General features: G+C 49.5%; 6 protein-coding genes and 1 long non-coding RNA gene across 11 annotated transcripts; 1 reads left to right on the top strand and 6 right to left on the bottom strand.

Moving 5' to 3' along the window:
* Positions 1-3,081: 3,081 nt before the first annotated feature.
* On the bottom strand, positions 3,082-15,752 carry Etfb (electron transfer flavoprotein subunit beta). Its single transcript, XM_020168592.2, has 6 exons — positions 15,598-15,752; positions 8,725-8,883; positions 8,452-8,610; positions 6,735-6,797; positions 4,416-4,574; positions 3,082-3,295 (listed from the first exon to the last, which is right to left on the bottom strand). The coding sequence occupies exons 1-6, from the start codon at positions 15,652-15,654 to the stop codon at positions 3,125-3,127; spliced, it is 768 nt and encodes a 255-aa protein (XP_020024181.1). The 5' UTR covers positions 15,655-15,752; the 3' UTR covers positions 3,082-3,124.
* Positions 15,753-16,384: 632 nt separating this feature from the next.
* Cldnd2 (claudin domain containing 2) lies at positions 16,385-19,876 on the bottom strand. Its single transcript, XM_020168588.2, has 4 exons — positions 17,598-19,876; positions 17,129-17,269; positions 16,735-16,854; positions 16,385-16,500 (listed from the first exon to the last, which is right to left on the bottom strand). The coding sequence occupies exons 1-4, from the start codon at positions 17,764-17,766 to the stop codon at positions 16,427-16,429; spliced, it is 504 nt and encodes a 167-aa protein (XP_020024177.1). The 5' UTR covers positions 17,767-19,876; the 3' UTR covers positions 16,385-16,426.
* A 125-nt stretch (positions 19,877-20,001) lies between these two features.
* Nkg7 (natural killer cell granule protein 7) lies at positions 20,002-21,256 on the bottom strand. The gene is made up of 4 exons (XM_020168590.2): positions 20,728-21,256; positions 20,511-20,657; positions 20,291-20,425; positions 20,002-20,177 (listed from the first exon to the last, which is right to left on the bottom strand). Exons 1-4 carry the CDS (start codon positions 20,882-20,884, stop codon positions 20,119-20,121), a joined length of 498 nt encoding a protein of 165 aa, XP_020024179.1. The 5' UTR covers positions 20,885-21,256; the 3' UTR covers positions 20,002-20,118.
* A 4,615-nt stretch (positions 21,257-25,871) lies between these two features.
* Positions 25,872-30,409, bottom strand: Lim2 (lens intrinsic membrane protein 2). The gene is made up of 5 exons (XM_020168591.2): positions 30,099-30,409; positions 29,521-29,701; positions 27,580-27,729; positions 26,393-26,527; positions 25,872-26,170 (listed from the first exon to the last, which is right to left on the bottom strand). The coding sequence occupies exons 2-5, from the start codon at positions 29,693-29,695 to the stop codon at positions 26,109-26,111; spliced, it is 522 nt and encodes a 173-aa protein (XP_020024180.1). The 5' UTR covers positions 29,696-29,701; positions 30,099-30,409; the 3' UTR covers positions 25,872-26,108.
* LOC141418083 (uncharacterized) lies at positions 29,338-35,181 on the top strand. The gene is made up of 3 exons (XR_012442715.1): positions 29,338-29,713; positions 34,060-34,156; positions 34,339-35,181. It is a non-coding gene; the product is annotated as an uncharacterized lncRNA (long non-coding RNA).
* On the bottom strand, positions 30,445-35,292 carry C16H19orf84 (chromosome 16 C19orf84 homolog). 3 transcript variants are annotated; one of them, XM_074058111.1, is made up of 3 exons: positions 32,431-32,706; positions 32,194-32,292; positions 30,445-31,540 (listed from the first exon to the last, which is right to left on the bottom strand). In XM_074058111.1, the coding sequence occupies exons 2-3, from the start codon at positions 32,226-32,228 to the stop codon at positions 31,024-31,026; spliced, it is 552 nt and encodes a 183-aa protein (XP_073914212.1). In that variant the 5' UTR covers positions 32,229-32,292; positions 32,431-32,706; the 3' UTR covers positions 30,445-31,023. The 3 variants fall into 3 exon arrangements, with proteins under 3 accessions (XP_073914212.1, XP_020024178.2, XP_073914211.1); XM_074058110.1 differs by lacking the exon at positions 32,431-32,706 and adding an exon at positions 35,159-35,292 and having other exon boundaries at positions 30,448-31,540; XM_020168589.2 differs by having other exon boundaries at positions 32,194-32,706.
* A 13,144-nt stretch (positions 35,293-48,436) lies between these two features.
* LOC109699186 (sialic acid-binding Ig-like lectin 10) lies at positions 48,437-55,809 on the bottom strand. 3 transcript variants are annotated; one of them, XM_074058108.1, is made up of 12 exons: positions 55,527-55,809; positions 55,078-55,449; positions 54,676-54,960; positions 54,444-54,491; positions 53,875-54,138; positions 53,581-53,628; positions 53,230-53,487; positions 52,873-53,157; positions 52,508-52,598; positions 52,302-52,413; positions 52,080-52,196; positions 49,542-49,675 (listed from the first exon to the last, which is right to left on the bottom strand). In XM_074058108.1, exons 1-11 carry the CDS (start codon positions 55,564-55,566, stop codon positions 52,101-52,103), a joined length of 1,899 nt encoding a protein of 632 aa, XP_073914209.1. In that variant the 5' UTR covers positions 55,567-55,809; the 3' UTR covers positions 49,542-49,675; positions 52,080-52,100. The 3 variants fall into 3 exon arrangements, with proteins under 3 accessions (XP_073914208.1, XP_073914210.1, XP_073914209.1); XM_074058107.1 differs by lacking the exon at positions 52,080-52,196 and having other exon boundaries at positions 48,437-49,675; XM_074058109.1 differs by lacking the exons at positions 52,080-52,196; positions 52,873-53,157 and having other exon boundaries at positions 48,438-49,675; positions 55,527-55,806.
* Positions 55,810-57,882: the final 2,073 nt, after the last annotated feature.

The following is a 57,882-nucleotide window of genomic DNA, read 5'->3' as shown; positions in this document are numbered from 1 at the left end:
AGGTGATGTTTTAGAGAGCCCCTGCCTCAGCTTCTTTCTTCCCAGCCTTCTGGCCTCTGGCCCACTGTCTTGCCTTCAGTCTCAGATGTCCATGTCTGACCCTGCTTCTCTTCTCCCAGTCCCCCCATAGTAACCTATTGTCCTCAGAACCAAGTCTCAATTTGTGTCTCCCACCCTGCCACCTCGAGAGAGACCCAGAGCTGGGTGTCTGTGTCCTACACCCCCTCACGAGTGCTACATCTTACCTCTAACCCAGCTCTCCTCCTGGTTCTCCATCTCCAGAATGCTGGAGGGAGAAGCTCTTTCTCCCCCTCACTGCCAGCAGTCTCTGAACACCCCACTCCTGCCTCCTGAATCTCTACCCTGTCCCCTCCTCTTTAGTACCCACTGCCCAGGCTCTGTCTTCTCCCTTCGGGAGCAGCCTCCTGCCAGCCTCCAGCTCCCTTCAGCCCACTTGGGGGTCTTTCTATATCTAGAGCTGACCTGGTTCAAGGTCCTGCCTGGCTCCCAGCATCCTGTGAGATGTCCTTAGTGGACCCACCCACCCCTCCCCTTATGCTGAACGTGCTGCCATTCCTATCCCATTTTTCGCTTCTCAGCCTCTGCCCAGGCTGTTTCCTCTACCGGAATGCTCTCACCCCCCCCCCCCCCAACCTGGCTAACCCACACCTTGTCCTTCAGGTCTCACCTTGTTAAGAATCACAATCATAATTACTATTTATGTTGCACCAGGAACCACGATAAATTCTTCTCATACATCACTGGGCTGAACCCTTCTACATACCCTCTAAGCCGGTGTCTCATCTCCACTTTACAGACCAGGAGCGTATGGCTCAGAGAAGTCAGGGACCTGTAGGAGGTTGCACAGCTGGAGGGAAAAGCCAGACTTGGGCCTTTGCCCAACTCCCAGTCCTTTAAGACCTGGTCTTCACCATGCTGATAATTGTATTAAGTATTTTGTATGTATCTGGTCTGATTCTGGAGGTGCTACATAAATTAACCTTTCAGAGCCCTATGGGAGAGGTGTGGCTCCAGTTGTAAAGTGCTTGCTTTGCAAGTGCAAAGCCTTGGGTTCAAACCCAAGTCCCACCATAAAAACAAAAAAAAAAAAAAAAAGAAAAACTATACTTGCCAGGGGCCAGTGGCTTACTGCCTGTAATTCTAGCAACTTGGGAGACTGAGATCTGGAGGATCAAGGTTTAAGGCCACCCTGGGCAAATAGTTTGTGAAAACCCATCTCCAAAAGAACCAAAGCAAAATGGGCTGGAGGTGTGGTGCAAGTGGCAGAGTGTCTGCTTTGCAAGCACAAAGTCCTGAGTTCAAACTCCAGTCCCACCAAAACAACCTATGGGGAGCCAAGTGCCATGATGCACATCTGTAATCCCAGAACTCAGGAGGCTGAGGCAAGACAATTTTGAGTTCAAAAGCCATCTTGAGTTACAGAGTGAGTTCCAGGCCCACCTGGGCTAAATGCTCTCTAAAAACCAAAATTAATTTTTTTAAAAAAGTTCCATCCCCCATGGATCTGACTAGGCTCTGTGACCACTAGGTCAAGAAGATACAGTGCTTCCTCTTTGCTTCTGATCCTAGAACAGTTCCTGCTTCTAGACTGGCTTATTCTACTTCCTGTACGGTAAAATACTCCATGGAACCAGTCCCTTGGAGAGGAACCATGGCCCCTGGTCAACAGTTCAACAGCCCTGGCAGAGGCCCCCGGACAATGGTCAGCTTGCGTCAAGAGCCCCAGCCAGCTGGCATGCCATGGGAGGGAGCAGTCTTGGACGCTGACCCTCTGGCCTTGTTTGAGGCACCCCAAGCCACACTGCACAGAGAGACCTGCGGTAGCACCTCCCCAAACCTCAAATTTATGGCCACCTGTTGTTTTAAGCCACTTAAGTTCAGAGTGGTTTTTTTATACTGCAAAAGGCAACCAGAACACAAGTATCACTACTAATTCCATTCAACAGAAACCGAAACCTAGGTTGGGTAGTGCTTGCCTCACCGCCTCCAGAAGCCAGATACTGGTCAAAGTTGGGATTTGAACCCAAGATCTCAGGACCCAGACCTGTAACCTTAACCACGACACCATGCTGTTCCCAGGTATCGGGCTTCGGGTGAGGAAACTGCTCAGAGACAGGATGGAATGCACCCAAGGTCTCACAACTGATGATGGTGAGTGTAAGGACTTTTTTTTTTTTTTTGCAGTACTGGGATTTGAACTCAGGACCTACACCTTGAGCCACTCCACCAGCCCTTTTTTGTGTTGGGTTTGTTCGAGATAGAGGTTCGCAAACTGTTCTCTGGCTTCAAACCTAAATCCTCCTGTTCTCTGCCTCCTGAGTAGCTAAGGTTACAGGTGAACCACCGCCCCCAGCTCAACATGAGGATTTTAAATCTGTGGGTCTGAACTGACTTTAGGACCCCAGGTCTTCATCCCCATGAGTCTTTTTGCTTTTTGGCAGTACTGCGGTTTCAATTCAGGGCTTTGCGCTTGTGAGGCAGGTGCTCTAACACTTGTCACTCCTCCAGCCCTTTTTGCTCTGATTATTTTGGAGATTTGGATAGGGTCGTGCTTTTTGCTCAGAACAGCCTGAACTTCAATCTTCCTATTTTACACTTCCTGTTGTCTCTAGGATGACAGATGTCTGCCACCACACCCAGTATTTTTCTGCTCAGATGGGGTCTCCCAAACATTTTTGCCCACACTGGCCTAGAATCCCAATTGTCCCCATCTCATCCTCCCTCGCAGCTAGGATTACAGATGTGAGCCACCTGGCTTTGGAGGGTACCAGGCCTTCTCACCCATTTCCACCATATTCCTCCAACACTCAACTTGGATGTCATCTCCCTGGGAAGCCTCTGTGACCCCACTGGTCAGGCCAGGCACCTCATCTGGGTTCCCAAGGGGCCCATGTACCTCCACACCCAGCACCAGCATCTTGCACTACATCTGCCTCTGCCAGAGTCTGTCCCCTGAAGTGTGGCGCCAAAGGCAGAGATGTGACTCGCTTGACTCCCAGGCCTCACCCAGGAGTGAATCAAAGAATGAATTTCCAGGGAATGAGGTGTCAGAAACATATGTTGAGAAAATCATAGTTTTATTGCTGAGTTTCAGGTAAGGGGCTCAAATCCGCCCCACCTCTTTCAGCTTGGCCACCAGGTCCTCAGTAGTCTCCACCTTGACACCGGCTGTGCGTTGAGGTGGATCCTCCACGCTAACCACAGAGAGCTTGGAGGTCAGGTCAACGCCCAAGTCTCCAGGTTTGATCACTTCAATCTTCTTCTTCTTCGCCTTCTGCACAAGGAAGTTATAGCTAGAGGGCTGAGAAGCCCTTGCCTGCCTTGCCTGAGGCTTCCTCCCCACAGTGCCATGTCTACAGAACTGTTTCATGGCTGAACTCTCAGGACCTCCCCATTAGCCGTGACCTGTAACCTCTCACAGGACCACACCTGGTGTGGACAATTCCTATTGGCTGGGATGCTCTGGAAGGCTCAATACTGCAGAAGTTCTACCTGGTGAACTCTCTGGAAGGGCCTCTCACTGGCTGCAAGGGACCAACAGACCATCCTTGCAGTAATGTCAAGGTGGACTTTTGGCTGAGATGACCCCCACTGAACCCACCCTACTGGCTGAGATGATGCACTGAACCCTGCCCATTGGCTAGGCTGACCCACTGAACCCAACCTTACTGGATGAGATAACCAGTGGGAAGGGTTCAGTGTATCATCTCATGGCCGCCATGCTTTGAGTCCTAGACCCTCCCCATTGGCTGAGATGAGGCACATAACCCTCCCTATTGGTTGAGATGATCTAAGGAACCTTCCCTTTTGAATGATATACTGAACCCTTCCCACTGGCTAGAATGTCTACTGAACCCTTACCATTGGCTGAGATGATGCATTGGCTCTTCTCTATTGGCTAAGATGACCCACTGAACTTTTTGTATTGGTGAAAATAACCCAAGGAACTCATCCTGCTAGCTGTGATGATTAGTGAAGCTTCCTGTTGGCCAACCAGCCCTCCTGGTGGGCCAAGATGGCCTACAAGACAACTTCCTGTTGGCAAAGATTACCAAGGAAGTCTTCCCTAATGAACCAAGATGACTGAACGCATCCTCTGTCTTTGGCCAAGATTTCCCAGTGAACTTATTCTACTGAGTGGAATGACAAGGAGAATGCCTGCAAACCTTTTCCATCGGCTGCCCCAAAGAGCCAACTTTCTCTTGCCACATCAGCCCACTGAACTCTCACCACTGGCAGAGATGACCCAGCAAACCCTCTGCTGGACAAGATGACCAGGCGATCACTTCCTTTGGATGTCATGTCCCTTGGGCCCCTTCTGCTTCCCATACAACCACTGCAGGGATCCTGGTCCACTCCCAGGCCACCTAGTGCACAGCCCGTTTATTCCTCACCATGATATTTGGCAGTGTGGCGTAGCGAGGCTCGTTGAGCCTCAGGTCAGTGGTCACCACAGCTGGCAGCTTCAGGCGTAAGGTCTCCAGACCCCCATCAATCTCCCGTTCTACTTTCAACTTGTCCCCCTCCACTGTCACTTGCGAGGCAAAGGTGCCCTGGGGAGGGAAAGGGGAGGAGGAGAGTGAGTAGGTTAGTTCAAGTCATGCACGGAGCAGTCCTCAGTGTGCCCCGCTGAGCAGTGCTCAGACAAGTGAGCCAATGAGAGGGCAAAAGATGGAGGTGAGCCAACTGGAATGTAGAACATGAAGATGATCCAATGAAAGCACAAAAGATGGAGAGCCGGTGAGAATGCTAAATAAAGACAGGGTGGGGGGGTGGCTAAAGGCAGAGTGCTTGCAGGGCATGCACAGCCCTGGGTTCATACCCAGCACAGGAAAAAACACCAAGTCACATTAGATGCAAAATTGGGATGAAAACATAGAAAAGGATCTTCAAAATCTAGGGGAGGGTGTCTTTACTTCCCTGAACCTGCCTCTCAGGTCTCTCCAACTTAATAACAGAGACCATGTAGTGTTAGACCTATCCTAAGTAATTTACAATCATCACATCTCCTAGAACCTGCTAGGTAAATGCTAATATCCCCACTTGACAGATGTGGGAAACTGAGGCAGCGACAGCCTGTGTAACATGCCCACTGTCTAAATCCAAAAGCTAGCTAGGTAAGGGTCCTCCACAGGGCAGACCACAGAACTTCAGGTGCTCACCTGGGCCCTTACTGCCCTCTGGAACCCCATCCTCTGGCCGGGGCCCCTTTGCTCTCAGTCCTGAACTGACATTTCCTCCCCTGGTGGCTGACTCCATCCACACACCTCTGCTTAACCAACTTGCTCTCCTTTCCCTTATTCCCTGGACAAATATTTCAGGTCACAGTTAGCACATCCCATAATCACAGCCTTCTCTAAGTGCCCCCCATGAGCCTGGCGCTGGGGACATACCGTGAACACCACCAACAGGTTCTCACTTTGGTGGGTATGTGTCCTAGCCAGAAACCCAGTAAACACCAAGACCAACGAGGTCGGGCTGAGACAAGAAGGAAAGTGAACACAGCCAGGGAGTGGAGGGGCAGCTTACAGAGGCTGGTCACGGCCATATATGCTACGGAGAAAATGAAACAGGAGAATGGTCTAGCACACTGCTGCCTCATCTGGTAGCTGCTGGCCACATGTAGCTACTGAAATGTGGCCAGTATAGCTGAAGAAGGAAACATTAGGCTTTATTTAATTAATTTAAATTTAAAAACTGATATTTGAGACCTATTATCATGACAAACATAGCAAATTACACACTGTAGCTATGTGCAGCTTCCTGTAGGTCAGCAATGTTTCAATAAAGATCTTTAAAAATAAAAACAAATCCACTCACTGGGTGTGGTGACACATGCCTATAATCCCAGCATTCAGGATATGGGAGCAGGGCTGGTAGAGTGGCTCAAGTGGTAGAGCACCTGCCAAGCGTGAGGCCCTGAGTTCAAATCCCAGTACTGCCAAAAGGATTTGGGGGCAGTATTGTAAGTTTGAGGTCTCCTTAGGCTATACAGTGAGACCCTGTCTAAAAAAATCAAAACAATACAAGCAACAACAACAAAAATAAACTCAGTATGGTTATTAGAAATCTTGTGAGTTTCTTTGGGACAACGTGGGTAAACATCTCAACATTTTTTATATTGGTTACATGTTGAAATGACAGCATTTTACATAAGATGGGGTTGAATAAAATATTGTGACAAGTAATTCTGTTTGATTTTTGTTATTGTTTGTGAGGCTCTGGGGTTTGAACTCAGGACCTCACGGTTGCCAGGCAGGTGCTCTACCACTTGAGCAACTCTGCCAGCCCCTGTTCCTTTTGTTTTGGGTTTTGTTTTGAGCCAGGATCTCACTATGTAGTCCAGGCTGGACTTGAACTCCAGATTCTCCAGCTTTAGTTCCCAAGTGCTAGGATTACAGGTATGCATCACCATGCCTATTTTTCTTTGCACTTTTTAAAAAAATAAGCTGTGGAAAATTGAGAATTTGCCCATGTGGTTTACCTTTCTAGTAGACTGGCATAAATGGTACTGGAGACCCAGGAGTAGGGGATGGGCAAGATAGGCCTCTCTGAAGAGCTGACATCTGGGCAGAGACCCGAAGGAGGGGAGTAAGAAAGCCAGGAAACAGCATTGTAGGTGGATGGAACAGAAAGTGCAAATGCCCTGTGGCAGGGCTGACTTTGAGGAATGAACCCTGGCCCTCAGCAGGTGCTCCCTGCTGCAGCCTCACCTGTGGCCAGTCCAGAAGTCCAGCTGTCATCTGACCTGTCTGATTACAGTCATCATCAATGGCCTAGTGAAGAGAGAGAAAAGACGGTTTGATGAATGATACAGCAGCTCATGGATCTTGCAGGCCCTCATCTACAATAGGGTTCAGCAACTTTTTTTTCTTTTTGGTGGGACTGGGGTTGAACTCAGGGCTTGGTACTACTTGCAAATCAGGCGCTCTCTCACTTGAGCCACGCCTCCAGTACACTTTGCTCTGGTTATTTTGGAAGAAGGGTCTAAAGAAGTATTTGCCTGGTCTGGCCTCGCTCGAACCATGATCCTCCCAATCTCAGCCTCCCAAGTAGTTAGGATTACAGGCATGAGCCAACAGGGTCCAGCCACAACAAACATTTTATATCATGAGCCACACAGTAAATATTTTAGGCTTTGCGAGTCATTTGGTCTCTGTCACAACTGTAGAGCAGGGTGCAAGCAGCCACAGGCAATAGGGAAATGAACGTGTGTGGGTGTTCCAATAAAACTTTATTCACAAGACAAACTATGCCATGGGCTATAGTTTATTGACTCCTGGTCTAGAATGGTCCTCTCACTGGCACCTAGAGATAAGCAGTCATTTGTCCAGGACATGTGGGGCCACCTGGCATCCTCTTTGCTAAATCTTCACTCTTCATGTAAATATTCACAGAAGCCTGCAGTAAGCCAGCACTGTGCCAGTCACCATGCGGAAACAGATGAACAAGATCTGGGCCAGTGAGAACATTCTATCCCCTGACTCCACTGACTAGCTCAGGGATGGGCACATGACTTGAGATGGACCAATGAGGAGTCAGCTCTGGGAGCTCCGCTGGAAAGCTTGGGAAAGAGTCTCTCTTCTTTCTGTGGGGGTCACTAAGTCAGTGGAATGTAAACTAGAGAGTGAAGCCCAGGACACAGAGGAGCTATCAAGTTGTGTCTGAAGTCCTTTTACATGAGCTAATAAATTTGCTCTGGACTAAGGTCAGTTAGAAGTGTGATTCTGCTTCCTGGGCCAAAGAGCATCACGACCAGTTCATCACAGCTGGAGGCTGAGGCCTAGGAACTGTCTCTGTCCACTAGGACAGGGAGGACATCAGAGTCCAGGATTCACCTATGAATGTCCCAGGCTTCAGAAGGTCATGTTGCCAACACCTGGGTCCCAGGACAACCCGGGACCCCAAGGCGCAGTCCCCCCACCCCTCCACAGGCCCTATCCTTTAGGCCTGTTCTCTGCTTAATCCCTCAGCCTAAGTTTACTGATTTGTACTCACTGCTCTGCCTTTGGTAACCTGTTTACTACTATTTGGTTTTCCCAGAGTTGGGCAGGACACTGTGACTTACCTGGATCTGTCCCAGCTCCTCTTCTCCCTGTGGCTGACCTGGCTCCCTGGAAACCGCCCCCAGACCCAGTCACGTCCTCACCTGCTCCTCCTCACTGTCCTTGGCCATGGCCCCAGGCCTCTGGTTTACCCACATGGACGAAACCACAGCCTCCTGAGCTCTAGTCTTCCCAAGGAAGACCTCAGTGGACCTTTCTGACACCCAGAGTGACCTCCAGTCTGTGTTCAAATGCTCAGCTAGGGCAGGTGGCCAAGTCCTAAGCTGCTCAGCCTGGGACATCTGAATGCCCAGACCCTGGGCCACCTGTAGCATCATCTTAATCAGGAATGAGGTGCAGTCAGGGAAGGGCTGGCCATACCTACCTGCTTGCCCACCAACAGCAGGTCCACTTTCTCCTTCTCTGCCAACTTGGCTAGGACCCGTGCCACCTGCAGAGGACCCAAGCGTTCCGCCTCTGCAGCTGGCACCTCCACATGAATGCCTCGGTCTGCACCCATGGCCAGAGCAGTGCGGATGGTCTCCTGTGAACAGAGGGGTTGGCTTGGCTCCTGACACCACAAGGACCAAGGAGCTTGACCTCCAGCCCTCCTCCCTCAGACCCAGGGGTCCAGGCCCCTCCCTGGGGCTCTGCATACCTGGCACTGCGAGGGGCCACAGCTGACTGCAATGACTTCCTTCACCAGCTTCTTCTCCTTGAGCCGCACAGCCTCCTCCACGGCAATCTCACAGAAGGGGTTCATGGAGTGCTTCACGCCATCAGTGACCACACCAGACTTGTCGGGCTTCACCCGGATCTGCGCAACAGAAGAGGGTACAAAGTCAGGGCAAAGCAAGACAGAAGGCCAGGGGCTCTGGGCCAACCCTCCCACAGGCTAGATGGGACAACAGTGACCCACAAAGTGGCAGGGCCTTGCTAGGGTGACTTATGTCTGGGGCCAGAGCTAGGCAACAACATGTTACCCTCTCATTCAGTCCTTCCTGATCACTGGTGACATTTCACATGCTTGTCCCACCCCTATCTCTATTTTCTGGTCTGAAAGACCAAATTCTCAGAATTTGTTTGCTTTAGCTCATGTAAATAATGCATTTTATGAAATCCCCAACTGTATTAGAAATACACCCCTTGACACGTGTATATAAAACCCCTACGTGTAAGCCTCCACAAACAGTACTCATCCTTACTACGTTTTTTGTTCTTTTGTTTTTTCTTCTGGTTTTGAACCAGGGTCTCCTCTGCCTCCAAGAGTGCTGGGATTATAGGCTTGTCCCTCCATGCCTGGCCTCCTACCCTTTTTTAAGCCAACCTTGTGCACTGATTTTACAACTCGTGGACAGTCACCACTGATCTGGAGAACACTGGCACAGAAGGCCTCCAGTGGCCAAACAGATGAGAAGGGTAAGCCAATCTCACATGCTTTTTTCCCCATGTGATTCATCTGTACTGAGCATCACCCTGTGCCTGGTCTGCCACAGACTCTGGGATCCTGCTTGTGAGAGAGGCAGAAGCATGAAAATTAATCTCTCAGCTTCCTCTGATTTGGCAGTTGTGCCTAGGATTTGAACTCGGGGCCTCGCGCTTGCTAGGCAGGTACTCTACCACTTTAGCTACTCCTCCGGCCGTTAGCTGCCTCTTAACTTCCTGTGGCTGCTGGAACCATTTGTCAGAAACTCATTGGTTTAGTCTCAGGGTTCTGAAAGCTGGAGTTCAACTTCAGCTTCCTGGGGCTGAGATCAGGCTGTGGGTGAGGCCCCTGAGACCACTGATGGCAGCTGCCAGGACTCCTTGGCTTATGGCTATTCCTTCATCTTGCAGGCCAGCATCTTCGCTTCTGACTTCAGGTGCTCTTCTCTTCTGCATGTCAAATATCCCTCTTGCTCAAGCACTCCTGAGATGACATTCAGGGCCCAGCTGTATACTCCAGGACAACCCCGTCACAAGAGTCATCACATCATCATGAATGCAAAAGCCCCGTCCCAAGTGAGATCTTCTTTAGGTTCCCGGCATAAGAACTAGAGTGGGCCTTTTTTTTTTTTTTTTCTTTCTTTTTTGCCAGCTAAAAACTTTCACTGATTTGAGGGTTTTTTTAACCCACTGATTTTTATTAGTGAATATTAATTGTACAAGATAAAAGGTTTCATTATGACATTTTCATACTTGTATATAAAGTACTTTGATCATATCTACCCCCCCATTGTCCTCTCTTGTCTCCCTTCTCCTTCTTGCTGACCCCCGTCCTCTTCCCAGTCCTCCTCCTACTTTCATATCTTTAAGAAAAAAAAGTCTAGAGTCTGCATATGAGAGAACATATGCCATATTTGTCTTAACAATATGATCTCCAGTTCCTAACATTTTCCTGCAAATGACGCAATATCATTGTTCTTCGTGGCTGAGTAATACTCCCTTGTGTGTGTACCACACTGTCTTTATCCATTCATCCACCGGTGGGACCTAGGCTGATTCCACAACTTGGCTACTGTGAATTGTAAAGGGATACATGAATGTACAGTGTCTCTTACAGTAAGTTGACTTTGGATATATGTCCAGGAGTGACAAAGCAGGATCATATGGTAGTTTTTTGAGGAATTTCTACAGTGGCTGAACTGACTCACATTCTATATAAGGGCTCCTTTTTCCACAGAGGGCCACTTCTGAGTTCACCCTGATGCTCTTGCCAGCAAACGGGGATGGTATTATTGCCCCCTAGGCTGTGTACAACAATAAACTGTGTTGTCTGAAGCCACTGAGCTGGTGGTAGCTTGCTGCAGTATCTACAGGGAATGCAGGCCCCAGGAACTCGGAGAGGAGCTGTGCCTTGTTCCTAAGGACTAGGGAAGAGTAAAGAGGTGGCTGGGGGGACTAGAGAGTGGCTCAAGTGGTAGAGTACCTGCCTAGCAAGTGAAGGCTCTGAGTTCAAACCCCAACACCACCAAGAAAAACAAAAAGGTAATTGGGTTTGCCCTGACTTTTTTCAAGGTCATTCTGGATTTGTGGTGAAAAAAATTGGAAAATAACAGGAGAGAAAGTGACAAAATAGGTGGGCGGCTGTTAGTCACTGAAATAAGAGATGACAGTAGTTCAGACGGCTGTGACAATGGAGATGGAGAAGTGAGCAGTTCAAGAGGACTCTGGAGGTGGAACTGATAGGCCTTGGAGCTTGACAGATGGATGAGAGTCAAGGTCAAGTTAAGTGTTTCTGGTCTGTTAATCCAGATGAGCAGAGGATAGCAAGTTCAATTCTGGGCCCTTTGTACTTCAGAAGTCCTTGAGATATGCCCAGGTGACCTGCCATCCTTCCCTTTTCCCATGTGGCCACCAAAGGCACTGCTGGCACAGACCCAGGGTAACAGCCTGGGCCAGCGGGGAACATTAGGACATTCCTTTTTGCTATCTCCCTGTTCCTTTTCTCTGGGACTAGTGGGTGGGATGGTTATTTTAACACTAAAAACAAGATTCACATTTAAGAACTGAATAAATGTGCTTTTGGAAATAGAATTGAAGCAAGCACCAGGTATTGGATCCACGTTTTCTTCACCAGGAACCTTCTAAGTGTAGCATACATTGCCTCCTGTGTTCTCAACCAGGTTCAATTATTAGCCCATTTCACAGGGGAGAAAACTGACCCCTCAGAGTCACGGTCCCCTCTGCCTGAGATGCTCTTTCCCCAGGCGTCCTCCTCTAGATCCCTCGTCCCTCACCTCCTTCCAGAGCCACGCTGTGTGAAATGTGTCACTCACACCCAGACCTGTTCCCCCTTACTGTTTAACTCTCTATGGCATCAACACCCCCCCACAAACACACCATGGCATGTTGTACTAATTTGCATTTGTCATCTACTCCCATCAGAACACCAGCTCCCAGAGGACAGGGCTGTCTGTTTTGCTCACCACTCCATTCCCAGACCTTAAATGGTGCCTGCACATTGTAGGTGTGTGGCAAACATATGTCCAAAGAATGAAAGAAAAAAGCCTCAAGCTGGGTGTGGTGGTGTATGCCTGTAATTCCAGCACTTGGGAGGCTGAAGCAGGAAGGCGGCAAATTTGAGGCCAGTCGAGGCTACATAGGACAACTGGGGCTACACCATCTCTGGGCTGAAGGAGTGGCTGCAGCAGAACACCTCCCTAGTAAGTAAGCACAAAGCCCTGGGTTCAAACCCCAGTATTAGAAAGAAAGAGAGAGAGAGAGAGAGAGAGACTGGCCTACAAATGTAACACATTAGGACTGCACCTACCCATCCAAACACTTATTCACCAGAATGGAAAATAACCACAAAAACCCTCTCTTTGAAAAGCAAAATAGAAGACATAAATTTTCAGTAATCCTAGCTTCTTAGGAGGCTGAGATCAGGAGGATCAAAGTTTGGGCCAGCCTGGACAAATAGTTCTCAAGACCCCATCCCCAAAATAACCACAAAATACCAAAATGCTGCTCAAGTGGTAGAGCACCTGCTTTGCAAATGCAAAGGCTTGAGTTCAAATCCCAGTCTCACCAAAAATAAAGAAAAAAAATCCCAAATTATGAATAGGAAATTGCTCCAGTCTTGCCGGGGGTTAAGTAAGCTCCATCAGATTCATTATCAGTATGTTATCACTGAGTTGCCAAAAACCTATTAATATCCCTCTCTCCTTCCTTCTCTTACTTTTTGAGTAAGTTGCTACATAAACCTCCATTACTGGTATTAACAATGGTAACAGAGTGAGATCTGAGTACCAGTCAACACTGACTTTGTGCTTGTGTGCCAGGCACTGATCTAAGGGCTAATTTAGTCTTCACTAAACCCAAGGAAAGGGTACATCCATTATTCCCACTGTGCAGAAGAGGCAAGTGAGGCTCAGAGTAGCTAAGTAATTCCCCCAAGGTTGCACAGCAGGCAGCTGGTCCTGGAGTCCATGCTCTGAAGCACAGTGTACTGGCTAAGACAGTGTGCCCACAGTGAACACACCAGACAAATTCTCTTCCCTACCAGAGCTCAAGTTCTAGAAAAAAAGTAGACAAAACGTTAAAGCAATAAGTAGTAAATTACACTGTGAATTACTAGGAGTATGGGGGGATAGAATAAGGAAGGGATAGGGACTCTGAAGACTGTGATTTTAAGTAGGGGGGGACCATGGAAGGCTTCACAGAGGTGATCTTTGAGCAAAGACTTGAAGGAAATGAGAGAAGTGAGAGATGCTGGGACACAGGTAGGTCAGACCTGGCCCTCCCGGCAAGGGACAAGTCTGCAGCGGGAACACTGGGGTAAACAGAGGACCGCAATCCAGCATGTGGGGAACTGGTGGAGCAAGCCCTGGGGGCCACAGGAGGCCGAGGACACACAACAGCTTGATGGTGGGTGGTAGGCTTTCTAGAGGAGGTTGGTAGGTAGGGTATAAAATAATCCATGGGTCACTATCAGCAGGACAAAAGACAGACAGGAAGTGGGGTCTGGAGTAGGAGGGGACCCAGGAAGAAGGAATAGCTTGGACAAAGGCCTGAGCAAGAGTAGCCTGGTCTAACATAGAAAGTGGTATGGTACAAGGCCAGGTGCCTGTGTTGGGAGGCTGAGATCCAGAGGATCCCAATTTGAGGACAGTCTGAGCAAATAATTCTCAAGACCTAATCTTCAAAATAACCAGAGCAAAATGGGCTGGAGGCCCTGGATATAGGAAGACCTCTAAAGCTGCAGAAGGATGGGCTGGAGGGGAGACTGGGAACCAGAGAGAAGGATGGGGTGCAAGTCCAGACATGAAGACAAGGCCTAAATGGCTGGAACCATAAGGATGGAGAGGAGATGATGGGGCAGGAGGGACAGGGCTGAGAACTGCTGGGAGGAGGATAGGAGGAAGGAGGGGGGAGGGGAGGAGGTAGGAAGGGGGTAAAGATAGGGGTTAGGAGGGAGGATGGTACCTGGGTTTCGCCTGGTGATTGGGTAGCCAGCCAAGTCTGAACCACTAACATGCTTTCAAGCAACATCAGCAGACCAGTCCAGACAGGATGAAAGGAGTGGGCCCCGGTAGTGTGGGAGGGGAAAGAGTACCCACACTCAGGAAAGGAGCAAGGAGTGGAGCAGATACCAGACTGCATTCACACTTCTGCTGTCACACTTCTGTCTCACTGAACACACCGCAGGTGCCCATATGCCGGGATCTACGCCAGGCAATGCTGGGACCCCATCTGAGTCAAATATAGTGAGGGAGACAGAGCTGACCCCAGACATTCCAGGCCAGGGAGGCCAGGGCTGGGGCAGGGGGCCACAGGAGTCCAAAAAAAGGACCCTGGGGAACAGGTAGTCAGAAGTAGGGGCAAATCAGGAGAGTTGGGCCCCAAGACTCCAAGAGAAACGTATCTCAACAAAGGCTGGGGCCAACAAACGTCATATGCTGCGAGGTGTGTTCTCAGGACTGTGGAGTATAGACAGACATAGCACAGAGGCTGGGGCCGGACTTGCCTGGGTTTCGAATTTCTCTGCTGCTTATTAGCTGGGTAATCTGGCAAGTCACAGAACCTCCACAGGCCTCAGTCTCCTCATCTGTCCAATGGGATTAGTAGTAGAGGGTAAAGAAATGAATTAGGACTGGGTTAATCTCTGTGAAGGACTTAGGGGTGCTTCCTGGCACATACTAAGTACCCACTTCAATGTCGCTCATGTTTTCAAGCCTGAGTCTCTCTCTCATACCTGCCCACCTCCCTCCCCAAGCAGGCAGGGACAATGTTAATATCATCTTTGTGGCTAGGTTTCACCCACACTGAGGCCTCTACAGTGCCAGGCCCTGTGTTGGGCAATGTTGGAGACACAGAGTTAAGCTCCAGTCTGACAGATGGACAGACATGAACAGACAATCTTCAGTCAAAACTGGCCTGGGGAGCGTGTCTGATTCACTTCTTCTCATGCCAGCTTCCCTCTGGGAACAAGCCTCAGAGACACTGTTCCCCAGCTGTCACTGAGAATGTGAGCCATTCCCCAGCTCAATCAAGTTGACCTTTTGAACTTTCCTCTCTAGCAAACACACATCTCCCTTCTTTCCTAGCTACAGCCTCCTCGTTCACCCTGTGGCGATGAAGGTGAAACAATTTCTGGGTCCCCAGGCACCTTGTCTGACCCCCATTATAGCACGACTGGGGTGCCGTAAGAGTTAACTGAATGCAGCCTAGAGGGCGATAACTTGGATCCTGTGCAAAGCCCAAGTTCGACAGCAGGACTTGGAAAGGGTGGATAGGAGTCTCGGCTCTGCTGCTCCCTAGCTGAGTGAGCTTCTGTGCCTCAGTTTCTCTGTGTGTTAAACAGGAGCTACGGCTCCTCCTGCCAGTAAGAAACAGAAAAGGTAACTCGCTCAGCAATTACCAAAAGAGTCCAAGGAAAAGGGAGGGGGTCTTGACCTCAGAGGTTCACAGCTCTTGATCTTTGCCCCAGGTGTGACTTTGACATGCGGGGAAAGGGCGCCAGAGATCAGAGGTTATATAGTGTGTGCTCGTGATCCCGGAAGCACCTGGCCGCGGGTCTCAGGGAGGTGGGAGAGGGGGGCCCGGTCACCTTCACGGCGAAGTCGATGACCCGCTTGACAGCCACAAGCACGCGCAGCTCCGCCATCTTCCAGCCGCAGCCACGCGTGGGGTCAGCCCGCACCCTCTGTTCTCTCGCTCGGGACACACCGCCCCCCCAGCCCCGTCTCCTCTCTCTGCGCCTGCGCGCCGCGCTGCCAGCCAATCAACCGCCCCGCCAGAGAACCAATCAGAAAGTCAGAAGTTGGGGAGGCGTGGCACGCAGGTCCTCCAATAGGAAGCAGATCTCGGGGGGAGAGGCGGGACCCAGAGCAGGAGGAGAATGGCTTTGCTGAAGGGAGAGTGGCGGGGAAGTAGGGGAAAGGTCGCACCCAAGAAAAGGCGCGGGAACAGAGATCCTCCGATCCTCCTAAACTCTTCCCTAGATATCTGATGTCCCCAGATATCTTCGTCCAAATCCTTCTTTCTGCCTAAGTCGCCGTGCCCATATCCCCAACGCTACTCCGTGCCCTATTCCCACGCCTCTGAGCCCTTGTCTTCCCATTCTCCTCTTGCCAGTGCCCTCCATGTCCACGTCCTTCCCTGTCCGTATCTCTACTTTCTGTCCATGTTGTTTCCACATCCTCTCCATGCCCAAGTCCCTTCTGGTACCAACTCCCCATATTCACTCCATGTTCGTGTTTCCATGCCCGTGTCCATCCATCTGCACATTCCCGACAGGTTCATGTCCTTACATCTTTTTGAGCCTCTATGTGGCCCCATGTCGGCGACCACCCCCTATCCGCTTCCCTACGACCCCTAGAAAGGCACATGGAACCTTGGCGCTAAAAGACGTTCCTTTATTCTGCCCCAAGATGCAGTCACAGGCACACGGGGAATCCGCTGATGGCCTCGGTGCCCTGCACGATCATGTCCGCCAGCAGAAAGCAGAAACCTGGCGGGAGGGGAGCATAGGGCGGGCGGAGGAAGGTGGGCCTTGGGGCTGATGGCCAGGTGGGCCCGGGGGCTGGGGTTTAGGGGTCCAGGGGCGTCTCCGCCGGGTTTGCGGGAGACTGGAGTGGGGTGTGTTGGGAAGTCACTGTTAAATTTCCTGGGAGAGCAACTGGGGAGTCTCTAGGGGAGGGCGTCCTCTGGGCAGTGTCCACCCTCTTCCCACTGTGCAGGTTACCCGCGAGAATAGAGAAGGGGAAAGCCAGCCACCCGGAAAAATAGGACCAGGAGAAGAAGATGTCCGACTTCCACGCATTCTTCACTGTGTAGCCTACCAAGGCGGTCAGCAGCAGCAGCCCTGGACCACGCCCGCCCACCAGGTGAGCTTGGCCAGGTGGAGGCTGCACCTTGGCCCCGCCCACTCCGCGGCCTCCAACCAGGCCACGCCCACTCGGACCCGCCCCGTCTATCAGGCCTCGCCCACCTCCTCCCAGCCCCGCCTCAGGTCAGCCCCCTTTTTAGCTCCTCCCCTCCCAAATCTATCAGCTCAAGCCCCGCCCCTCGAGCCCAACTCCCTGAGCCCCTAGGTCACCTCCCGCCCACCCTCTGCCTGGGGGTCGCCACCGTCTCACCGCTGAGGAAGAGCAAGCCGCAGGTAGTCTGGCCCCGCAGCGATTCTCCCTGGTGGCACCAAATCCGCAGCCCCATCGCCATGGCCACCAGGCCGAAGCCGCCCGCTAGCACCATGCACGCTCCGGTCATGGCCAGCATGGCTGGGGAGAGTGGACTGCATCAGCCCCGCGCGTGCGCCACCCTGCCGCGACAACTTGGGTCGCAACCGGGAACTGTCCTGGCCACCACCCCCACCTGTCGAGAGTCTCGCTTTCCTGACTCGGATCCGGATGTTTGAACTGGGACCTGGACTGGTGGGACTGGCGGTTAATGACGTGTCAGAGACAGGGGTGACAGGGAGATAGGTCTACAGTGGGGGTCCAAGTCGTGGAGGGGCAGCTGAATCTGAGCCTAGGGTGCGGAAAGGTCGGGGGTCCCCCATAATTTCCCAAAGCTTTAGGCCGGCTGGGCTGGGGGGGAGGGGCTCACTCTGGCAGGGGATGTTGTAGCAGATGCCCTGGGCACACTCCTGCCACAGGCCACTGTGGCCCCCATGTTGGCGGATCCAGTAGTTGGTGGCAGTGGACAGCACCGTGAGGACGTTGGTCAAGAGGCTGAGCAGAACGCCTCCACTCTGAAGGCTTCGCTTTACTCCCATGCTGTAGGATCTGCTGCAAGGGCCACACAGGCAGGACTGGCCCACACTCTTGAGACCCCACTTCTGGAGGCCTTCGTCCCCAATCACTCCCACCTGGGGCCCTCAAGATCCCCTCCTTAGATCCCCCATACCCCATCACCCCCCCACCACCAACAACAACCTTGTCTGGGAATCCACAATGCCCCCCAGGCCCAGTCCTCCCAGAAGAGACATGGAGACCTGCCCTTTCCAAGCCTCTGAGACCTTCACCCCAGACCTCAGCTCAGGAACCCATCTTCCCTCCCTCAGTGGAATGTCCCTTCGGGGGCCCAGTGCCCTCCCTCCCTTCACCCCTACATACACACACACATCTAGAGACTCACCCAGTTTCCCAGGGTGTCTAGACTCAGAGCCAAGAGGGGTGGGGGAAGGGTGGGTCTCTGTGAGGCAGTAGGAGTTCCAGAACCCCCTCTCCCAGTCACCATTTAAAGGGAACACACACACCAGCTCTCCATAACTGAATGACAGCTCTGAGTCACATAGCCAGTTAGCCAGTCTGGGGAGAACTTGAGAGCCATGACCTGGTCGATCAAGCCCTTCTTTTAGAACCTTGTTTTCCCTTGACTTTCAAGGCACCCTTTAAGCTCTCCTGGTCCCCAGCTCTCTGAGAGTGCTGTCTCAGGCCACAAGTCAGGCTTGGGTTCTGGGCACTTCCTCCTTTTCCCTTGTAAATGCTCTACTCCTCTGAGCTCCATCCAGTGACTCCCCTCCCCCCCCCACACCCTCCTGAGCCCCAGATGTGAGTCCTCACTTGCTCCTGGCTGCCCCCAGGATCCCAACACTCAACCACATCCTAAGTGAGCACAGGGGCTTCCACCAAAGCAGAGATGTCTCCACCATCCCACCCCATCCATCAAGACCAGACTGGGCACTATCCTTGCTTGCTGCCCACCCCTCCCCCCACAAAGCACTTGCACCCCCAAGCCCTTCCTCCTGCCCTGGAATCTGTATGTCTCAGCTTAGGCCCTGTCCCCTCCCACCTTGTATTTCCTATCTCCTCTAACCTTCCAGCCTCCCCTCCAGGTCCCCAGAGGGCTCTTTTTGACACTCAGAGCTGGAGCTGTCTCTCTTCTGCTCACAATTTTTGCCTAGCTCCCCATTGCTCTTAGAAGAAAGCTCAGTGTGGCATTAGAGGACCTGGCTCCTACCTGCTTCTCTGTCACTTCCTATCATCCTCTCATTAGACATTCCTGCCACCAAGCACTCTTCTCCATTCCCTAAAAACTTCTGGCCCCTTTCCATCACTCCATCTTTGAGTCCCTCTGCCTGGATAGCACCTTTCCTTGGCCCTTGAGAAGTTGCTAGGGTTGGGAGTGGGATCTTTGTCCTCACAATAGGGTTAGTCTGTCTCCAGTGCCCTCCCTGGGCAAAGGCGGCTTTCTGGCCTCCATCAGCTGCTGGTCTGTAATTGCCTCCCCTCCTCCCTGTGTCAGTGGCTCAAGGAGCAGAGAAGAGAGAGAAGGAAAGAGCTAGGTAAAGGGAGGACAAAGGAAAGAAGAGAGAAAGAGTCGGGCGCCGGTGGCTCACGCCTATAATACTATTTAGGAGGCAGAGATCAGGAGGATAGAGGTTTGAAGCGAGCCTGAGGAAATAGTTTGAAAGATCCTACCTCTAAAAAACCCATCACAAAAAAGGGCTGGTGTAGGCCCTGAGTTCAAACCCCAGTATTGAGAGAGAGAGAGAGAGAGAGAGAGAGAGACAGAAACAGGGAGAAAGAAAAGCATTAGAGAAAGAAGGAAATAATCCCAGCTACTCTGGAGGTAGAGACAAGAGGATCCTGAGTTCAAGGTCAGTTGGGCAAAGTTAGGGACCTGCAATTTCAGAACCAAAAACAAAAGGCTGGGGTGTGGCTAGAGTTGTTAGAGTACTTGCCTAGCAAGCAAGAGGTGGCTCTGATTGAGTTCAGTCCCCAATCCCACAAAAAATATTTTCACAAATAAGAAAAAGAAACAGAGCACAGGGAGCTTGTGTCCACACAGGGCAGGAACCACCTGAATATGGGCAGGTCTGGCTTTCACCCTCCCTAGAGACCCAGCATCCTGTACCACGAGTGATAAATGGTTGGCTATGTCTTGACTGAATTCATCTTAGAAAAATCAGATCTCAGCATTTTTTTTCTATTTTGGCAGCGCTGTGGTTTGAACTCAGGGCCTCATGCTTGCTAGACAAGCGCTTTTACTGCTTGAACCACTCCACTAGCCTGCAAACTTTTTTATTGAATAAAGAGATGAAAGTTGAGCATTCATTTGTGTGGCTCCTGGTGAGATCTTCGGAGCATGGTGCCCCAAACATCTCTTTGCCCTTGTCTTCCCCTCACAGGGTCTCGTAGCCAGATCGGTGGGTACCACAGTGGGCACTCAGACTCAGGGAACCTGAGGTGGCCGGAGAGAGTTTTAGCATCTTCCCCTTGCCTCTACCCCGCACCCATCAAGGTCTCCCTTAGCCACCCCCCCCCCCCACCGAGGGAGGCGGTCTGGGCAGTTACCTGCACCGAGAAACAGGACAACTGAGACCCAGCCCAGGTAGAAGGACCAGGAGAAGAAAGTCTGGATCTGGGCGTGCGGAAGCTGGCCCCACCGTTCACTGGTGTACACCGCCATGGCTACTATCATGGAAAGAGCTGGGACAAGGACAAGAGAAAGAGGGCTCAATCCCACCGCAGCATCCCAGCAGTCCTGGTACCCACACCAGCCCAGAGTCCTCACCTGCAGCATAGACTGTGATGGTTGAGATCAGGGGACCGTGACCCGGGGCAGATAATGAAGGAATGCAGGACAGGACCAGGAAGCCCACAGACACCAGGCTCCACAGGACAGCCAGAATGCAGAAGCTCTGTGTCACATGGATGTAGACTGATGGGAGATGAGACACCTGTCTGTTCCCCAATGACCACCCCTCCCCAGACAACCCACTCCCCCTTACCTGCTACTGCGTCCTGATGTTCTGTTGGCCAGATGCCTGAGTGAGCTGAAAAGTTGGGTCCCACTGCCACGAACCAGAAATTGGTGCTAAGAGCAACCAGGCAGGATATCAGGCCCAGAGAGCCAGCAAGCAGGGCCAGGGACCTGTAGGGCTCCATGAGGCCAACCCTGGGGGATGGAGAGGCTGTGGACAAAGACTGCTGGACCTTGGGAAAAGGTGAAAGCTTGTGCACCAGGACTCCTGGGTCCCAGAATTGGAGAGGGAGAAGCCGGCAAGTGATCAGGGCAGCCAGCAGTACTGTGCGACTTCAGACAAGGCTGTTTGACTTCACACAGTTCCCGGCAGCTGGCCTTCACACGTCCTCCCTTCCTGGGTTGCACAGACCACCTCTGTCCTCCTTCCCCTGTTGGTTGTGGCAGGGGAGGGCCCTGGGGTTGTCAAAACAGCAGTGGTTTATGTAGTGGTTTAGAATTTATCTCTCTGTCATAGGTTCTATGCCTCCCACCCCTTGAGCCATCAACACTAGAGATAGCTTCCTGGAAGGGGTGAGAAAGAGAGAAAGAGAGAGAGAGAGGCATGGGGTGGGGGGGCCCAGAGGTGGGAGGTGGCCAATCAGGCTCAGGTGTAACTTAAATGGGAGGGGAGATGTGGCCAGAGGGGACAGTTGGGGATGTGTGTCATGCTTTCCGGTGGTTTTGTAACCTTCCATTCTGGGAAAGCCTCAGCTCTAGGGTCTCTACCAAAGGAGGGGCTGGAGGCCAGAGCTCCAGAGAGGAAGGAAGAGGCACTTACACCCAGGGCAGGCAATGGGGTAGAAGGTTAGGATTCTGGGAGAAAGACCTGTCCATATCCTCATCTGACAAGTGGGGCGAGAGGCAGCTGTGCTGGGAGGCCCCAGCATAGGGGGGCCTCATTTCTAGGATCAGGATGACTGGGGACAGAAGTATGAGTGCAGGTCCTCTGACTCTCCAAGCATGAGTGTCTTCCAGCATCTCACCACTCCCCTTACTTGCTACTGCATCCTGATGTTCTGTTGGCCAGAGGCCTGAGTGAGCTAAGTTGGGTCCCGCTGCCACGAACCAGAAATTGGTGTAAGATGAATGCATTGTTCCCGGGAGTTGGTGGTACATACCTGTAATCCCAGCTACTCAAAAAGCTAAGGCAAGAGTTCAAGGCCAGCCTAAGCAACATTAAAAAAAAAAAAGTGAGGTGGGAGGGTGGCTCATGTCTGTCATCCCAGCTACTCGTGAGGCAGGGATCAGGATGATTACAGTTCGAGGTCAGCCTAGCGAGACCCCTTCTCAACAAAAAAGCTGGGCATGGTGATGTGTGCCTGTGATCCCTCCTATGCAGGAGATGTAAGTTGGAGGATCGCAGCCCAGGCTGACCTGGGCAAAAACATGAGAACTTACCTGAAAAATAACTAAAGCCAAAATGGCTAGAGAACTGGCTCAAGTGATAAAGCGCCTGCCTCATAAGCACAAGGCCCTGAGTTCAAACCCCAGTACTGCAAAAAGAAAGAAAAAAACAAAAAACAATGTGCCACCACCCAGATAGAAGACCCAAGAAAACTTGGCCTCAGTGAAGTGGGGAATGGCCTGGAAGAGGACCTCAGTTTGGTAATGAACTGAGCCTGAAGTCCCAGGACACCTGGCAAATAGGGGGAATCAGGAACGTCACAGAAGACCTTGTCTTGTCCTCACTGGAGACCCAACTTGACCCCTATCCCATGCTCCTGAGAACCAGTTCACCAGGACAGGCTCCCTGAGGTGGGGTGGAGGTCACCATGAGCAGCAGGGCGACCAGCACATGACTTCAGGAAGTCACCACATGACTTGGGCTTGTGGTGAGCAGAGTCAGAACACAGGCTCAGAGCCAATCTGTAACCTCGAACCCATCTCCAAACCCCAACTCCAAACCCAATCCCATCCCCATCCTCAAACTTGGCCCTGTCTTCATTCCCAACCCCAGCCTCAACCCCCCTTTCTTCTTCATTCTTCTCTCCCCCTCCTGCAATTACTACCAACCCCACCCATTTCACCTTCATTTCCCCTCCAGATCCAAGCCCATAACCCTGTTTCTTGTTTTGTGGGTTTTTTGTTTTTTTTTTTTTGTGGAACTGGGGTTTGAACTTAGGGCTTCATGCTTGCAAAGTAGGTGGTCTACCATTTGAGCCACACCTCCAGTCCATTTTGCTCTGGTTATTTTGAAGATAGGATCTCACAAATTACTTGCCCAGGCTGGCCTCAAACCTTGATCCTCCTGCATCTCAGCCTCCCAAGTAGCTAGGATTATCAGGCATGAACCACCAGTGCCCAAATCTCTTAAAGATGTCTGGAAAAAAATCAAACAAACATGTTGGATGGTGGCAGGAGAGGCACTTGAAATGGTAGAGGTAGAGGTGTGGGAAGAGGGTTCCAGACGAGGGATGGAGCCTTGGGACTGTGAGGTGGGGGCATCCACGCTAAAGACAGAATCCATACTGACAGAAGAAAGACCAGGTTCTGTGGACGCTCAGGGTGGGGCTCAGGGTCGGACAGTCTTAGAAGGACACTCCTGCAGTGATGATGTTGGGGTGTCCTGTGGCAGCTGGGGGTTGTGAAGGAGTTCTAAAGCTGGAGTAAGTTGTGTAAGACCTGGGGTGATACCACCAGAACTGGAGCCCAGGAAACCAGCAATGTGGAGTGTGCTCAAGCAGGAGACAGGAGTGCTCAGGAAAAGCCCCGGAAAAAGGCTGAATCTCCTTGCTGGAGATCCCAGACCACGTCTCATTGAGAAACAGATAGAGGTGCCAGGGGGCAACTGCATTCAAGACTGCCCATAGCTGCCCTGCTAGCTACCAAGGACGTGGGCTTATGGTCACCCTGTGTGTATGTACAATCCGGGGTATGGTGGGGGTGGGGGTGCTGATTTGGGGAGATAAGAAAAAGGATTATGGAGCTTGATGCCCATGGCTCTCGTCTCTAATCCTAGCTATTTGGGAGGCTGAGATCGGAGGGTGGAGGTTCAAGACCAGCCCAGGCAAACAGTTCTCACAACCCCATCTCCAAAAAAGCAAGATGGACTGGAGGCCTTGCTCAAGTAGTACAGCACCTGCATTTTTTTTGTTTGTTTGTTTTTGGTTTTTGCAAGTGTGAAGCCCTGGGTTCAAACCCCAGTCCCACCAAAGGAAAAAAAAAAATTTTTTTTGCCCAAATAAAAGTGTAGCTCTTTTCCTAGCTCCTGGAAGGAAACCTCTGCGCCCTTGGAATGTCTCACTCAACCAGTAAGAGTGTCTCTGTTGCCAGGCACCAGAGGATCGTGGTTTGAAGCCAGCCCAGGGAAATAGTTCATGAGACCCTGTCTCAAAAGAACCCATCATAATAAAGGGCTGGTGGAGTGGCTCAGTGAAGATGCTGAGTTCAAGCCCCAGCACTGCAAAAAAAAACCCAAAAAGTCCCCAAAAAGTCTTTGTTTACCTGGGGCTTTGGGCCATGGTAGTTAGTTTATGCTAACAAGGGCACCCAGTACAGGTGACCTCTGCAGAGTTGGAGATTAAGGAACAAAGATCAGCCAGGCATGAGTGCCTGAGACTGAGCTCAATGAAAACCCCTGGGTGCCATCTGACCCTCTTTGGCAGCATCTCACTATGTTTCTGGTAAAGGAAGCACCGTCCACACAATTCCCCTCAGAAGGGGACAAGAGGACGCTCATGTCTGATGTTTCCAGGACTCTGCACCACACACCTTTGCCCTTTGCTGATTTTCATCTGTATCCTTTTGCTATTGTAGACCATATTGGCTTCCCTGAGCTCTGAGTCCTCTGAGTGAGTCCCTGAATCTGAAGGTGCCCTGTAGTAAGTGGAGTGTCTTCATCCATTTTCCATTACTGTAATAGACTACCTAAGAATGGGTAATTTATGTAGAAAAGAGGTTTATTTTGGTTCCTGGTTCTGGAGGCTGGGAAACCCAAGATTGGAAGGCAGTGTCTGGTGAGGGCCTCATGCTACGTCAACTCACCTCTGAAAAAAGAAGAGCAAGCCAGTAGGAGCAGAAGAGAAAAGGGGGCTGAACACCTGCAATACTAACCCATTCCCGTGAGTGGGCACTAACCCATTCATGAGGGTCTCCCTCCTTTCAGTGTGAGAGAGGCCAGGTGTGATGGTATATATCTGTAATCCCAGCTACTAGAGGGAGGCAGAGGTAGGAGGATCACAGTCCAAGGCCAGACTGGGCAAAAAGCTCAAGATCCTATCTGAAAAATAACTATTCATATAGCATTAGGATGGGCTGCAGTAAATATTCTTGTGCCCAGAATCCACCTCGCTAAATAGTCTTACTGTCTTACAAGAAGCATTGGTAAATGTCATGACGGTTGGCATCCGTTTTTTGAAGGATCCTTTTTTTTTTTTTTGGCAGCACTGGGGTTTGAACACAGGACCTCACACTTGCTAGGCCAGTGATCTACTGCTTGAACCAGTCCACCAGCCCTGTTTTGTAATGGGTAATTTTGATATAGGGTCTCGTGAACTATTTTCCTGGGCTGACTTTGAACCACGATCCTCCTGATCTCTGAGTGAATCTCTGACAGTGTGAAGAGACAGGTCCTGAGACCAAGCTCAGAGCTGAGGTGTTGTTTCTGCTTGGAGGGGCGCACCCAGGGAAGGGAGAGGATATTGGGGTATCTGCCTGGTGCTAGGAGTAGGTGGTCAGGGGACTTCATTCCCACTGTTCTTTTTTTTTAATGGGACTGGGATTTGAACTCAGGACTTTCTACTTGCAAAGCATTTATTCCATCACTTGAGCCACTCTTCTAGTTCATTTTGCTGGTTATTTTGGAGATGGGGGTCTTGAGAACTATTTGCTTGGGCTGGCCTTGAACAGTGATCCTTCTGATCTCAGCCTCCCAAGTAGCTGGGATTACAGGCGTGAGCCAGGCACCTGGCTTCACTGATTTTTTTTTCATCTACGATCCTACATATCCATTGCTAGAAGTCAGAACTATGGCTGACTCCTAGATGGGACTGATTTGTCTCTGTTCCCATCCTTACAGAAACTGAACAACTTGGACCACCAGAGCGCAGCCACCTGCCAGCATATCTCTGTCTCTCTCCACTCCAACCCTCAATGATGCATACTCAAGTGGTTTCACATCAGTTTATTAGACTTTCTAAAGGATTTTCCACTTCTCTAACAACCGAGGGGCAGGTGGTGGCTTGGGGTTTCTCAACTCCCTCCCATTCGGCCCTATTTTCCTCCTTCCCACTCAGGACACGGGAGTCAGGGGCCCCACCCAGAGTCCAGGACAGAGTACCCTCATTCCCCCAGGGATCAGGACTTCAGGCCTCTAGATCCTCCCCCTCCTTCTCAATGACCTCCTTTAACTTCCAGCTTCCCTGGGGCTCAGCGCGGGGTGGACAGGCGCCGGCATTCATGCATCCGATAGGCACACATGTAGAAAATCCCTGTGTGAGCAGAGACCTCAGTGAGCCCTCTGAAGTCACCTCTCACCCCAGGACACTCCCTCCTTCCCTTCCTTCCTCCCTGGATGTCCACAGCCCCCAGACTTCCCAGGCCTGGAGTCTGGCTTCAGACACTCAGGAAAGCATGTGGGACACCCCTCATCTCGCCCTCCAAAGCGCCCACCTGATCCCACACTTACATCTTCCCACCCTTTGGCCACATACCTGCAAAGAAGGTCATAAGCATGGCCACCCAGCCCAGGATGTAAGACCAGGAAAAGCGCCAGTCCCCGAAGCGGCGGCCCAGGAAGCTGACGGTGACTCCAGTATAAATGGCCAGGGCCAACAGGACAAAGAGGGCTGGGGAGAGGGGATGGGGGTGTGGGTGGGAAGGAGATGGGGTGAGGTTGGAGATGCGGAGGGGGTTGGAGATGGAGGAAGGGGTAGATTGTGACTGGTAAAGATGGGGCCAAGTTAAAAGTGAGAATAAAGATGATTAGGGGGTAGGGCTGGGGTGGGGATGAGACAGGGTTGGGTGGTAAAGGTTTAACTGTCACTGTCTCTGGAACAAGGGAAGGGGACTGAATCCTTGGCATTTCCTGACTAAAAGGAGTGACTTGTTTTTCAACAGACCTTAAGACCACACTGGAATTTATGTTAATGAGATGAGCCAGCTCAGGATGGGACCAGTCACCAGATAAACAACCCACCAGGTGACTAAAAAGTTAGAGTTTTGAATCTGTGATATCTGCTGGACCTCAGGGGATAGGTAGGAGAAGCTGCAGGTGGGCTAGTGATTCTGTCAATTGTCTGTGTGATGAAACTCTCAACAAAAGTCCAACCTGGTTCAGTGTGGTGGAGTACACCTGTAATCTCAGCATTTAGGAGGCAGAGACAGAGTTTGAGACCAGCCTGGGCTACACAATGAGACTCTGTCTCAAACAAAGGAACAAACTTACACCCCGTGGGCCCCAGCTGTATCCTCTGTAATAAAACTGTGTTTGTAAGTATAGCTCTTTCTTGACTTCTGAATTTTTCCAACAAATTTTGAACCTGAGTAGGTCTTGGGAACCCCCTGAACTGTAGCTAGTCGGCCAAAGGTGCTGGCAGCCTGGGAAGCCCACTTATGTCTTATGTCTGGGATCTGTTTCCTGACCTGTGTCATCTGACAGGAACTCTGGGTGGGTAGGGCCAGAATTAAGTTGAGAACACCAAACAAATCCTGTCAGAATCTAGTAGAATCGGGCATAGTCATTTGCAATTAAAAAGGACTGTTTAAAAAAAAAAAGAGTTGTTTTGGGGTAGGTGGGGATGGAGTGGAGGATAAGGATGAGGGGGACCAGGGTGAGGTGAGGATGGTAAGGAGTTGAAATGGGACAGGGGAGGGGGGAGGGTATGGTGGGGTCACTCACTGGAGGCAAAGAACATAATGCCTGCGGAGAAGGGCCGGGAGAGGCGAGTGAAGGTGGACTGCTGGGCGAAGGCCAGGATGGCCATGATGATGCCCGAGGTGGCACACAGAGCAGACAGGATCATGAAGGCTCGGGTGGCATTCCAGTACGCTGTAGGAACACCCCATAGTCACTTAGCTTCTTGGCTTTCAGTGGGGATGCTAACTTTGTCTGAGCTGGCCTTGAACTCTCCAAGATATGTCTTCTCCTTCTCCAGATATCTGACAGTTTCTTTTCCATTTCGCTGCAAATGCCCCACCCCCTTTCTCCTGGCAAACTCCTAGTCATCCTCCAAAGCCCAGCTCTCAAGATCTACTCTGAACAGTGTCTTTCAGTTGCTGGCTATCATCTTCACCTGCTGCTCTGACTTGTCATGGTCTTGTCTGTCTCCCCCTCCTCTCTGAGGACAGAGGATTGGTGGATTCTTGCCACACACATCCCTAGCACAGATTTGGTTTGCACAAAGGTCTGGAGAAATGTTTGTTGAATGAATGAATGAATGCTGCTGCCCCATGTCCTCCTGCCAATCACACGCTCTGTCCTCTCTCCTATTGCTCTTTTCCATTTAATCCTCTGCCACACTTGCCTATATCTGAAAAGTTCTGCCATTTGTTTTTTGTGTTTTTTTTGTTTTGGTGAGACTAGAGTTTGAACTCAGGGCTTCACGCTTGCAAAACAACCACTTGGAGCCACTCCTCCAGTCCATTTTGCTCTAGTTATTTTGGAGATGGGGGTCTCTAGAACTCTTTGCCTGGGGCTGGCCTCGAATCTCCACCCTCTCGATCTCAGCCTCCAAAGTAGATAGGATTACAGGAGGGAGCCACCTGCATCCAGCTGCCCATTTCCTTTTACTTTGTATATAATGTCTGTTTCTTCCCACCCAATTCTCAGCTGTCCACCCCCTCAGGAGAGCGGCCGGCCAGCGGAACACTTGAGGTCAAATCTTACTCATATCCACAACAGAACGACTGCCCAGTGTTGCTGGGACAGGGAAGAGAAGGGGTGGCCCCTTGTAGAGTGCTTAGGACAGACCGCACACAGGACATGGGAAGTCCTTAGTAAACACAGGCATTGTTGTTACTATTCTTAATAATACATGATTTATTATGGGTGTATTAATAAGCTATGTGTCATGAAATATACACTGCATATTATTATGTAATATAATGCATGATACAATGTATCAAATATAATGATGAATAGATAGATAGGAAGATGAATGGATGGATGGCTAGATAGATTGATAGATAGGAAGATGAATGGATGGATAGATAGATAGACAGGCAGACAGAGATGGCCTGGCACACAGTAAATACTAAAATATTCTTCATCCAAGTTGGGCATGGTGGTGTGTGCCCTTAATCCCAGCTACTCCAGAGATGGGGTATAGGGATGGAGAGTTCGAGGCCAGCCCAGGCAAACTTAGTGAGACCTTATCTTAAAAACAACACAAAAGGGCTGTAGTTATAGCTCCAGTGGTAGAGGGCTTGCCTAGCATACAAGGTCCTAGGTTCAAGCCCCAGGACCTCCCTGCTCCACCAAGCCCTTTGTGTAGTATTTAGCACACTCACAGCTTCTGTGACTCCCAGTCCCTAACAGTGACCCATAAGAGATATTTTTAGTACACTGTTCCTGCCACCCACCCTAGCCCCAACTGTGACACCTTTTTGTATCAGGAAATTGCACCTCTTCACACTAATTTCTGAACCTATACATCCTGTCACCAAAACTAAAACTAAAAAGCCTTCCTGAAATCCCTGCTCTGCAGTTTCCCTGCTGAGTAACCTTGGACTGGCCTCTTTCCCTCTTGGAGCCACAAGGCTCATCCTGGGGAATACCATGGGCTCTTGGCTGTGAGGTGGGAGTTTGTGGGGAGGAAGGTGCCCCTGGTCTGAGACTCACCGATGCTTTCCGTCTGCAGGTAGCACTTGGGACCCAGGCAGTACCGCCATAGGCCCTGGTGGGCAAAGGACCCCGACAGCCGGTACTGCATCCAGTGATCCGTGGCTGTGGCCACCACCAGGAGGATGGTCCCCACCCAGGCACAGAAGAGGCCGCCACCCATGAAGCTGTACATGGTGATCTGTGGGGAAAGGTAGGGCTAGAACTGGACTCCTGGGTCCTAGTGGGGAGGAGGGGACATGGAGACTTAGGGCTGGGGTATAGACCCCTGGGTCTGAGGGGAGACAGCTGGGGCCTGAACCTCTGAGTCTGAGGGAGGAGGGCTGGGCCTGGATTCTTGGGTCTCAGAGAAGGGCTGGGGCCTGGACCCCTGGACCCCTGGATCTGAGGGAGGGCGATGCCCTGAGCCTGGACTCTTTTTGGTTCTTGGTAAGAAGCAGACTGGGAGTCTGGAATCCTGAGTCCTAGGTGAGGTGAGGGTGGGGTTGAGACACCAGTTCCCTCGGTGAGAAGGGGGTTGCAGACCTAGGCCCTGGATCCTGGGGAAGAGGGCTGCAGATCCCATGCCTGGTGCCTACCTGAGTGGCAGAGCCTGCTCTGAGCCCTCCTTCTGCCACAGCCCCTCTGTGCAGACTGAGCTGAGCCAGGTCCCGGGCCTCTCAGCCCCGTGGGTCCCCCAAATCCCTTAAGCTACCCCACACAATGGCTCCATGGCCCAGTAGCTTCCAGCAGGCAGAAATGCAGTGGTGGCAGAGGCCCCAAATGGAAATCGCTGAAACAGGGATCCAGGTGGTTCCCACTCCCAGCCCTGGCCCCTTTGGCCTCTCTCTGTGACCTTTCCCCAGGCCCTCCCACTTCTTGCAGTGCCCATGGGGCTGGGCTGAGCCACAGAAGCACGAACAACAAACACACAGTGATGAACGACAGTTATGCATTTATTGTTGACATCAGAGGTGCAGGGAACAGCACTGGGGGGGGATACAAGTGTCTAGACATGTTGGACCAACAATATTTCTTGTGGGGTGGGGTCAAGAGGTTGGCAGAACTGGGCTGGGGCAGAAAGGATGTGGAGGATGGTGGGAGATGCTGCTGTAACTGAGACTGGCCATGCAACTGGAGTGTAGGAAAAAGTTAAAGATGAGGATGGGGCCGAGCTGTGGCTTAAGTGGTAAAGCGCCTGCCTCGTAAACACAAGGCCCTGAGTTCAAACCCCAGTACCACCAACAAGAAAAAAAAAAAATAGCATGGGTTGGACTGAAGTTAGGAATGAGAACAAGACACTGGGAAGGAAGGTGGGTTAGGACTGAAAGGACAGAAGGGTGGAGAAGGGTTAGGGAAGGGAAGGAATGGATTTTAGACTATGGTACCAAGACAGGGAAGGGGCTTAGGAACAGGGGAGGTTGTGGACGGGGTGTTTCTTGGGGGTACCTCTGATGGGCTAAGGTCACTCTGAGCTCCAGGAGATCCCTCTGGGTGACCTGGTGCTGGAAGCTCTCCAGGGTCTTAGTACTCTGTCTCCCAGTTCTCGGCAGCAGGTGCCGGGTTTGGGGCAGGCTCCAGATCTCTGGTTTCCTTCTTTCCATCCTGGGCCTGTGGTGTCATTGCTGGGGTCTTAGGCCAAGCCCCATGGTTCCCCACCCTACCCCTCTCTGACTGCTCATCTCTCCCAGGACCCCATCTTGGCCGGCCCAGGCCCCTGGCAGGCCTGCGCTGACCTTCCCAGCCCCCACGTCCCCATCCACGTCCTCTGGGTGGCCTGGTTGTGCCTAACTGACTGTGGCATGTCTGGGTGGAGCAGGGACAGGAAGGCAAAGACTGTTGGAGGCTGTAGGCCCCCATCAGAGCACTGTGCAAGAGGTATGAAAGGGTATCCAGGCGGATAGGGACAGTTACAGAGGCTAGGTGCTCAGGCAGCCCCAGGTGGGTAGGGTCTGGGGTTCCCAGGAGCCAAGGTGGCAGGGCGGGAATGGGCACAGGGGGCCGTGCTTCAGTCCCGGGTGATGGTGCGTGTAGCTCGTTCCTAGGATAACAAAGAAGACAAGTCAATGAGTCTCACCGTGGTATCTAGTGGCCTTTGCTCCTCTGCCAGGGGTCCACCTCTGCCTTCCTCACCCCCTGCTCTGTCTTACTCCCTCTTCTTCCAGAAATTAGTCCCGATTCTGGGTGGCCTTGCTTAAGATGTGTCATTCTCGCAGTCATTTTGCAATTCTGTTGGTTTTTTGTTTGTACTGTGGTGCTGGGGATGGAACCCAGGGCCTGGCACACGCTAGACAGGTGCTCTACCACTGAGCTACACCACCCAGCCCCATTTTCCCATTCTGAACCTTAATTTCTTGTATCAAAAGATGACTTTGGGTGTGAGTATGAAAGAGTTGAGTCGGGTTAATAAATGTAGAGAATTCTTTTTTTTTTTTTTCAGTCCAATGACCTGGCTGGTTTTGGGAAATTTCTTTGAGGAATATCTGTTTCCAGCTCTTACTCTGTTTCTCAGTGCCCTGCTCAACACTTGGTCACCATGTTCTTTTACAGTTCTGCTTCTCTGTGCTGATACCTGAGCTCTTTTTGTTTTTCCTGCTATGCTTTCTGGGTCTGTCCCACACCAACCCCTATGATTTTTCTCTGTCCCCTTCTCTCTCTTGGGGCTCTACTTTTTTGGGAAGTCTTGTCTCTCACCCCTCGGACCCATCCCTGTCCTTTAGCTGTTCCATGTTCCTGCGAGTCTCTGAAGTCTTCCAGCAATTTCCTCCAGCTCCTTCCAGGGCTCTGGACGTTCTGGGAGGGGCGTAGGAAAAAGATGGCGGGGCTCCGCCCACGTGCGCAGGAATGGGCGTGGGATTCTGAGAGCCAGAGTTGCCCCAGTTGTGGGGGCCGGGATCTCCCTACTCACCCCTGGGTTTTTTGAGGCCTCACCTCTCCTTCCTCAGTGATATAGGCTGCAGATCTGCCCCATCAGAAAGAGAAGTCTAGGCCCGAGCCCTCCTCCCTCAGACCAGAGGTCCAGGCCCCGGCCTCTTCCCTCAGACCCAGGAATGTAAGCTCAGCCCTCCTTCCTCAGACCCAGGGGTCCAGGCCCAGCCCTCCTCCCTCAGACCCAGGAATGTAGGCTCAGCCTTCCTCCCTCAGACCCAGGGATTCAGGTATTTTTCTTCCTCCCTCCCTTCCTTCCTTCCTTCCTTTCTCTCTCTCCCTCCCTCCCTTCCTTTCTTTCTCCCTCCCTTCCCTCCTTCCTTCCTTCCTTCCTCTCTCTCTTTTTTTCTCTTCCCCTCTCCCCCTCCTCTCTCATGGTCTCTGTCTCTCTGCCTATGTCCTCAGATCAGTTCTTTAGGACTACAGGGACACTTTAGGGAGAGAAGTGTGGCATTTGGGCACACAGTGGGTAGTGGGGATAGTGCATGGTGGGAATCTTTGCCATTCTAGGTCTGTTCCATTGCTTTGTGACCTAGACTTTTTCCCATCTTAGAAATGGAGCTAATGTTAGCACCCAGGTTCTCAGACACTTGTCGTATCTTTTGATAGTATGCACGTAAAGTAGCAAGCAGAGTCTAAACCAACATTGGTCTGGAATCAGTGAGATTTATGTATTATTATTGTTGGTTACTATGTTACTATCTTACTATGTTACTGAGAAACTATTCTCACTTTTCTGTCCATTTATTCAAGAAATACTTATTCCAGAATGGGGATATGGCTCAAGTGGTAGAGCACTTGCCTACCAAATCCTGGGCCCTGAGTTAAAATTCAGCCCCCAAAAAAGAAAAAAGGAAAAGAATTATTTACTTAGAGCCTGTTTTGTGCTGGACTTGGGCTGGTTGCAGCCCCTAAAGAAACTTTCAAGCCTGTGAAGGGAAAGGACTAGAGACCAACAGTGCATTTTCTATAAGAATCCAAGCACTCGGGAGGCTGAGGCAGGAGGATCTTGAGTTCAAGGCCAGACCCTGTCTCAAAAAATGTACTTACAGATGTTAAATCAGCTCAAGGGGTTGTTTAAATAAGGTGCTTAAAGAAGGTGATGGTAGAAGGTTCTAGAAGACCTGGAGGTTGAATATTCCAGTGTAGAGGACAGCCAGTGCACAGGTGTGACCTGTTTTTGTTTTAAACCAAAGTTTATTTTGGAATGTCTTTATATATGTTTATATATAAATATAAACCTTTTTTTTTTGGTGGTACTGAGGCTTGAACTCAGAGCCTTTACCTTGAGCCACTCCACCAAACCTATTTTGTGAAGGGTTTTTTTCTAGATAGGGTCTGTCAAACTATTTGCCTGGGCTGGCTTCAAACCGCAATCCTCCTGATCTCTGCCTTCTGAGTAGCTAGGATTACAGGCGTGAACCACCCCACCTGGCTATTTTGGAATGTTTTTATATTTACAGAAAAGTTACCTGATAATACAGAGAATCCCCCTGTATCCCTCACCGAGCTTTCCCTAGTGTTATCATCTGACGTTGTCACAACTAAGAAACAGACATGACATTAAGTGAAGGCCATGTTTTCTTTGGATTTCACCAGTTTTCACACCCATGTTCTTTTTTCCTATTCCAGAAACCCGTCCGGAAAACAACACAGTGTTTCATCAACCTGCAACCACTTCACAGTCGTCCCTTGGTTTCACAACCTTAACGGTTCTGTAGTGGAGCCAGTCAGTTACTTTATTTTATTATTTTTGAGTAAAGTGGGAGAGTTTATTGAGATAGGAAAGTAACAATGAGTAGAGCTCTCATAGCTGGGAGGGGTCCCGAGAGAGAGTGGCCAGTTGGTTATTTCTTAAAGTGCAGGTCTGTCTAATGCATAATACTAACTCACTCAATCCTCATTTCACAGATGACCAACCCGCACCTCAGAGAGGTTAAGTAACCTGCCCAACGTCACAGAGCTACTGACTAGCAGAAGCTGGGATTTGAACCCAGGCAACCTGACCTGAATCTGTGCCTTATTAATAGAGACACAAGCAGGAGGCAGGTTGTATAGGATCTTGTAGGCTGCAATAAAGATTTTGAATCCTTCCTTCCTTCCCTTCCTTCCTTCCTTCCTTCCTTCTCTCTGTCTCTTTTTGGTGATGTTGTAGATGGAACCAGGGCCTCCTGCATGCTAGGCAACTGCTCTACCAGTGAGCTACACCCGCAACCCCTCTATTTCTTAATTATTGGGAGTATGAAAAACTTTGAACATTTGTAAGCAGAGGTGTAACATAATTTGCCTTTGGCCAGGGGTGCGGCTGGATTTGAACTCAGTGCTTCAGCTTTACAACGCAGGCGCTCTACCGCTTGAGCCACTCCTCCAGCCTATTTTGCTCTGCTAGAGATGGGGTCTCAAGAACTATTTCCCGGGGATGACCTCAAAACTCGATCCTCCTGATCTAACCTACCAAGTAGCTAGGATCACAGATGAGAGCCACCTGCGCCTGGCCATTTTAAAAGACTTTAAGAAGTCCCAGGTACTAGGGTAGCTCTGTGCTGGATGCTGCTGGTGACCCCGAGTGGCAGGAGTAGAACTTTTATCATGAGGCTTGGCTTCTGTTTTGTTTGGCGACTGTGATGAAAACCCGCATTTCCAGCGTTCAGGACCTCATTTTTCAAAGGGGCGTCTTATGTCTAGGCGGGGCTGGAAAATTAGGGTTCCAGTCTCTCACTCTGGTACTTACAAGCGCGTGACCTTGAGAAAGACACTTGGGTTTTCTCGGATTCACACCGCGTTCACTGCACAATTCCAGAGAATGGGATTGTTTGTAGCTTGCTCTTTTAATTGCTTCGCTCCAAACCGGGGACATCATCTTCGCTTATCAGTGCCTGTCTCTTTAAGGTCTGCTTCGAGGCGGGATCTTGTGTTACTTGGTAAAATGCTTTTTACTCGCTTCCAAAATTGACAGGCAAGTTCCGAAAACGGACCAATCAACTCCTGGGTTGGAATAAGGACGGCTTCCGATTTGCTGGGACCTCCAGTGGCATTTGGTTCTATCCCCGCCCCTTCCTTATACCTAGAGACGCGCTAGCCACATCCTCATCTCTGATTGGTCATCGAGCTCGTCGAGGGGTGGAGTCGTTCGCTATCCTTCCCCTTTTTAATGGCTGAATTTTTTAGCGCCAGCCTGACCCTTTCGCTCTGATTGGTTACAGCCTTTCCGCGCCTTCTTGAAACATTTTTACTTTGGCTTTTGTCTGTGCTTGCTCAGCGTGTGCAGGGGCTGGTGTCATGCTGGGGGACTCAGCCAGGTCCGGGGAGCCCCAGCAAAACCTGGAAGGGAAACGGGCATTTGCGGAGGCCCATTGCTACATCCACTGCTTAGGATCGGCTCATTCCCCTGCCCCGTGAGGGGCCCTAGACCATCAGAGTTCCAAGATTTGACCTTCAGGTCTTCCCACTGTAAAGGGGCTCAAGGACTCTCTTAAGTCCTCCTCTCAATTGCTCCTGCTCCCATAAGAGTCCCTGGGGCCCTGCTTTTCCCCCTAAGCTTTCCCCACTCATCTAACCGGGTGCAGGGTTGGCGACAGGGCCTCTCCACGTAGTGGCCCCTCTCATTGCCATTCCCACCCCCCCTTTCGTAGTGGCCCCTCTCATTGCCATTCCCACCCCCCCTTTCTAGGTGCAGGAGGGCATCCTTTCCTCCCTTCTCTGCTTCTCTCCATATCTAGGGGCTCTCACCTCACTGCTGCTTTCTCAGCTTCTCCACCCTGCAGGATCACATTTGGACTCTGCTCTGAGAGTTCTATTCTTAATCCCATCCCTCTTCTTTCCAGCCCCCAGCCTCTTCAGAGGACCTGGGGAATCATGCAGAGTGCAGAGTATAAGGATTGATCTCCAGCCAACTCAGGCTGGGTATTTTTAGAAAGTACCAAGCCAGACTGGGTGTTTGGTGGCTCAGGCCTGTAATCCTAGTTCCCTGGGAGGCTGAGATTTGGAGGATCTCAGTTCAAGGCCAGTCCAGGCAAATAGTTCACAAGACCTCCATCTCCAAAATAACCAAAGCAACATGGACTGGAGGTGTGGCCCAAGTGGTAGAGCGCCTGCTTTGCAAGCATGAAGCCCTGAGTTCAAACCCCAGTCCCATCAAAATAAATAAATAATAAAAAATACCAAGCCAGGCATATTGGAATAGCCTCGGATCCCAGCACTGGGGAGGCTGAGGCAGGAGGAGTACAAATTCAAGGTCAGCCTGGGCTTCTTAATGAGACTGTCTCAAAAAACAAAGGAACAAAACCTCATAAACTGGGTAGTTTTTCAACAGCAAATGAATTTCCCACAGCTCAGGAGGCTCAGAAGTCCCAGGCGAAGGTGGTGGTGGGTTCCATGGAGTCCTCTTTCTGGTTTATGGGCAGTGCACTTGGGCTGAAGGGTAAAGCAGATCTCTGGGGCCTCTTTTATTGGGGCACTAATTTCATTCCCGACCTAGTCACCTCCCAGACACACAGGAAACTTGAAGGAATGTTACAGTACACACACTAACTGGATTCTATAACTAACACTTTAATAAATTTGCATCATCACACGTTGGCCTAACCATTCCTCACCCATCCATGATCTGTCTTGTTGATGTATTTCAAAGCAAGTTGCAGCCATCATAGGTCAACCCTAAACACTGTAGCTCACAAATCATTAACGAGAGCTCACCACTTGCTTAAGTACCATTTACAATGTAATGCAGAACTTACATTGTTTTTATATTTTATTTTAATCATTTAAAATTTTAAATTAACACAAAAATTGTACACATTTATGGAGTGCTCTGTGATCACTCAATACATGTATACATTTCATGATGTACAAATCGGGGTGAGCATGTCTACTCAAACATTTATTTCAGGGTGGTGAAAACATTCAAAATACAGGGCTGGGATGTGGCTCAAGTGGTAGAATATCTGCCTAGCAAGTGCAAAGTCCTGAGTTCAAACCCCAGTATTGACAAAAAAAAATATTTCAAAATCCTTTCTACCTTTGCCCCTGAAAAGCTGTTGCCTTGGGCAAGTCCCTTAACCTCAGTTTCCCACTATGATGGCAGATAATCCTGTGTTCAAGTCATTATGAAGTTAGAACACGGCCATGTACGTACAGAGCTCAGCACAGAACTCATCAAGCAGCCCACCAATGGCCCACAAGCATCCGTGTTTTAACACACACTTACACACAGTCCAAGTGACAGAATGGCAGAAGCAGGGGTAGCTGGGAGGGTAGAGGAAGCAGCACTAGTTGACATTTGAGAGAGAACAGCAGTCCTCAAAGGCTCACAAGGAGCCTCACTGTGTCATCCAAGTCAGCTATAGTTCCCAGTTACTGGGATATTTATAGGTTCACACATGTCATCTGCATCCTGGAGTTCATGGATACATCTTATGGGGACAAACAATACCCACGCAAGGAGGGCAGTGAGACTAAAGGGGAAAAGTGGACATCATGAAAACCCGATAACAGATTTCCACATGCAACTGGTGTGGCTCTGTTGCACCTGAGGAAGCCTCAGTACTTGAACAGCTCCATGGACAGCCATTCTCCTGTTTGCAGGGGAAACTCACCTTCACAGAGGTTCTCACCTATGATGTCCTAGAGCAGAGCTTTCTGTTTGAGTTCCCAGTCCCTGGAGGAGTACACTGAAGGCTTTCACAATGTGCCACTTTGGGGTTTTGAAAAAAAAAAATAGTTGCCTACATGCAGTGTGACTGCTTCTTCAAGATGTCCACAATAACAAGATGGCCAGTTGGGGCAACAAGTGTACATGCTAAGCAAGTGACAGACTTTCACTGCTTGTTTTGTTCCATCCTGTCCCTAGGAACACTGTATTCTATCTAACTTTTCTGCTCTTTTCAATAAATAGCACTTATATTAACGAGAAAGAAGGAGAGGGAGAGAGAGAAGGAGAGGGAAAGGGGAATGAGGGAGGGAGGGAGAGAGAGAGACAGAATGAATATGGGGAGATGTTGGGAGCCAGGAGCGGAAATCTGACAAGGTCGTTGTGGCTTAACAGGATCCTGACAGGGTCAGGGATTGCAAGTGCACCACGTCTCTCACTGAGGTTTTGAGGAAACACGGAGTGGCTCCCTTTGTCTGGAGAAAAGAAACATTGACCTGAAGATATTTGCTTATGAAAGGTCAGGAACAGGGTGACATGCTCTTGGCAAACAGGCCCGGGTTTTGTGTATGTGAAACTGGGCGAAACTAGGTGAAATTACGAGGGTCCAAGTTTCGTTTATGAAACCATGGAGTTTTAGAGTGAGGACATTGTTTTTCAGGTAGAGGGCATTGTGTCCCAGGCTTAGAAGTTCTTCTTGCATTGCATAACTTCCTGCTTTGTACTGCTTATAAGCCTGTTGCAAAAATAAAAAATTTGCCAGTTAGTCATCAGCCTTCTGGCCCTCTCGATATGTGTCTGGCCTGTTCATTCCTTGCCGAGTCCTTTCGGGTCAAGGACCTCTGTGATCCCGGCAGGGAATATGGATGACGGGTTGTTGATGTAAGGAGTGAGGGACTAGTCAAAATTGTCTCTCAGATTCTGAGCCTGGGTATCTGGGGGTGTGGTGAGCCAGGATCAAGAAGGTAAAGGGAGGGGAGTGCATTTAGGAGAGAATGGGAGGATAATGCAGATGGGTTTGGACAAGTTGAATTTTTTCTGGGGTGTCAAGATAGTGATGTCTGGGAGAAGAGAAATTATGGTGGTGCCCTCTCGAGGTGGAGGCCGTTCCATAGGTTCAGGAATCTCCAGTGGAGGAGAGTCTGTCATCTCTGTCCCTCCCAAGTGCATTGTGACAGGGCCCATGTTCTTTCTTTTCAGGTCTCCTGAAAGTGGAATAAATTGTCTATCTTCATGGTTCCCTGCTTCAGAGACTAGTTCAGTGCATTTGTGTGGCTATAACAGAGCCCTGGGAACTGGGTAACTTATAAATGAAAGTGATTTATTTCTCACAGTTCTGGAGGCTGGAAAGTCCATGCTGTCAGTTTCAGTGTCTGCTCATAGATGGTGTCTCACGTGGTGGAAGGGACAAGCTCTCTGGGGTCTCCTTTATAAGGGTACTAATCCCATTAATGTAGGCTCTATCCTCATGACCTACTCACCTTCCAAGAGCACCACCTCCAAATACTGTCACCAACATTTGAAGAACAACCAAGGGTCCAGTGGGCACATGGAGGTAGATAAGCTTCAGCTGTCTACATAGCATCGCACCCCAAAGGCAGCAAGAAGCCATGTGTTATCTGCCAGTGGTGGAATAGGAGAAGGTGGGGACCTCAACTGTCTTGTCAAAAGACAGAGGAATTGAGAAAGTTTCACTGTGGCCACCCAAGTCCTCATACTTTTGCTTTAAGAGAGAGGCAGATTTTGGACACCCACCCTACCAGAGGGCCAGCCTCCATTAGCCAGAGAAGCAATTTCAGGCTACAGAGGCCACATCTATGGCCAGCTAGGTCAAGAGTCATTTGTCCCACTAGCTATCCTTCCTTTAGGTCCAAATATTTTCAGAAACAAGACCATGAAGTGGAAATGAGGAAGCAAACAAAACAATAAACAAAAAAACTGGCTGGCGGAGTGACTGAGGCAGTAAGAGCGCCTGCCTAGCAAGTTTGAGGCTCTGAATTCAAACCCCAGTGCTGCCAAAAGATGAATCAAAACAACAACAACAAAAAACAACTTGTCTTAGAACCGACTGGTCTTCCTCTTCTCCTAGGGTCAGGTGCCAGCTTGACTATGTTCTTGGGCAGGGAGAGGAGGTAATGCAATTTGAATTGAGTTTGAAATTAAGATTTAAGACCAGGCTGAACTGTAATAATCAGAATTTACTGGAGTTATATAATGTCTAAGACATTGTTAAAGGATGAGAAAAATTGTTTTTTTTTTTTTTTAGTACTAGAGTTTGAAATCAGCTCCTCATGCTTGCCGGGCAGGTGCTCTACCACTTGAGCCACATCCCCAGGCCTTTTTACATTGGTTATTTTTCATATAGGGTCTTGCATTTTTTTTTTATTCAGGGCCTGGCTGGCCAGTGATCCTCCTGTGGATCCTCCATGGCTGGAATCCTAGGCATGTGTCATCATACCCGGTTAACTAGTATGTCTTGATAACTTTTTGCCAGGGCTGGCCTCAAACCCTGATCCTCCCAGTCACTGCCTCCTGAGTAACTGGGATTATAGATCTGAATCACCGTGAGACACATAGTAAAAGAAAGTTTTAAGAGAGCACACTTCAGTTTGAGGGTTAGCTCAATGGTAGAGCACTTGCCTAGAATGTACAAGTTCCATCCTTAGGACCAAAAGAAAACAAAATCACAGAGCACAACTGGATCAGTGATTAGCAAAACAGTGCTGTTTTATATTTATACTCTCTGATTAACTGATTAAAGAGAGTTTTTAGCAAAGCCCAAGTACAAGCCTTGTGGAGGATTTTTTTTCCCCGTTTATACAACAATGCCTTTGTCCAAGAGTGCTGGGTCACAATGCCTTCCCTCCCTCCAAGTCCCAAGCCATTACTACAGAAGTCAGGACCTTAATACACACATTTCAAATTCATTGCCACTTGCCAAAGCTGTTGCTCTAGCAACACAATGTTGTAACTTCCAAGGTCAAATACAGGTTCAAGGATTGCTGTCATGGCAGGATTTAGGAGAGACACAGAGTCTCTTATCTTTTGTATAGCTTGCAGATAGCTTAGCCCATTTCTTCCTGTACCCACTCTCCTCTAAGCTTTGTCACCTGTTGAGCTCATGTACTACAGGGGCTCTCTCAGTTTCAACCCCAACCTGGCTGTTTAGCTTCATGACACCTAAGTAAGACCTTGCCTGCTCTAAGTCCCTTCTATAAAATGAGGCAATCGTTCTGGATGACCCCATAATTCTATTACTTCGTGCATCCTGGCTTCTGATGATTGACTTCAGTCCTTGTAGCCAATTCAGTTTTTTATTTTGTTCAGTAGCCAGAGGCTCTGGCACAGCTAGGAAACAAAACAATCCCCAGATGCCACCCCTGCCACTCCTGCCACCCCTGTCCCCATGACATTAACTGCTCAGGAGCTACCACACAAAGGCCCCTAAGGGTGACTGGAGGAAGAGTCAAACAGTGCAGAGGACACAGCCAGCACACAGTTCCCTTTTCTTTGACCTCTCTCTTCCAAGCTGCCTCCATCTCCAATGACAACTGCAGCTGTGGCTGAAGTGGGTTAGTCAGTGACTGCTACAAGCTGAGGATATTGGAAGTTCTTTTTAGCAAATGGAAGATTTGGATCTTGGTGATCTCTACCCTTCTGAATCAGAGGAGGTCTTTATTTTCAGTGGCACTGGGATTTGAACTCAGGGCTTCCCGCTCGCAAAGCAAGTGCACTATCACTTGAGCTACATCTCCAGTCCATTTTGCTCTGGTTATTTTGGAGATGGAGGTCTCTCAAAGTATTTGCCCAGGCTGGCCTCGAACTAAGATCCTCCCAATCTCAGCCTCTCAAGTAGCTAGGATTACAAGCATTGGAGAGCCATCTTAAAGCGAGTATCTGGCAGAATTGATCCTTTGTTTAAAGGGATGCTTAGGCTTCTTTGTCATTATGCCCCCAAATTTAGAAAGATCAACCTTGAAACCTCTGGGCCCAATTGAGAATACTAAATACCAGATCAAAGGGGAGGACCCAGCCTAGGGTAGAGTAGGGTCAAACTCCCAATCACTTTTTCATCATAAATACCCACTGTCAGAGCACTCAACGCACCTGTTATCAGATGCGCCTGCACCCATGTCTGGGTGTGTGTCATCCTTCCTTCCTTTGCTTCACTACTAACCTTTTTTGGTCTCTACCTCTACATGTCCTAAAATTCTTTCTTTCAGCATCATGAACTTGATACTGAAGGGCTAGGAGAAGGCTTCCTTCTTTTTGGAGACCTCCTCTCTGGAGCCTCCTCACCAGCTCACAGTGGGATGAAGCTCTTTCAACACAGCAGTCTATTCATTTTGTCTGTTCAGTTGTCTGACCAGATCCCTTCTCCCAGGGCTACAAAAGAATCTCATCGGTTCCCACGGCACAGATGACCATGTTGAGACCCCCAAATCAAAAGCCAGGACCAAGGGCAAGTGTGGTGGTTCACACCTGTAATCTCACCTACTCAGGAGGCAGAGACGCTTAGGCAAAAAGTTCACAAGACCCCAACTCAACCGATAAGATCTGGGCACGGTGGCATGCACCTGCCATCCCAGCTACTCAAGAAACATAAATAGAGGATCATGGTCCAGGTCAGCCTGGGCTTAAACTCGAGACCCTATTCAAAAAATAACGAAAGCAAAAATGGCTGGGGTGTGGCTCAAGGGGAGGGCTTAGCAAGCATAAGTCCCTGAGCTCAAACCCCAGTACTGCCAAAAAATATTTCAAAAAAAAAAGGATAGGACTGGAGGAGTGGCTCAAGTGGTAGAGCACCTGCCTAGCAAGTGTAAAGCCCTGAGTTCAAGCCCCAGGCCCAACAAAACAAAACAAAACAAACAAACAAACAAAAAAGGCTAAATAGGATTCAGATCAGTGGTTCTATTATACCAATGGCACACATCAGAATTACTGGGAGTTTAAAAGTCTATACTTGTGTGTGGGGAGGCTGAGGTCAGGAGAATTGTGGTTCGAGGCCAGCCGAGGCAAACAGTGCGTGAGATCCCCATCTCCAAAATAACCAGAGCAAAATGGACTGGAAGTGTGTCTCAAGCAACAGAGTGCCTGATTTGCAAGCGTGAAGCCCTGAGTTCAAACCCCAGTGCCACCAAAAAAAATTATACTTGTAGGGCTCTTTTCTGCATCAGGTCTAAGTTACCGCTAAGGCAATTCTTCTTCTCCATTCACTTTTTATTAGTGTATGTCAATTGTGCAAAATAATGACGTTCATTCTGGCATTTCCATACATGTATATAATGTACTTTGATCATATTACTGAGCGTATATTTATTTATTTATTATGGGGTAATTATTTAATGGCACAAGGAAAAACATATATGAAACAAGCTGATCATAAGTAATAGAGGATGATTTAACTTTTGATAAAAAAATTAAAAAGTCTACATATGCATATAAAAACCTGGAATGTGCCAGGCGTTGGTGGCTCGCACCTGTAAATCCTAGCTGCTCAGGAGGCAGAAATCAGGAAGATCGTGGTACCAAGCCAGATCAGGCAAATAGTTTATGAGACCCCATCTCAAAAATAACAAACACAAAACAGGGCTGGCAGAGTGGCTCAAGAGGTATGAAGAAACGTGACGTCCAGTCATCCTACAGAGTCCTAGTAACATGAACAGCATGGCACTGGCACAAAACCAGACACAGACTAACAGAAGGAAATAGAGAAGTCAGAAGTAAATCCATGCGTCCTTAGCCACTGATTCTTGATAAAGATGCCCAAAACATACAATGGAGATAAGACAGCCTTTTCAACAAATGGCTGGGAAAACTGGATATCCACATGTAGAAGACTGAAACTAGATTCCTATGCCTCAGCTGTGCAAAATCAACTCAAAATGGATCAAAGACTCCCAGCACTGGTGGCTCATGTCCGTAATCCCAGCTACTCAGGAGGCAGAGATCAGGAAGATCTCAGTTCAAAGCCAGCCTCGGCAAATAGTTCACGAGACCCTATCTTGAAAAAAAAAAATCACAAAAAAAGGTCTGGCGGAGTGGCTCAAGGTGTAGGTCCTGAGTTCGAGCCCCAGTACTGGAAAACAAAACAAAACAAAACAAAAACCTGTTACTTTGGTCCAGTGATTCAATATTCTTCCCTTTACTTTTGTGTATTTTTTGAAACAAACCAAACAGGAACGGAGACAGCTATTAAACACCAGGAGTTGGGAATCCAAGACACCCAGGCAGGTGCTCAGAGGTCAAGGTCTGAAATCCGGGAGGTCTAGCCAAGGCAACTGTTGTCAAGCCCAGTGGTGAGACGCTTCTCTCCTGTTTCCACTGAAATGCCTCCTTTGTATCAGATATTCTCTGAGTTACATTTAATGGGACTCTGTAAATATTAACTGATACTGTTAGGAACTCTGGCTTTGAATTGCTACAGAATGGAATGGTTTTGTAGTTATGGGCCACATAAGACACTCTGAATTCAAATGCTCCTTCAATAAAACCATCTGACTTAATCACCGATTGCTGTTTTTTGCTAACCCAGGCATCTATTTAAAGAGGATCACGGATGACTCAGTTGTGTGACTGAGGTCGCAAAGGACACTGCTAGTCAGATAGCACTGCCCAGCAGGAGGTTCACATTCCGTACCATTGAAGCCAACACAGAGTTTTTCTCTTTTTGTTTTTCTTTCTTTCTTTCTTTTTCTTTCTTCCTTCTTTCCTTCCTCTCTCTCTCCCCATCCCTCCCTCCCTTCCCCTCCTTCCTCCCCCCTCCCTTCTCTTCCCTCTTCCTCCCTCCTTCCCTCCCTCCCTCCTTCCTTCTTTCCTTTTGAGACCTGGCTTCACTATGTAGCCCAGACTGCCCTTGAACTTTTGCTCCCCCTACTTTGGGCTCCTGAGTGCTGGGATTACAAGCATACATCACTACATCTGGCACATCCTACTTTTTCTTAACAGCTCAGCAATTCTTCCCTAATGTGCAGAAGCCTCTGTGTACAGACCTCATCTCTTTTCAGTTCCTCTTGCTTCAATACCTCCTGGTCTGTCTCTTTTGCTTGTGTGTGTTATTCTCTGTGCAGCAAAATGTGCAGCTCAGGATGATTTTTTCTGGCCAGGACCGAGGCCCTGTGCATATAAATTTGGACTTCATCAATGTCTTCTGCTGATTTCTTTCCCTCTTCTAGAGTTGAAATGCAGAATTCATAGCCAGCAAGAGCCAATTCCTGTCTGCACTGGGCAGCATAAATACTAGCCAAGTTCAAGGAGACTTCAGTTACTTTGCATTATCTTCCTGCCTCATGCCCTCTTCAAGAAGGTTTAACTCATCATTGGTATAAAAAGTTGTTTTGAGCTGGGCACCGGTGACTCATTCCTGTAATCCTAGCTACTTGGGAGGCCAAGATCAGAAGGATCCCACGTTGAGGCCAGGCCAGGCAAATAGCTCACAAGACCCCATCTCCAAAATAACCAAGGCAAAATGGACTTGGAGATGTGGCTCAAGCTGTCGACCACCTGCTTTGCAAGTGTGAAGCCCTGAATTCAAATCCCAGTCTCACAAAAAAAAAAAAATTTGTTTTGCGTGGTTGTGTTTGCCGATCTGTTTGATCCATAGGGAGGCGGGAGAGGAAAAGCAAATGAGAGAGAATAAACAGCATTGAAACACATTGCCTCTGTGTAGGGAGGACGGGATGATGAAATGCACTGTAAGCTGGTGAGTAATGGGGGGGTGGGTGGTAGAGAAAGAGTAAGTAATAGAGGGGGGTTAGTCTAATCAAAGTATTGCATATCCACGTGTGACACAGCAAGGCAGCCCCCCCCCGCCCCCCGCCGACAATCAATGTACATGTAAAAAAATGAAGGGCAGGAAGGTAAAACAGGTTCTCTCCGAGGGTGGGAACCAGTGAAGTGGGGAGGGATAAATGGAGAGGGTGAAGGAGGGTAAATATGGTCGATGTACTTTGCATGAAAAAAGAACAATGAAACCTGATGAAATTGTTCTCAGAAGGTGGAATGGAGGAGAATGATAGAAGGGTGAATCTAATTAAGATACATTGTAAATATATTCGTAAATGTCACGATGAAACTCCAGAATACAACTAATACGTGATAATAAATACTATAAAAAAAGGAAAAAACTCCCTTGCTCTGCACTTCAAGCTGACTCGTGTAAATGTTAGATTGGTCATCAAATTGCTAATGTAAGCACTGGCCTTCCTGTTACCGCTCTGATGGGCAGCAGTGCCATGCAGCATTACCTCAGCCTCCTCCACCTCATCTTTCATCATGATCCACTAGGCTCTCTTCACAGCTGGGTGATCTCAGCCTCCTTGGCCTGGTCCACTGTGTCCTTGGGCCAGCCCTGTCCACTCCCTGCCGGGGGAACCAGGAGCCCCGCCCAGGCCAGCTGTGTGGGGTGACTCCTCAGCACTGCTGCCTGTGTTCGCAGGAGTCCCAGGCTTGACTCAGGAGCTGGTACTAGTCTTTCCTTTTTAGAACGATGAACACAAACAGATAAAGAATTCTGGTCAGGAATGGGTATGAAACCAGTGCAAAAAAATAGCTGATTATTATTGAATGTTATCTTAGGTAGCCAAATTAAGGAGTTTTGTTGAACTGCACTAATAAATGTTTCTTAAATTTCTGGACCTCTCCTGTTTTTAAAATGAGTCAATTTTCAGTTTCTTCAGAGAAGGACTAATTCACTATGTAGTTCAAGCTGGCCTCGAACTTCTGATCCTCCTGTCTCTGCCTCCCCAGTGCTGGGATTATAGATGTGAACCACCACATCCAACTTCTTGCTGCCTTTTAAAACAAAAAGAACCAAGCCAGGTGCCCATGGCTCACACCAGTAATCCTAGTTACTTGGAAGGTTGAAATTGGGAAGATCTTGGTTCTAGGCCAGCCCAGGCAAAAATGAGACCCCATTTCAAACAACAGCTAGGCACAGTGGCCTGTACCTGTCATCCCAAACTACATAGGGACTGAGATTGGGAGAATCACGGTTCCATCCCAGTGATGGCAGGAAGCTTGATAGAAGGACTGTGGTATAGGCTGGCCTGGGCAAAAAGCCAGACCCTATCTTCAAAATGACTGGAGCAAAAAGGATTGAAGTTGTGGCTCAAACAGTAGAGTGAGACCTACCTCTCAAGCATGAAGCCCTGAGTTCAAATCTCAGTCCATCCAAAAACAGAATAAAAAGAACTAGTTATTTAGGGTCTAGTAAGATGAAGGGAGGCTTCCCTGTGTTTGGTCAAAAATCTCCTTAAATCTTTTTGTAATAAGTGGTTTTCTACGGCCCTATAAGCACGTATGATAAGCCGCTCCCGGGCTACAGTAAGTGCGCCATGTACATTAGTCAAGGTTATAAAAATTTTAACAAATAGGAGTGGGGGTGTAGCTCAGTGGTACAGTGCTTGCCTAGTGAGCACAAGGTCCTGGGTTCTGTCTACAGCACCACCCTACCCCCAAATGGCAGATAAATAGCCCTGGATTCAAAGTGTATGTTACCTGTCCGCTGTTCTCTTGCTTAAGACACAATACAGAGATGGATTGCTGACATCGCCATCTGCGTATACATGGAAAACACTAGCAAGTCCACTACCAGCTCTTCCTCACGGACTAAGTGATTACTTTTTAAAAAGCTAGATGTGTTCCTTTCTAAACCTTTACCTATTTTATTTTTGGTAGGACTGGAATTTGAACTCAGGGCTTTGCACTTGCAAAGCAGGCGCTCTACCGTTACAGCCACACCTCCAGTTCATTTTGCTCTGGTTATTTTGGAGATAGGGTCTTGAACTATTTGTCTGGGCTGGCCTCAAACTGCATTCCTCTGAATCTGAGTTTTCCAAGTAGCTTAGATTATAGGCGTGAGCCACTGGTACACCTCTCTCTCTCTCTAGTTCTGGGATTAAATCCAACATCTTATCCATGTGTCCTTCCTGTGTCCCCTGCCCCTTCTGTGTGGCTTTACACAAGCTTTACACTTCTCTGCATCTGACACATCTTTTCACTGAAGACACTATATGACAGTTTCTTTTTATTTTTGGTGGTACTGAAGTTTCAACTCAGGGCCTCACACTTGCTGAGCAGATGTTCTCCTGCTTGAGCCACATCTCCAGCCCCCAGGCAGGGCTCTCAGTTTTTCTCATTGCTCTTGTGTGGCTTTATTCATTTATTTATTTATTTATTTATTCATTTATTATTTATTATGATGACTTCAAGTTCTGGGATTGAACCCAGCACCTTAAACACATGCTGGACAGGTGTCCTTCCCGTGACTTTACACAAGTGAATTCACTTCTCTGCATGTCACACATCTTCACAATGAGGATACTATATTACACGTTGTTTTTTTCTATGGTCCTGGGATTTGAACTCAGGGCCGCACATTTGCCAATCAGGTGCCACTGATTGAGTCACCCCATAGCCCTGTTTTATTGAAGGAGATAACAATCAACAATTGGTTGACGATATGATGTGCAGTAGTTCTTCAGGTCCAAGGGGATGGTCCTGGCATCTGCTAGACTCTAGTGGTGAGGGTCTTCTAACTCCATCCCAACATGGTGGATGGTAATGTGGCAGGAGTTGTGTGTGAGGCAGAGACCACACGGCAAGACAGGAAGCAAGAGCGTTGAGACAGGGGAGCTTGCAAGCCCTTCTCTTGAGAAGTAAACCACCCTGTGGGGCCAGTATTGATCCCTTCCCAGGCACTGCCCCCATGACTGCCACCTTCCACTGGGCCTCACCTCCTAAAGGTCCCACCACCACAACACCGGGACCATACTTCCTGCATGGGCCTTTGAGGAACACCTGAAACCATATTCGAACAATAGCAGTCATCTTTAAAAGCGCCCCCCCCACACACCTTTAAGAGGCATGCTCAGCTAGGATGGGACCTAAGTGTGTATAAGGAAGATTTTTTCTTTTTTTGGTGGGACCAGGGTTTGAACTCAGGGCTTCACACTTGCAAAGCAGGAGCTCTACCGCTTGAGCCACCCCTCCAATCTGTTTATCTCTGGTTATTTTGGAGATGGGGTCATGAACTATTTGCCCAGGCTGGCCTTGAATCAAGATCCTCCTGATCTCAGCCTCCCAAGTAACTGTGATTATAGGTGTGAGCCACTGATGTCTGACACAAGGAAATCTTTCTTCTCAGAGTGCTGTAGACAGAGAAAGCCATGTAGGATAGATTAGTGTAGCTGTTGTTTCAAATGTCTGGGTCTGGGATGGGTTGGCCCATTCCCGGAGAAATTGTTTTTCAAGAGAGAGAGATTTTGCACTCTGTTCTCTGAGCCTCTTTATTGCCCCGATCTCCTCCCTGCTGGGGTCTCAGTCCTACAGCTGGGGAGACCCTCTTTGGAACATGATTTCAGCATACTCCTCACAGGCCTTCTTGTGCCTCTGCATCTCCCAGGGTCTGAGGAAGTTGAGAGTAGCGTATTGGAGCTCTTCTGAGCTATTCTTGGAGTCCAGGGCTGGGGAAGATGGTTTGGACTCTGGGTAATGGAGGGAAACAAGAGGTAGGTCCTTCCTGTTCTTTGATTCTGGAGGGCGAGTGCCTGGAGAAGGGGTCCGGGGAGGGCTGCTTGGCTTGGCCTTCTGATTCTGTGCCTGAGGGAATAAGGACGATCCATCATTCATTCACTCAACAAATTCTTGGACACATACCATGCACCAGGCCCAGACTTAGGAACTCAGGTGATAGTTGGGAGCAAAATCAAGTCCCTGCCCTCACTAAGCCTGCATCCCATCCTGGGGGCAGGAACACACAATAAATGAGCAAAAATATAATATAATGAGGAAGTGGTAAATGACACAAAGAAAATAAAACAAGGCAAAAAGACAGTGCAAAGGAAGGTGGGATGACTATTTAAAGAGGGAATCCAGGATCCCTATCTCCCGGTACTATTCACAGTAGCCAATCGTCCACTGATGGATGAGAGGATAAAGAAAGTGTGGTACGTCCACACAATGGAACATTATTCAGTCATAAAAAGGAAGACATGTGACAGCCTCAGTGGAACTGGAGAATATTATTGTACAGCGAAATAAGCCAAGCACAGAAGGACAAATGCCACACAATCTCACTTATATGTGGAACCTAAAAAATGTTTTCATAGAAGGAATTTGACAGTGGTTACCAGGGAGTGGAGAGGGCAGGAGAAGACCGGATGTTAGTGGGTTACAAGTAGAAGAGAGAAATAAATTCTCATGTTCTATTACACGGTAGGGTGATTGTAGTTAATGAGAACGCAATGTGTATTTCAAAATAGAAGAGGGATTTTTTTTTTTGCAGTACTGGAGTTTGAACTCAGGGCCTAGCCCTTGCTAGGCAGGTGCTCTTACCACTTGAGCCACTCCGCCAGCCCTTTTTTGTGAATTTTTTTTTCAAGATAGGGTCTCATGAACTATTTCCCTGGGGCTGGCTTCGACCCACAATCCTCCTGATCTCTGTCTCCCAAGTAGCTAGAATTATATGCGTGAGCCTGACTACAAGAGGAATTATTTAAATCACCTTACCACAAACAGACAATGAATGTTTGAGGTGAAGCATGTGCGCATTACCCAGATTTGATCAGTGCATGAGGTCACACATTGTGTCCTATAAGTATGTATAACTATGATGTGTGCAAGAAAAGATAAAATATAAGTAAGTGGAGGGCTAAGCATGGTGATGCATGTCACTAATCCCAGCATTTGAGAGGCTGAGGTAGGAAGACTGTCAAATTTGAAGACAGCCTGGGCTACATAGCAAGATCCTGTCTCAAAATCTCCCAAAATAAACAAGTAATAAATGAACAGGACATTCAGCTCTCTATAAGGAGATGATTCTTGCTTTGTTTGTTTGGCAGTGCTGGGATTTGAACTCAGAGCCTTCTGCCTGCAAGGCAAACGCTCTCCCACTTGAGCCACACCTGTAGCCCAAAGTGATGATTCTTAGGCAAAGAACATGAAGGCAGGTATGGCGGCTCAGCATGAAATCCTGGCTATTTCAGAGGCAGAGATTGGGAAGGGTCTTGGGGATGGGGTGGGGGAAGGGAAAGCTCATAAGATCCCATCTCAACCAATAAAAAGCTGGGCTCAGTGGCGTGTTCCTGTCATCCCAGCTATGTGAGAAGCGAAAATAGATTTCCAGGTCGACGTGGGCGGCATAAACACGAGACCCTATTCAAAAAACAACTCAAGCTAAAAAAGGGTTGGATGTGTGGCTGCAGTGCTAGGGTTTGAGCTCAGGGCCTCACACTTGCTAGGCAGGCACTCTACCACTTGAGCTACTTTGCCAGCCCTGTTTTGTGCTGGGTTTTTTTGAGATAGGTTCTCTGAAACTATTTGCCCAGAGCTGGCTTCGAACCTCGATCCTCCTGATCTCTGCCTTTTGAGTAGCTGGGATTACAGGTGTGAGCCACCGGGACCCGGCCCTGGGTTGTGTGTTTGAGGAAGAGCAAGATGGCTGGTGTGGATAAGCAGATGAGTCTGAGTGGAGAGGTGACAGAGAGGTCAGGGAGATGAGGGCTTTGGATTTACTCAAAGTGTCATGGGAAGTCACTGGAGGTTTTAGCGGGAAAGAGAGATTTATGATTTATAGTTTTCTTTAACTTCCTATCTTGGAATGATTATAGTCATAGGAAGTCATGAAAATAGTACAGAGAGGTCCTGCCTGCCGATCACCCTGTTTTCCCTGTGATCACATCTTAACTGTGGTACAATACACAGACGAGGATGTTGACATTGGCTTTATCTATCACGGGGCTAGTGTTGTGGGCTGAGCTGAGGTTGAGACTTTAAAGAGGTAATTAAGATAAAGTAAGGCCATATGGTTGGGCCCTAGTCCAGTATCACTTATACCTTCACAAAAAGAGAGATCAGACATGGAGGAGACAGCCACCTGCAAACCAGGGAGAAGGGCTGGGATGAAGCTCTGTCGCAGAGTACTTCATGTGCAAGCCCTGGGTTCCATCCCCAGCACTGCCAAAATAAATAAATGAAGCTAGGATAAGATAAATAAAGAATATACCTCAAGCTTCATTTCTAATCCTCAAACAACTTGCCAACGCAACAAAGAAAGAAATGAAGGCTCAGATGGAGCTAGGATTTGAATCCAGCATTTGATGCTTTTTCCACCTTGATGTCTCTGAAGCAAAGGTAGGGACAGGATAGGGAAGGGGTGTGAGCAGGTAGGAGAAGTGATGCTTGATTTAGACAACAGAAAGAACTGGTAGCATGGCCAGCCACTCACCGGGGAACCAGCCTTAGGGACCACGTTAACGTAATCCAAGATGGTGCTGCCCCGTGAGATCTTGGTTCTCGGCGTCCCTGCCTGGGTCTGTTTCTTCCTCAGCATCCTCACGCTATGGGAATGAGCCCCATGTTGGATGCATTGCTGCACCTGCCCTTTCCCCAGACTTCACACCCCTCTCCCCATGGCTGCTCCTCCCAGCTCACATGATGGCCACGAGGCAGAGGGAAAGCAGAGTTGTGACACCGATTCCCAGAAATGCTCCTTTGGAGAATGCTATGGAGATGGAGCCATTATCTGTACACGGAGAGGGACAGGTGAGTAGGTTTTATCACTGCACATTAAGTGCCTTCAACTGTTTTCTGTTTCCTTGTAGGGAAACATGCTCACATCCTCGGCCAGGTGCCAGGTTTCCCCATGTCTCTCCTGTTCTTCATTCCTCAGACAAACAGTAGGGACTCCAGCCACCCTACTCACCCCTTTCCCAGCCCACCTTCCACACCCCCTGCCCCTCATCTTCCCCTATATCCACCTCCTTCCTCCTAAGCCTGGGCCCCCCAGGGCCTCTGACCTGGCAGCAGCAGGACAGTGGCTCTCTGGACCCTGTGGACATTCCAGGCCTCACAGCTGAGCCTGAGGCCAGAGCTGAGCCCCCCATGGAGGCTCAGGGAGCTGTTGGCCCAGGTCCCCGCTGAGCTGGAGGTGACCGTGAAGGAGGCATTGCTGCTGTCACCATCCAGCAAAGCCTCCCCCATCCACCAGCGCAGGGAGGGGGGTGGCCAGGCTCGGGAGGAGCAGCTGCAGGTCAGACCCTCAGCCCCCCAGGAGCAGAAAGGGCCCAGCAGTTGGGGTGGGTCTGTGGGGAGGAAAGAGAGGATCAGCAGGTGTCCCCTTGTCCCAGGCCCCAGGTGTCCCCTCATCCACTCACAGTGCACAGAGAGGCTCAGAGAGAAATGCTGGGTGCCCAGCAGGTTCTGCGCCTGGCAGGTGAGGTCTCCTTCATGCTCTTCCTGGACCACGGGCAGCTCCAGGACCCCCGGGTCTGAGGACCTGGAGAGGCTCAGGGTCTTTGTCCCCTGGACCCAGCTTAGCCTGGCTGGAGGGTTGCTGTGGGTGACACAGACCAGGCGCAGGCTTTGGCCTTGCAGGACAGGGAGGGATGAGCCATTTCTGAGGATTTCCAGCTCTAGGGAAGGGAAGAGAGAGAATCAACACACAGCTCCATCACCTGGACCCCAACAGGGATTGTGAGTCCCTGCTTGCTCTGTCCCCTTCCTACCTGTCCTGTTTGCTTGGGAGACTGTCACTGTCAGCTCCTCTGGAGGATCTGTGATGGAGACAGAGGACCAACTCTAGACAGGCCGCTGAATCTGGTGGAAGGCTGAGGTGGTGGGAGGGGACAAATCTCTCACTGGGTCCCCAATCCAAACCATCCAACAGGCTAGGCAGGTTAGAAGCCTGGTCCCTGGAGCCTGGGGTTGGTTCCCTGTCCCCTTGTAGCTCTGGAACCCTGTAGTGTCCCCTGTCCCCTTCCCCTGCTCCACTCCTGGAACCGGGGCTCGGTCCCACTCACACTGCACAGAGAGGTCCAGGGTGCGGTCCTGGGAGCCCAGCCTGTTCTCTGCTCGGCAGGTGTAGTGCCCCGCATCCCCAGGCTTCACCCCAGGCAGCTCCAGCCCCAGGGTTCTGGAGCCTGTGGGATGGGACCTAGAGAGGACTCGGTTCTCCAGGGCCCAGCTCAGTGTGACGGGTGGCTGGCCCTCAGCTGTGCACAGCAGCTGCAGGACCTGGCCTTTCTGGGCTTCCAGAAATGTAACGTTTCCTTGGGACTCTAGGACTAGGGAGACACACACACACACACACAGAGAGAGAGAGAGAGAGAGAGAGAGAAGAGAGAGAGAGAAAAGAGGCAAAGACAGAAGGAGACAGAGAGACAGAGATAAGAGACAGCGAAAAAGAGAGACAAAGAGACAAAAGAGAGGGCAAGAGAGACAGAGATACACAGAGAAAGAGAGAGAGAGAGAGAGAGAAGTACAGGTGAGAGAATGGTTGCAGAACATGCTCATCCCCTTCACCTTGCTCCCTCCCCCTTTCATTTCCCAAAAAGAACTGGGCCAGCTCCACCCAATAGGCCCCCAGTACCTGGCACATTGTCACGGAAAATGGTGATAATGAGGTCTTTGGGGGCATCTGTAAGAACATGTGAGCTGACTTTAGGGGGAGTGTTCTACTCCTCACAACAAGAACTCCCTCAGGGAAAAGAAAGTGTGGCCACGATGGAGAGAGCAAGTGACCACGTAGCATGGCACCCACCACCCAGGATGCTGTGCCTTCCTCTCTGCCAACCCTCCCCAAAGTGCCATGGCACACTCACAAGCCACACTCAGTCGGACAGTCCTCTTCATGCTCAAATCCTTTCTGGAGAAGTCCACTTGACAGGTGAGCTCCGTGTCATGGTCCTGAGGACCTGGCGTGAGGCTAAGCACTGAGTAGTAGGAGGTTTGTGGTGTGGTTTCTTGGGAGGAGAGTGCAGCCCCCGACCAGGAGATAGAAGGGACTGGGCATTGCTTGAAGGTCCAGGTAAACACACAGAAGATTGTCACCTTCTGCCCGGACTCCAGGGTCTTGGGAATGAAGACATCTGGCTTCTGAGTCAAGGCTTGGGGAGAGGGACCCAATCCTTGTACTCCAGCAGCTGTTCACGAAAGCCCACCCTGCTCAGCCCCTGGGGTTCCTCCCCAGCCTGAGGGGTAAATGTTCCTACCACATCCCATACCTGTCACTTTCAGCCAGAACTTGTCCTTGAAATTATACTTCATGATGGTTCCCTTCTCCACACGGAAGAAATATCTTGCCTCATCCTCTCTCTGTGCAGCTCTGATCAGCAAGGAGCAGTTCTTCTTGTGGAGGTCTCCCACAAGCTGGAATCGCTCCTGGGTTCTGCTTTGTAGGGGTCGAGCTGGGTTATTGGTGGCCACTGGAATCCCAGTGTTCGTGTTGGTCCCATCTTCAAACCAGTAGCCATAAACTGGGAAAGAGTCCCCATCTAGGATGCTTGGGTAGGAGAAGGAACAGGGCACAAGAACACACAGGCCCTCCTGCACCGTCACCAACTTCTGCACCTGCAGCTGGAAGAACGCCTGGGACCCTGTGGAGAGACAGAGGCTCAACCTACAACATAGCCCTAACCCCAACCTCGGTCCCCACTGGCAAGGGACCACTCACCACTCAACAGCAAAGACAGCAGTAGTGACAGCAGCAGCATCTCAGCCTTAGGAGGTGTTTGGACCTGCTAAGTTGTGTTCACCACCTCATTGCTCAGTGACTGACCATGGCTGGGAGAGGAGAGGAAGTGAAGGCGGAAGCTGAGCCCTGGGGACTGATGCATGTCGTGAATTGTGATTCTGAGGCAATGGGGACTTTCTTTCCTATTCTCTCCTCTCCCCACTCACCTTGCATATTTGTCCATTCTATCTTTGGGGATACGTAGGGTGTCTGCCTGATCTTTGGTCATGTGGTACTGGTCCTTCCCCAGACACCTCTGGGGGTGGGCAGGGGAGCAGACAAGCCTGTGTCTGGCCTTGGGTCCTGGCTGTGGGTGGGTGAGGGGAGGTAGGGGTTCTCCCTTTGGGCTCTGGGGTATTGAGGAAGCAGAAGTGAAAGCTCACAGTGAGTGTCTCTTGTAGGGGGTCCCGGTGGTGGGGGTGGGTGCAGGGAGGAAAACTGTCTGGAGGGGGCTGGTTTTGCCAGATAAAATGCAGAATGTCTGCCTGGTTACCTTGACTTTCAGTCTTAAAAATAATGAATATGTCTATCTTCTCAGTGCAAGAATATCTCAAATATTGGATGGAGAATGACTTATGCTAACAAATTATTTCTGGTTTATCTTAAATTCAAATTTGACTGGATTTCTCTCCCCCCCCCTTTTTTTTCCTAAGTCAAGCAACTGTAGGCTAGTCCTAGTGTCACCCCTTCATCTTCCCTGATAAGCCACTGGCCCTTGGTTCCCCAGAAACAGCTTTTGGCCCTGGCCAGGCCTCTGACTACATCCCCATTGCCTCTTTCTCTTTGCTCAGACAACTGGTGATCTCATGTGTAGTGATTGGAACACCCATGCCTCCAGCTGGTACCGGCACTGGAAGTCACAGGCAGCATAAAGGGGACAGGGTGGGGGATGTCCAGCAAGTGGAATTAACTCCTCATCTCTCACCTAAAAATATTTTGCAGGTCATGTAGAGCCACAATGCTCATCCACTCAACCTCCGCCCACCTGTTGGGGGTGGGGGAGAGGAGGAGGGAGAGGCAGATCCCACAGATGTCTGACCTCAAAGGCACCTGGTTTGATAAATGAAGATTCTTAGGAACAGAAAAGCACTGAGGTGCTTACAAATGCCCCAATGGTAGTGGGAGCAGGCATCTGGTTTTTTTTCGTTGGGAATGGAGTAGTTTTTTTCACTACATTTAAATGTATGGTTTGTTTGTGAATTGCTGTTTTTGTTATTGTTGTCTGCTTTCTCTCCTCTGAGTGGTAGTGGGGATTATAACCCAATACCCCCTAAAAAGCCCCTGTGAAAAATGGAATGGCAACAGGCACTGGTGGCTCACTCCTGTAATCCTAGTACTCAGGAGGCAGAGATCAAGAGGACCGCAGTTGTTTGAAAGACCCTATCTTGAAAAAACTTATCACAAAAAAGGGCTGGTGGAGTGGTTCCAGTTGTAGGCCCTGAGTTCAAACCCCAGTACCACAAAGCAACATAGAAACACAGGGCAAAAAAGCCAGACAACATGACTCTCCCAAAGCTTATAACTCCTCAATATCTAAATCCAAAATTACTGAAATGGTTGAAATGCTGGGCAAAGAGTTCAAAAATATAGTTTTAGAAATGATCAATGACCTCAAAGAGGATTAAAAAAAACAGAGGAGCTTCGTGCTGGTGGCTCATGCCTTTAATTTAACTACTTGGGAGTCTGAGATCAGAAGGATCTCTGTTTAAGGCCAGCCTGGGAAGAAAGTTCATGAGACCCCATATTAACCAGTAGCTGGGTACAGTGGTCTGTGCCTGTCAACCCAGCTACATGGAAGGATGAGATCAGAAGATCACAGTTCCAGGCCATCCTGGGTAAAGAAGTTTGTGAGACACCATTCCAACAGAAAAAGCTGGGTGTAGTGGCACATGTCTGTCATCCCAGCAACAATTGAAAGCATAAAATAGAGGATTCATGGTCCATGCTGGCCTGGGAAAAGACCGTGATCCTGTCTCCAAAATAACCACAGTCAAAAGGGGCCGGAGGTGTGACTCAAGCAGTAGAGGGCCTGCCTAGCAGGGGTGAAGCTCTGAGTTCAAGCCCTGGTACACAATCAAATCAAGCCAAACCACCCAACCAAACAAACCCTAAATGAATGCAGTAAGAAACCAATTCAAGTCCTCAACAAGGAAATTAACAACATGGGTGAGAAATTCAGTAAGAGAATTGAGATCCTGAAATTAACAAACAAGCAGAAATGTTAGAAATGTAAAACTCAAATAAGAAACACAGTGGAAAAGCTCCCCAGCAAACTTAGGTTAAACGGGAGACAGAA

Source organism: Castor canadensis, chromosome 16, assembly GCF_047511655.1.
Source record: "Castor canadensis chromosome 16, mCasCan1.hap1v2, whole genome shotgun sequence".
Classification (NCBI taxonomy): Eukaryota; Metazoa; Chordata; class Mammalia; order Rodentia; family Castoridae; genus Castor; species Castor canadensis.
The sequence above is the reverse complement of the archived record's forward strand: the minus strand, read 5'-3'. Positions and strand labels throughout refer to the sequence as shown.

What these genes read in the sequence shown, in the direction of transcription:
- Cldnd2 (XM_020168588.2), bottom strand. Translation starts at nt 17,766, where the DNA reads ATGGGAGTAAAGCGAAGCCTTCAGAGTGGAGGCGTTCTGCTCAGCCTC. An exon ending in CGGCTTGCTCTTCCTCAGCG is followed by an intron (nt 16,855 to 17,128) that starts GTGAGACGGTGG and finishes GGCGTGGTCCAG; the next exon opens with GGCTGCTGCTGCTGACCGCC. An exon ending in CCCCTTCTCTATTCTCGCGG is followed by an intron (nt 16,501 to 16,734) that starts GTAACCTGCACA and finishes CCCTCCCGCCAG; the next exon opens with GTTTCTGCTTTCTGCTGGCG.
- LOC109699186 (XM_074058107.1), bottom strand. Translation starts at nt 55,566, where the DNA reads ATGCTGCTGCTGTCACTACTGCTGTCTTTGCTGTTGAGTG. An exon ending in GTTCTGGCTGAAAGTGACAG is followed by an intron (nt 54,961 to 55,077) that starts GTATGGGATGTG and finishes CCTCTCCCCAAG; the next exon opens with CCTTGACTCAGAAGCCAGAT. An exon ending in CACTGTCCTGCTGCTGCCAG is followed by an intron (nt 52,599 to 52,872) that starts GTCAGAGGCCCT and finishes CTCCGTGTACAG; the next exon opens with ATAATGGCTCCATCTCCATA.
- C16H19orf84 (XM_074058110.1), bottom strand. Translation starts at nt 32,228, where the DNA reads ATGGAACAGCTAAAGGACAGGGATGGGTCCGAGGG. An exon ending in GACAGGGATGGGTCCGAGGG is followed by an intron (nt 31,541 to 32,193) that starts GTGAGAGACAAG and finishes TTGTTATCCTAG; the next exon opens with GAACGAGCTACACGCACCAT.
- Etfb (XM_020168592.2), bottom strand. Translation starts at nt 15,654, where the DNA reads ATGGCGGAGCTGCGCGTGCTTGTGGCTGTCAAGCGGGTCATCGACTTC. An exon ending in TGCTGTTGGTGGGCAAGCAG is followed by an intron (nt 6,798 to 8,451) that starts GTAGGTATGGCC and finishes TCTCTTCACTAG; the next exon opens with GCCATTGATGATGACTGTAA. An exon ending in CCACACTGCCAAATATCATG is followed by an intron (nt 3,296 to 4,415) that starts GTGAGGAATAAA and finishes TTCCTTGTGCAG; the next exon opens with AAGGCGAAGAAGAAGAAGAT.
- Lim2 (XM_020168591.2), bottom strand. Translation starts at nt 29,695, where the DNA reads ATGTACAGCTTCATGGGTGGCGGCCTCTTCTGTGCCTGGGTGGGGACC. An exon ending in CATTATGTTCTTTGCCTCCA is followed by an intron (nt 26,528 to 27,579) that starts GTGAGTGACCCC and finishes CCCTCTCCCCAG; the next exon opens with CCCTCTTTGTCCTGTTGGCC. An exon ending in GCTTATGACCTTCTTTGCAG is followed by an intron (nt 26,171 to 26,392) that starts GTATGTGGCCAA and finishes CTGCTCACACAG; the next exon opens with GGATTTTCTACATGTGTGCC.
- Nkg7 (XM_020168590.2), bottom strand. Translation starts at nt 20,884, where the DNA reads ATGGAGCCCTACAGGTCCCTGGCCCTGCTTGCTGGCTCTCTGGGCCTG. An exon ending in ACATCAGGACGCAGTAGCAG is followed by an intron (nt 20,658 to 20,727) that starts GTAAGGGGGAGT and finishes ATCTCCCATCAG; the next exon opens with TCTACATCCATGTGACACAG. An exon ending in TGTCCTGTTTCTCGGTGCAG is followed by an intron (nt 20,178 to 20,290) that starts GTAACTGCCCAG and finishes CGGCCACCTCAG; the next exon opens with GTTCCCTGAGTCTGAGTGCC.